A 72089-nucleotide genomic window follows, 5' to 3' on the forward strand; every position below is an offset into this window, starting at 1 on the left:
CCTTTTCTTCACTCTTCCCTTCCCTATTTTTCCTACTATTTGTATTTTCTTTGTATGCTACAACATAAATGAATCAAAAAAGGTGTTTTTTAAAAAAAGGAATTTGGAGGTACACATGATAGGTGCAGATTCTGGCACTAACAAAGGCATGAAGCACTCTGCAACTTGCTACTGCAATCTATGGTCCATAATAGGCCTTTCTAACCCTGCTGAAGAAAACATTCATAGCTATCTAACAATAGTTTAAAAACTAGCTTCACGCCTCTTGTTTGATTGTCTTCAATCCCACCGGGTGAGGTTGGAAATGTTTGCTTAAGTTCCCCAAATGCTTGTTTGCTGCTAGAGCAATTTAAATTTTCTTCTGCATATACAGACTGGATGCAAGCACAGTGATTCTTGTTCTCACTCTGAAATGTTTACAACCACCATTAGTACAGCAGCCAGCTGTCACAAAGAATGTCGATATTTCTACTTCAGAAGGATCATAAAGTCACAGTCTCTAAATTTGGGACTTTATTGATTGCCTGTCATTTCTATAGAGTGAAAATCCACTTCAATTCACTGCAACAAACAAGCCACAAGAAGAATGCTGGGAAATGGCCTTAGTATCCGCAAGAGAAATGTAAGGGCAAAACTCTATTTAATTCTTTCATTTGTGGACAGTTAATTCTTCTTATGTTTGTTTGGAAGTATGATCCTTGTGTTAGTGGGGTTAAGACCTGGATCCATAGGCAAAAGTTTCTATGCTGACTGAGCAAATTCGGTCTTCACCCATCTAACTGATGGGCTGCCTTTTTAAATGTATTAAACTTTCCCCTAAGCCTGATTTGATTTCTCTTCTGCATGGATGATATGGGAGGATTATCGTTAAAAGAAATTTGATATCTTTAGTGGATTGCCTAAAAATATAGCTATTCCCTTGGAATGGATGGAAGACTTTCATACAACTTTGGAAGGTGTTGGAATTGGGTGGGAGAGAAGGTTATCTTACTGGCTTAACTGAGGAATCAAACATTTTTTGCTTTGATTTAAACTTCTCAGGAACAGCTGGCATAAATGCATTGTGGATTATGAGGTATATCAACCCTGTGTTCCAAAGATGATTGTGGTCTGTGTCCAGATGACAATAACCTACAGCAGTTGTTCAGAAACTTCCATTCTCTTCCACTGAGCACCTGCAAAAGCTTTTTTTTTTTGACATGAATATGCATGAGTAAACAGCAGATGGACTTGGAACGAACTCCCCCCAGGACTTCGTCAACTTCCGGACCTCCGAACCTTTCGTCACGAGCTTAAAACTCACTTATTCATCTGCGCTGGACTGGGTTAGTTTTTAAATTTATGGGTTTTAAATGGGTTTTTATTCTAAATTTTTAATCTTGGCCAATTTAATAAGTTTTTTAATTGTATTTTAATCGTATTTATATTGTATTATTGTGTATTTTTTATCTGGCTGTGAACCGCCCTGAGTCCTTCGGAAGAAGGGCGGTATAAAAATTTAAATAATAAATAAATAAATAAATAATAAAATTATGAAATACAGAAGTACACAGTGCAATGGAACAAACTGCACACAAAATCTATTGGAGATATCTTGTTGTGTTAGATCTCAAGGGTGTTTTAGTTTGCTTTTTTTTCCCATCCAGGTCAACAGACGTGATGACCACTTCATAGATTTAATAAACAGATCGAACCAATTATGCTTGGGTGTCTTTCTTTTTTAAAAAATCTTTGAATAATGCAATATCATTCAGACATGGATCTCATAACATAACATAACATAACATAACATAACATAACATAACATAACATAACATAACATAACATAACATAACATAACATAACATAACATAACATAACATAACATAACATACAACAAAGTTGGAAGAGACCTTGGAGGTCTTCTAGCCCCCTGCCCAGGCAGGAAACTCTACACCATTTCAGACAAATGGCTATCCAACATTTTCTTAAAATTTTCCAGTGTTGGAGCATTCACAACTTCTGCAGGCAAGTTGTTCCACTTATTGATTATTCTAACTGTCAGGAAATTTCTCCTTAGTTCTAAGTTGCTTCTCTCCTTGATTAGTTTCCACCCATTGCTTCTTGTTCTACCCTCAGGTGCTTTGGAGAATAGTTTGACTCCCTCTTCTTTGTGGCAACCCCTGAGATATTGAAACACTGCTATCATGTCTCCCCTAATCCTTCTTTTCATTAAACTAGACATACCGAGTTCCTGCAACCGTTCTTCATATGTTTTAGCCTCCAGTCCCCTAATCATCTTTGTTGCTCTTCTCTGCACTCTTTTTTACATCATGGCGACCAAAACTGAATGCAATATTCCAAGTGTGACCTTACCAAGGGATTATAAAGTGGTATTAACACTTCACGTGATCTTGATTCTATCCCTCTGTTTATGCAGCCCAGAACTGTGTTGGCTTTTTTGGCAGCTGCTGCACAAATGGTCGTCCACTAGGATTCCAAGATCCCTCTCACAGTTACTACTATTGAGCAAGGTACCACATATATGGTACCTGTGCATTTTGTTTGTTTTTTTGCCTAAATGTAGAACCTTACTTTTTTCACTGTTGAATTTCATTTTGATAGTTAACGCCCAATGTTCAAGTCTGTCAAGATCCTTCTGTATCTTGAGCCTATCTTCTGGAGTGTTGGCTATTCCTGCCAGCTTGGTGTCATCTGCAAATTTGATGAGTTCCCCATCTATCCCCTTGTCCAAGTCATTGACAATCTCAACTCAAAATGTCCAAAATGCTTATTAAAAGATGCAATTTCGAAATCAAAATGCACACAAAAGTGTGGATTTTTGGGTTAAGATGTAAATTCAAGAGGAAAAGAAAACATTAAAATTGATTGGATTATTTTTAAAATTTGCAATATTGATTATTATAATGATAGGGGGATACAGTGAAGTTAAAATGAACATATGCTAACTATATAGGAAGGTATTAGAATGCTCTAGTCTATTATAATGTGCAAGAGTTCAAAAGTGCTTCTGAGAGTGCAAATAAAGCACTACATGCAACTTTTACACAACAATGATGTCTTTTTCCATGATCATATGACTGGTCTTTGTGGCTGCCCCATGTGCCCAGGAAAATATAATCATTTATCCATCCATGCATACATACATACATTCTAGGCTTTTATCTCATTTGAGTCATCTGCCATCTCAACCAGTATAGAATTTTACACAATTACAAACAGGAATAAAGCAATAAAAATAACAAACCCAAACATGACCAAAGCTAAAAACCTAATCAAAACGAAAAAACAATGCCAAGAGCAAAAATAATTCTGGGATTTTTATTTTATTTTATTTTAGCTACATCTGCAAAATGATGTTTCATGCTTCAGGATCTGTACAGTCATACAAATCAATTTGTCAGTATCTCAAAGCCTTTTGAAACTGATAAATCCAAGAATACAGAAAGACAGTTTTAATGCTAATCACATTTAAATCTAAAATCCTGAAAACCATCAAACTAAATTTCTAGCCAGACTTATAGCAAGCTAATTAAATGGAGGCACCTCGAGACATTTATTTACACAGTTCTTATACAGAGGTTATGGCAGGGGTGAAATACTCCTGGATCGGACTGGATGGGGTGATCTGGTAGTGATCGTGGCTGGTAGTTCGGCGATCCAGTAGCGATGGCAGAGCAAAGCTCCGCCCACCCACCTGGGCGTCATTACTTCCTAGTTTTAAGCAGGAAGTAATGTGTTTTTTACCTTCTGCGCATGCACAGAAGGTCTGTGTGTATATGTGATGCAGGCACACGTGCAAGCGAAACAATCACACACGCACGGCGCGTGCACTTCTGAACCGATAAGGAAGGTAAGTAGATTTTATCCCTGGTTTGTGGCATCTTTTCTCACATTGTGGTACACTCTGGTACCTCCTCCATCACCTGATTCGCATAGTCTCTCACAGTCTCTTGAATGCCCATTGGTGATTCAGTAACAATGGAAATTTAAGATGAATTCACATTATGTGTCTTGTGTATCATGTAATTTAAACCTAAGGGCAAGCTAATAAAAAGTAGTAGGCGTACTGTTATATAGGTACAGGTAGTCCTTTATTGTGCTAGTCCCAAGCACAACTGAGCACAACATTTCTGTTGCTAAGCAAGACATTTGTTCAGTGAATTTTGCCCCATTTTATGACCTTTCTTGCCCCAGTCATTAAGTGAATCACTGCAGCTGTTAAATTAGTAACAGTTAAGTGGATCTGGCTTCCCCATTATCTTTGCTTGTCAGACGGTCGCATATCAGAAGATGATCACATGAACCCATGCCACTGCAACTGTCATAAATACATGCCAGTCGCTAAATGTCTAAATTTTGATCATATAACCATGGGGATGCTGCAACAGTCGTAACTGTGAAAAATGGTCATAAGTCACTTTTTTTCATCGCTGTTGTAACTTTGAATGGTTACTAAATGAATGATTGTAAGTCAAGGACTACCTGTAATGCATGTTAACCTGAAATGTTTACTCTTATGGAGTTTTGTCTGGAACAAAACTCATTTATATCTGGCCAGGCAGGCAAAAAATAAGAAAAAAAAAGTTATACAATGAAACCAGTGGTGAAATCCAAATATTTTTACTACCGGTTCTGTGGGCGTGGGTTGGTAGGTATGGTGTGGTGTGGCTTGGTGAGTGTGGCAGGGGAAGGAGACTACAAAATCCCCATTCCCTCCCCACTCTTGGGGGAAGGATATTGCAAAATCTCTATTCCCACCCCACTCTGGGGCTAGCCAGAGGTGGTATTTGCCAGCTCTCTGAACTACTCAAAATTTCCACTACTGGTTCTCCAGAACCTGTCACAACCTGCTGGATTTCCTCCCTGAATGAAACCAATAATTCTGCACTGCAGAAAAGTAATTATAGCTATAGTTCCACGTAGTGCTTAATCAGGAACAGCATATCCTAATTTTGAATATGAGTAGAATGGGAGAGGAAAATAGAATTATTCTGTTGTTACTTCCATTCTGTCTAAATGATACACCAGAAAGTGGCACTGCATTGCACATATCACATTTATTTATTATTTATTATTCAAATGATAAATAACCTCAACTGGATTTTTTTTTTCATTTTAAGTAGATGTGCAAATCAGAAAAAGTATTATGGGTGCACATAGACAGTGACTGTCTTTAAGATGTAATTATTAAAGGAAACCAAGTAAAATCTAACACATTCCTGAACTGAAACAAAGACGGATCAGATCTAAATTCAGGTGAATGTTCAGGCAATGTTTATTCCAGGATAATATTTTTGTTGATTTGTTGAAAAACAATCTATTGATTGATTCTTTGGGTACTAAATTATTGCAAGAACGTTCTGTGCAAAAATGTCAGTAAAATAAGCAAGTCTGACAAGAAATTATGTGACATGCAAATGTTTGGCATGCTTTTGGAAATCAGCAATGTGTTCAGCATTAAAGTGGTCAAGGTGTGACAATTTCTCTAAAGAGGGTTTTTTTTTAATCCGTTGTTTTAATCTCTCCTAACTTCATTGCAAACCATTAAAGTGCTAAATTAAATCGGCATGTTTTTATTACCATTTGCAATGGCAGATCAAGCAACAGTAAGGATATATCCGCAATTTGGTTTGACTGTCTCTAAGGAAGTTCTTACCGAACAGTTTGCTTTAATCAACCACTTTTATCATTTTGGCATTAGATTCACAAGCAACATCACGCTGTCTTCCTAAGCTAAAACTCTTCATGCTTTAGCACAGCATGTCCTTAATCTCAATAAGAATTTTGTAAGGTTCATATAATGCTAGAAACTGCACACAAAGATATAACTAGCTAGCTTCCATTATTAGTATAATATGTGCAGGTCTCTGTAAATTATGGTTTTTAGTTTGCCCTCTTTGGAAGAAATAAAAGTTGGCATTTTATTTCGTCTGTGTTTGCCCTCATTCTTTTGCACTAACATATTGATTATGATTTTACATTTGTTTTGATCCAGCTGGCCTCTGTTCCAGCTCTCTGTTCAGTTCATTTTAAGGTCTCCTAGTTATTCTGCATTTGTCCAGGTTTCTCAGCCTATGCATTTAATGGACTTCCATTACCAACTTCCTCTGTGGCATCAAGGTAATTCTGCCAATCCCAGTTAGAGGTTAATTATCATGTTATACAATCCTTTAGTCCAGGAGATAAGGCCTATAGTAAATACGGTAAAAATTTTCAGGCAAATCCTTTCTGTAAGAATCTAAACTTACTTTATACACGCAACTGACAATTATAATCATCCATCATTATTAACAAAATGGTGCCCTCCAGCATATTTTGTTATTACAGCATGATTTTAGCTGAAATTTATGGGGCTGTAGTCTAATGCATCTGAATAGAACTAAGTTGCAGATGACTAACATTTATCAAAATTTCTGCAAGAAGTTGGCAGTAAGCAACTTTATCTATATCTAGCTAAATTGTGCTATTGGTCATGATATATCATGATATATCAAAACCTCTTGTTGTCTCCAAAATTCATAATATGCAGTTAGATTTGGCAAGTCTGATGAAATTCAATACAACTAGGAACAAGGGAAGATTGTTAAGAAAAAACACATAGTTTGATATATTTGCTTATATCAAATATGTTTGTTTATATAAAGCCGATACCATATGTTAGGGTGGGTGTATAAAGTCCTACTTAGATATGAGCTAGAGATAAAACAAATAAAGAACAATAATAAAATGGATACTACCTGTACTTCAAGACAGTTTCCAAAAGAAAATTAGTACAAAATGCTTTATAGATGGTGCATAACTCCATCCATTATCTCCAATATAGATAAATTGTGCAGTAATAAATGTCAAAAATGCCATGAAACAGAAGGGATGTTTTACATGATAAACATGCAAAAATCCTCAAAAGTATTGAAAAGATATACATACTACAATGCAGAAATTTTGGAAATTCAATTCAAAATGAAATTACAACTTTTTTCCTTAGGTACAATCTCAGAAAAAAAAATGAGCAAAACTCATTACAATTTAATGAAATTTTTCCATATACTGAAAGAAAGGTACAGTTGTGATGGTATCTGACTGGGAACTTAAACTTAGAGAATATACAGCAATTGTAAAATGAAAAGCATATGTTCACAACAGAATTTGAGCCAAATTCTAACAAGAATGTTTCCCACATATACAATATATTATGCAGCATGGCAAATATAAATAATTACAACATGGTTTCTAAGGGATTTCTAAATTGGAAGTTAGAAAATAATTAGCTTTTTTGAAAAAAAAAACTTTTTGTAATTTTACTTTGTTTTTTTTTATATGCACAAACAATATAGTAACAATATACCGTATATACTCGAGTATAAGCCGAGTTTTTCAGCACGTTTTTTGTGCTGAAAAACGTCCCTGCTTATACTGAGTATATCTGACTCTCTCAGTTTTTTCTTTTTCACATTATACCGGCGGTAGCAACTTGGCGGGCTTTTGCTTTAGCCCTGCCGGTGCAGTGAGAGGGCGGGCGGGAGCCGCCAGCCTTCTCGGCCGAGGAGGAGGTTTCCCGACCGGTAGCTGCCTCATTTCCCACCCTCGGCTTATACTCGAGTCCCCAGTTTACCCCAGTTTTTTGGGGTAAAATTGGGGACCTCGGCTTATACTCGGATCGGCTTATATTCGAGTATATACGGTAGTTGAGAATATTAAGAATTAAGTTGAAGAAAAATATCCTTTATTATATAAACAATAAATTAATATATTTTGCAGTTATTTATTAATTTAGTTTTAAATGTAAACTTTAAGCAGTGTTAGGTTTATCAACATTAACATTTTAGAAATCTTAGCTAATAATGATATAAGTTTTTTTTAATCTTTAACTTACGTTATTAAACATTAATGTGCTAATAATCTCCAGTTGACTGTGTGCCACTGTATTCAAATGATATACTACTACTTGCCTTTTATGATAATACAATAAAACAATCTATGTAAAAAGAAATCCAATATAAGTTCCTTGCTTAAGTCAAAATTACATAAAATAAGTTTATTGTTCATAGTATATTACAGTTCCTCGAAACAGTGTCCCTTATTCAAATCATAAAAAAGAGTCCTAATAGAAATAAATAAGTATCAGTAAACAAATATTCAATAAAAAGGGTCTTTGTAGGAAAGAAGTTATGAATTCTGTGGAGAGTTGAAAAACATTTCCAGTCAGTAGCTATGGAGATATTTTACTCATGTTGTGAGATGTAGTAAAATTTCCAGCAAATATGACTTGAGGCCAAATTGAGAGGTCCATTTTTGGAGCTTGCCCAACAAAACATTCTGAAAGAGTCTCTGTAGGAAAGAAGCCATGAATATTATGGATGTTTCCTAGAATGCTAGGAACAATGAAACCTTATTTAATTAGTTGCTGCGGAAATCTCAAGAGAATTGAAAAGTGTGTCCAAATAGTATCTATGAATATATTCCATCCGTCCTGTGAGATATTTCAATAGTAAATTTGCCAACAAAGTTGATTTGAGGATAAATCTAGACATAAATTTTTGGATATTTTATATCCAAACATTCTGAGGGTACCAACAGGAATTTAAATCAAACCAACCCAACCCCTTTCATAGTAAGTATAAGGCAGCAGATTCCATTTAATCTTAGCATGCATTTCAGATATCAGAAACATCTGAAATATATTTTGCTCACAATTTAAGGGCTCAGTCGCTGAATCACAGCTTGAAAGATTTATTCTGATGCACTCTATTAGTTGGGGGGAGTTAAAACAGAGCTGCAGGCAACTGAATTGATAGTACTGTAAACACTCTCACACCTGCATTTGTAGGTGGAAAAGAATATATTTTTCTTCCTTAGGCACAGGATCCCTCAACCCGCTCCCCTCCCCTCCAGCAAAACCTCCTTGGATAACATAATACACGGGTGTCAAACTTTCGATCACCTCATGTGAAGTATCATGATGTATCGTGACATTTTTTGCCTTTGTGGAGCTGGGGTGGGCATGGCCTTTGCGTGACGCATCCAGCCGGCGGGCTGCTAATTTGACAGGCCTGATGTAATAAGTCAAGCAGATTGGAAACTCTGACACTGATCCCAACCTATCTGAATCACACAAAATCCTTGGGAGGAACTTTGAGAGAGGCCCATATTATTATTATTATTATTATTATTATTATTGTTATTGTTATTGTTATTATTATTTATTAGATTTCTATACCGCCCTTCTCCCGAAGGACTCAGGGCGGTGTACAGCCAGAATAAAAAACACAAACAATATACAATTAAGAACAAAATTAAAAAACTTATTATACAGTTGGCCGAAACTTTAAAACATTTAAAATCTAAAAACCCGTTAAAATTCATATAAAATTTAGAAATATAAAATTTAGAATTTAAAATATGACAAAAACTTAGGCCAGCCCCGCGCGAGTAAATAAATACGTTTTCAATTCGCGGGGAAAGGTCCGAAGGTCAGGTATTTGGCGTAAACCAGGGGGAAGTTCGTTCCAGAGGGTAGGAGCCCCCACAGAGAAGGATCTTCCCCTGGGGGCCGCCAGCCGACATTGTTTGGCGGACGGCACCCTGAGAAGTCCCTCTCTGTGTGAGCGTACGGGTCGGTGGGAGGCATGAGGTAACAGTAGGCGGTCCCGTAAGTACCCAGGCCCTAAGCCATGGAGCGCTTTAAAGGTAGTAACCAAAACCTTAAAGTGCACCCGAAAGACCACAGGCAGCCAGTGCAGTCTGCGCAGGAGTGGTGTTACATGGGAGCTACGTGGAGCTCCCTCTATCACCCGCGCAGCTGCATTCTGGACTAACTGAAGCCTCCGAGTGCACTTCAAGGGGAGCCCCATGTAGAGAGCATTGCAATAATCCAAGCGAGAGGTAACAAGAGCATGAGTGACTGTGCATAAGGCATCCCGATCAAGGAAGGGGCGCAACTGGCGAACCAGGCGAACCTGGTGAAAAGCCCTCCTGGAGATGGCCGCCAAATGATCTTCAAACGACAGCCGTTCATCCAGGAGAACACCCAAGTTGTGCACCCTTTCCCTTGGGGCCAATAACTCGCCCCCAACAGTCAGCTGCAGCTGCAGCTGACTGTATCGGGGTGCCGGCATCCACAGCCACTCCGTCTTGTGGGGACTGAGCTTGAGCCTGTTCCTCCCCATCCAGACCTGTATGGCTTCCAAACACCGGGACAGCACTTCAACAGCTTCGTTGGGGTGGCCCGGGGTGGAAAAGTACAGCTGAGTGTCATCAGCGTACAGCTAGTATCTCACCCCAAAGCCACTGATGATCTCACCCAGCGGCTTCATATAGATGTTGAATAGGAGGGGTGAGAGAATCGACCCCTGCGGCATCCCACAAGTAAGGCGCCTCGTGGCCGACCTCTGCCCCCCTGTCAACATTGTCTGCGACCGGTCAGAGAGATAGGAGGAGAACCACCGATAAATGGTGCCTCCCACTCCCAATCCCCCCAACCGGCGCAGCAAGATACCATGGTCGATGGTATCAAAAGCCGCTGAGAGATCTAACAGAACCAGGGCAGAGGAATGACCCCTGTCTCTGGCCATCCAGAGATCATCCACCAACGCGACCAAAGCTGTCTCTGTGCTGTATCCGGGTCGGAAGCCGGACTGGAACGGGTCTAGATAGACAGCTTCATCCAGGTATTGAGGTAGCTGCCGCGCCACAGCACTCTCTACAACCTTCGCAACGAAGTGAAGGTTGGAGACCGGACGATAATTACCCAAAATAGCTGGGTCCAGGGAAGGCTTCTTGAGGAGGGGTCTCACCACCATCTCTTTCAAGGGGGCAGGGAAAACCCCCTCCGACAAGGAAGCGTTGATAATCCCCTGGAGCCAGCCTCATGTCACCTCCTGTGTGGCCAGCACCAACCAGGAAGGGCACGGGTCCAGTAAACATGTAGTGGCGTGAAGCCTCCCCAACAACTTGTCCATGTCCTCGGGAGCCACAGGGTCAAACTCATCCCAAACGATCTCAACAAGACGCGATTCCGCCCTCTCACCTGGATCATCCCAATTATGGTCCAGACCATCCCGGAGCTGAGCGATTTTATCGTATGGATAACCACTAAACTCCTTGGCACGTCCCTGCAAAGGGTCATCCCGCACCTCCTGATGAAGGAGAGAGCGGGTCACCCGAAACAGGGCGGCCGGGCGGTTATCTGCCGACGCAATAAGGGTGGAAGTGTAAGAACGCTTCACCTCCCTCATTGCCACTAGGTAGGCCTTAGAATAAGACCTAACTAGTGTCCGATCAGCTTTGGAATGACTAGACTTCCAGGTACTCTCTAGGCGTCTTCTCTGGCGTTTCATCTCCCTCAGCCCCTCGGAGAACCAAGGGGCCGGCTAAGATCTGCGCTGGGTCAGAGACCACAAAGGCACGACACGGTCCAAAGCTCCAGCCGCGGCCTGTTCCCAGGCCACAACTAATTCTTCAGCCATGCCGTGGGCCAGATCCTCAGGAAATGGCCCAAGCTCCATCAGGAACCTCTCGGGGTCCATCAGGCGCCTGGGACGGAACCAACGTATTGGTTCCGTCTCCCTGCGATGGTGGGTGGCGGTCTGAAAGTCCAGGCGAAGGAGAAAATGATCTGACATTGACACCGGTTCTGTTACTAAATCATCTAATTCCAGATCATTTAGCCACTGTCCAGAAATATAAATTAGATCCAGTGTGCCTCCTCCTATGTGCGTAGGGCCATCAGTTACTTGAACTGGGTCCAAGGCCGTCATGGAAGCCTGGAACTCCCGGGCTGCAGTCGATGACAAGTTGAAATCCCCCATGACTATAAGTCTGGGGGTCTCAACCGCCATCCCGGCAAGCACCTCCAACAACTCGGGTAGGGCTGTAGTCATGCAGCAAGGAGCCAGGTACGTGATCAACAAACCCAACAGATTTCTATGGCCCTACCTCACAAAGAGGGATTCACAATGGCAATCTGAGGAACAGTGGCCTCCCTCGGCTCCAGATCTTCCCTAATAACAACCGCCACCCCTCCACCCCTACCTTGGGCCCTCGGTTGATGAAATGCTTGGAAACCCGGAGGGCACAACTCAACAAGGGGGACCCCCCCCTCTGGGCCCAACCAGGTCTCCGTAATGCCCATGAGGTCCGCGGACTCCCCCTGAATAAGGTCACAAATCAGGGGGGCTTTATTGACCACAGACCGAGCATTACATAACATCAACCGAAGACCCAAGCTCTGAGGATCATGGCCGCCCGAGGAACGGGTAAGGACTGAGGGGACGGAGCATGTGATCGCTTTCAAACAGCGAGCACCTGCTCCCAACACTCGATGCGCCACCCCCCCCTCCGCCGTATCTGCCTCTCCCACTTACCGTACAGATTGGACGACCCTCTAATCCTGGAACAAACCCCTCCCCCTCTGCCTTCAGACCAGATGCCATAGTGCTGCGAACAAGCACAGGGACTGGGTCCCTCCCCGACGGGTTTTTTCCCCCACCCGTCATATCCCTCCCCCCTTTAAAAAACCCTTGTTTAAAAACCTAATTAAAAATCCCCAGAAGTTCTTCTTGGCCGCATGCCACCTCTCTGGGTCCCAAGACCCTTCGTTAAGGTAGGCCCTCGATAACCTGGAGGGCCATTCCTGCGAGGCGGGGGAACCTCGCAGTCGTAATAGCTCGGTAGACGAATATCTCATGGAAGAATAACAGATAAAACAGCAGAAGAGTCCGTCCCTAACCGGCGTAGATGTTGCACTCATTCTGATAGTTCATCAAGACCCGACATAAGATGGTAATCCATTTGGGCAAGTTCAATCTCCCGTAGGGCAACAGATCTCATAATAGTCCCCGGGTCAGTGCCACGTAGCATCGGGTCTTGAAATCATAGACCGACCATATTGTCTGCTTCACCCCTATCCTCATCATAGATGGAAAAAAAAGACAGGCCAGGATACCAACCCATAATCCGTTGAAATCCGTGGGACCAAAAAGACCCGCCCAAGTCCAGAGGGTCCAGAAACAACCAAAGGGTCCGGAGGTCCAGCCAAGTCCAGTGACCTCTCCCTCGGAAGCTGGCATGGTAATATCCCCTCAGTTATCGGCTGCCAAGATGAAGAGGTCTCTCTCAGATTCCCGGCTTAGCCCCGTCACGGGATAGGGGCTCATGCAGCACGGTGGTCAAATGGAACGACGCTCGCCTCAAAGCCTCAAAGCCTCAATACCGCCGGTGCCATCAATGCCGTCCATGCCGCCAGCCACTATAGCTGCCATTAATACCGCTGGGCCCAAGGCACCAGCGTGCCGCTGTTGAAATTCAAGGCCAGGCCGCCTATATGCCGCTGCTGGAGAATGCGGCCAGAAAACATGCTGCTGCTGGAAATTGCGGCAAAGGCAAGCCATGGCCGAAAGTCAGCTGGGGAGATCGGCCGATATTCGGGCCCTTGAGGATTCCGTCCCAAACAGCCCACCACATCGCCGCTGATGTTACCTGCGGCCGAGAAACAGCCGAGAAACAGCTGAGTCAGGTCGGAACGTTTCCTCACCCCCAAAATGGCCGCCGCCATCCGCTGCTCATCCGAAAACTCCGACTCCGCACTCAGCAGCCGAGAACCCACCAAGGTCTAAAGACCTCGCTCTCGGCTGCCAGCATGATCACAAACCTGGAGCCGGAGGCCAAGCAGCCCAGCGGTAAGCAGAACGGCATCTCGGCCCGGGAACACCCAGCCGCCGTCTCCACCGAGGTTAAAACGCTACCGCCATTACTCGCATGCGCATTCTGAGTAGAAAGAAGATTACTATTCTATAAAGCTAAGTATCTTGTATGAAAAAGCTGTTTCCTGTCAATCATCAGTGGGAATCACTTCTTTCAACCACTTTTTTTCTCACAACCAGGAGCAATATAGTTTAGATTCCTAGGGGGGGGGGAAAGGGTTAAGGTCATGGTTACTTCATTATTTCATTGCAAGTTACAATCTTGTTTATACTTCTTTGCCAATAATTCATTCTGAGCTTCATGAGACTTGCTTCTAAGTAAACATATGTATGATTGAATTATAAAAAAGAAATAGTAAAACTTAAGAATAGATTCCAAAGATGGTTTTTCAAAAGGTAACTGGCTTTTTTTCCCCTTGAAGACATTTCATTTCTCATCCAAGAAGCTTCTTCAGTTCTGAAGAAGCTTCAGTCAGAATTGAAGAAGCTTCTTGGATGAGAAGCAAAATGTCTTCAAGGAAAAACAAAGTCCAATTGCCTTTTGAAAAAGCACCTTTGGAGTAATTATGACCTGGATGACTGAGAATCTCCATAGACAATAAGAACACATTAAAAAAACAACAACCCTTAAGTCAATACTTAGATCTAAGGTACTCCAGTTCCCTAACTTGGTCAGGCCCAGCCCAAGAATGACATAGAACAATCCAGTGAAAATAAGTTCTTTATTTGCTCACACCAGCGGTTTGGTCTGGATCCCCCCTGCCGGATGTCATCACAGATGCTCTGCACATGCGGAGAAGCGCCGCGCATGAGCAAAGTGAGCGTGAGTACATGTGTGCTCCCGTTGCGACCGGTAGCAAAGGTAAGTGGAACCCACCCATGGCTCACACCAAGTTGACAGAAAATTGCTAGACTAAACCTGTACTACTCTCACACTAACAAATATGCCCTGGCAGATTCTAGGGAGTACCTATCCTTAACTTTTCTCTGCCTCCTATTAAACTTCAGGCTGTTTTGGAATATGCTCCTTCCTTCCTGGAAAACAGCCATTTCACTGTAGTCTATCACAATACTGGTGGGATCCTCCCAGTTAAACAACTGGTTCGGTGATCACTCAATTTTTGTGCGTGCGCACTGCGTGCGCGTGCAGTTTCAAGAAATCTTCACTTCCTGGTTTCTTCAGAGGAGTAACACAGCTGATTTGCACAGCAATCTGCTCTACTGCACAAATCTCCTAAGAAGGTCAGAAAATAGCGTGGGAGGGCGAGTGGGCCCATCTGAACGTTGGGGCGAACTGGTTCGCTCTCAGCTGATTGTTGGAGCTACCGGTTCTCCAAACCAGTCCAAACTGGTAGAATCCCACCCCTGCACTCACCTCTCCATAGGCACAAATATTCCAGATATCATCTCTGTAGATAGTATATAGTTCATGAACTTGATGGCGCTGGGCCAATCGGTATGAAGCAAAACCAGAAGTTGAGTTTTGCTTTTTATGTCACTTATTTATCTACTTAATTCTTAATTGTTTGGGAGCATTTATTTGGTTGCCTATCCTAATCAAACAATTCTGGATGTCTAACAAGCAGGAATACAGAGATGTCCATATAAAAACAATTTAAAAACCGAGGCAAGGATGCTGGTTAAAAAGGTTAAATCAACTAAGGCAAAAATATACAGGAGGCTTGATGAATATTTTGAAAAGACCTGCAGGAAAAGGCAGACTTTTAAGGGCCTCCAGCAGGATGGGATTTAAGAACTTCAGCATGACAGCTATTCCTGTAAATAGTCAAAGAGATGACCTTGGAGAAACCGTGCACTGTCAGACACAAAAACAGGTTTTAAGCCTAGAAAATGAATAAAACGTTAAAAATAAATTTGACTTCACTTTACTTTAACTGTTGTGGTATAAAAAGGAAGACCAAAAAAGAGTGGTGTGAAGGGCAGTTTTTGAATGCTCTTCAAAGGTAGCCCATATGGAACACACTTCAGTAGTCCAATCAGAAAATTGCTAAGGAAGAAATGACTGTTCAGAGAGTCTCTTGATCTAGAAATGAGTACAACTGATCTATGAGATGGATTTGTGGAAGGAGTTACTTAGACTTTACTGCTTCACGATTTCACACCAACTTCATCTGCTATCTGAAAACTTTCCACAATTTGGGAGAAAGCTAAAACCCAAAACTACTCAGTCTTGTTTAGAGTTGAGTTAGAGTTTTTTCCTCCCATCCAGATCTTTACCGCTTGCAGGGCCCAGAGAACCTCAACAGTTTCTTTATAGTTCAGAGGTGTCAAACTGATGGCCCGAGGACTGGATGCGTCATGCTCAGGCCACACCCACCCCAGCTCCACGAAGGGAAAAAACGTTGCCAAATGTCACGTGTCAGCAACATGACACCACGAGTTTGACCCCTGTGTTATAGATAATCTTGGGCAAAGATGTGTAACTGAGTAGCCTCAATATGCTGATGAAATCATTAGCTGCCAATAAATCACCTCATCCAGTGGCTTCATGTTGATTTGAAATGTTCTTCAAAGCAGGTAACACCATCCCACCCCACAATAAGCCATTCACTATCATTTGGATTGAATGAAATATGGGTTCCTGTGAGGTTTTAACAAACTAGAAGGGACATGGAGAGGGAAAAAAATAGTTGCATCCCAACTAGTGAATCTTAAAAATTTCCATCGTTTTTTTTAATTATGATAATCATTTTTTTCATACATATTTGCTCTGATGGACTATATGCATTGGCAGAGAACAAATGAAAAAAGTAATGTAATTGTGCAAATGCAAACTTCTCCCCAACTCTTCATCCTGTGGAGATTTTCTAATAGGTTGAATTTAAACCAATATTCTCATGTTTCCCTGTTTTCTCTCTCTTAATATTATGATTTTTGATACCAATATAAAACCCGATTTCTGCATTTTTCTTCCAGATTTCAATTATGTTAGTATTTCTCTCCAGCAGAATAAAAAGTAAAAAATTCACTTTAATATCCACGATGGGCAAACTTATACAGGTATGTATTAATAAAACTTTCAGAATGATAAACGAGAGTGAGAACTGAAACTGCACTTGAAAGGTTTGACCCAAAATCCTAACCCTAACATTATATAAACTTCCTATTACTCCTGCTAAATTGGAAAAATAGTTCTCTCCAGATTATCTCAGTGAAAGTTTAATTTAATGGAGCAAATTGGGGGGAGCTGCGTTCATTCCTCCCAACTTTTAAATTGCAAATGATGTAAAATTCACATAAATTTAGTTGCTTTATATTGCCACTTCTGATTTACAAGACTTCAGAGGAATTTCCAGACAGAAATGTAGCTTGTTGCCTTCAAAGTTTGCTAAATGGGAATCCATTAAATCAAAATTTTCAGTATTCAATGTTAGGATTATAGAGTTTCCAACATTCTGGAATTGTATATTTTATATCTTCCTTCCCAGTTTAATAGATGTTTAGATCATGCATTGCTATGTAAATAGGAGGAGGGAGATAAAGACAGGCCTTCTCATCATAGTAGTATTTCCATTATTATATCCAAGATCCAAGGTCTTTTTATTTTGTTTTATAATAATTTCATTAGAATGCTTAATTACAATGGTAGATATAACACAAACTAAAAAGAAAAAAAGTTGCAAGAAAGCAAATATATATATATATATTTATTTATTTATTTATTTATTATTTAAATTTGTATACCGCCCTTCTCCCGAAGGACTCAGGGCGGTTCACAGCCAAGTAAAAAATGAAAATACATTATAGATACAATTAAAATACTAGTAAAAAACTTATTTGAATTGGCCACAATTAAAATTTAGAGATAAAACCCATTAAAAACCCATAACTTAAAAAAACTAACCCAGTCCAGAGCAGATAAATAAGTAAGTTTTGAGCTCGCGGCGAAAGGTTCGGAGGTCCGGAAGTTGACGAAGTCCTGGGGGGAGTTCGTTCCAGAGGGCGGGAGCCCCCACAGAGAAGGCCCTTCCCCTGGGTGTCGCCAGTCGACACCGTCGCGCCCGGCGGCACCCTGAGAGTCCCTCTCTGTGAGGCGCAGGTCGGTGAGAGGTATTCGGTAGCAGCAGGCGGTCCCGTAAGTAACCCGGCCCTATGCCATGGGCGCTTTAAAGGCGTTCACCAACACCTTGAAGCGCACCGGAAGGCCACAGGTAGCCAGTGCAGCCTGCGCAGGATAGGTGTCACTCGGGAGCCACGAGGGCTCCCTCTATCACCAGCGCAGCTGCATTCTGGACCAACTGCAGCCTCGGATGCCCTTCAAGGGAGCCCCATGTAGAGAGCATTGCAGTAGTCAGGCGAGGCGTCACAAGGCGTGAGTGACTGTGCACAAGGCATCCCGGTCTAGAAAGGCGCAACTGGCGCACCAGGCGAACCTGGTGGAAAGCTCTCCTGGAGGCGGCCGTCAAATGATCTTCAAAGACAGCCGTGCATCCAGGAGAACACCCAAATTGCGCACCCTCTCCATCGGGGCCAATGACTCGCTCCCGACAGTCAGCCGCGGACTCAGCTGACTGTGCGGGATGCCGGCATCCACAGCCACTCCGTCTTGGAGGATTGAGCTTGAGCCTGTTTCTCCCCATCCAGACCCGTCGGCTTCCAAACACCGGGACAGCACTTGATAGCTTCATTGGGGTGGCCGGTGTGGAAAAGTACAGCTGGGTGTCATCAGCGTACAGCTGGTACCTCACACGAAGCCACTGATGATCTCACCCAGCGGCTTCATATAGATGTTGAACAGAAGGCGAGAGAATCGACCCTGCGGCACCCACAAGTGAGGCGCCGCGGGTGACCTCTGCCCGTCAACACCGTCTGCGACCGGTCGGAGAGATAGGAGGAGAACCACCGATAAACGGTGCCTCCACTCCCAATCCTCCAACCGGCGCAGCAGGATACCATGGTCGATGGTATCAAAAGCCGCTGAGAGGTCTAATAGGACCAGGGCAGAGGAATAACCCCTATCCCTGGCCCTCCAGAGATCATCCACCAACGCGACCAAAGCCGTCTCAGTGCTGTAACCGGTCGGAAGCCGGACTGGAGCAGGTCCAGATAGACAGTTTCCTCCAGGTGCAGGGGAAACTGATATGCCACCATACTCTCTACAACCTTCGCCGAGCGGGTTGGAGACCGGACGATAATTACCTAAAACAGCGGGTCAGGAAGGCTTCTTGAGGAGGGCCTCACCACCGCCTCTTTCAAGGCGGCGGAAGACTCCCTCCAACAAGGAAGCACTCGTAATCCCCTGGAGCCAGCCTCGTGTCACCTCCTGAGTGGCCAGCACCAGCCAGGAGGGGCACGGGTCCAGTAAACACGTGGTGGCATTCAGTCTACCCAGCAACCTGTCCATGTCCTCGGGAGTCACAGGGTCAAACTCATCCCAAACAACATCACCAAGACCGCCCTCAGATACCCCGTCTGGATCGCCACAATTTTGGTCCAGACCGTCCCTAAGCTGAACGATTTTATCGTATAGATAACCGTTAAACTCCTCAGCACGTCCCCGCAACGGGTCATCCCGCTCCCCCTGGTGAAGGAGGGAGCGGGTCACCGAACAGGGCAGCTGGGCGGTTATCTGCCGGCGCAATGAGGGAGGCGTAGCAACGCCTCGCTTCCCTCAGTGCCACTAGGTAGGTCCTAGTATAGGATCTAACTAGTGTCCGATCAACCTCTGAGCGGCTGGACCTCCAGGAACTCTCTAGGCGTCTTCTCCGGCGTTTCATCCCCTCAGCTCCTCGGAGAACCAAGGGCGGTTGGGATCTGCGCGGGTCAGAGGCCGCAAAGGCACGACACGGTCTAAAGCCCCAGCCGCAGCCCGTTCCCAGGCTGCAGCTAGTTCCTCTGCCGTGCCGTGAGCCAGACCCTCAGGAAGTGGCCCAAGCTCCGTCCGAAACCTCTCTGGGTCCATCAGGCGCCTGGGGCGGTACCATCGTAATGGTTCCGTCTCCCTGCGGTGTTGGGTAGCGGTCAGAAAGTCCAGGCGAAGGAGAGTGATCTGACCATGACAAAGGTTCAATGACTATTTCCTTTAAGTCCAGATCTCTCAACCACTGACCAGAGACAAAATCAGGTCCAGTGTGCCTCCCCGATGTGAGTGGGGCCATCCACTACTTGAGTCAGGTCCAAGGCCGTCATGGAGGCCAAGAACTCCCGAGCTACCGTCGATGGCGAGCCGGCAGGTGGCAAGTTAAAGTCCCCCATGACTAACAGTCTGGGGGTCTCCACTGCCACTCCGGCAAGCACCTCCAGGAGCTCGGGCAGGGCAGCTGTCACGCAGCAAGGAGCCAGGTACGCGGCCAGCAAGCCCATCTGACATCTATGACCCCACCTCACAAGAGGATTCACACCCGGCGATCTGAGGTCCAGTGGTCTCCCTCGGCTCTAGACTCTCTTTAATAGCAACCGCCACCCCTCCACCCCTACCCTGGGCCCTCGGCTGATGGAATGCACAGAAACCCGGTGGGCACATCTCGACCAGGGGCACACCCCCTTCAGTGCCCAACCAGGTCTCCGTGCGCCTATAATATCCGCGGCACCCCCCTGAATCAGATCATGTATTAGGGGGGCCTTATTGGCCACGGACCGTGCGTTGCATAACATCAGACGTAGGCCCAGGCTCTGAGGGTCTTGACCATCCGGGGAACGGGAGAAGTCAGGGGGATCGGGGCACGCGATCGCCTGCAGACATCGAACGCGTGACCCCCTATGTCGATATGATCCCCCTTCCGCCATATCTGCCTCCCACTTACCGTGCAAATAGACTCACCCTCAGACAAAGGAACACACTCCCCCCCCCATAACCTCCGAACCCATTTGATAGTCGCCACGAGCATGCGCTGGAACTGGTTTCCCTCCCGACGGGCTACCCCCCTCTCCCACCCTAACCCTCCCACCCCCACCCGACACTACCCTCCCCTCCAACCCAGACCCGTCAGTTCCACCTCCCTTAAAATTCCCATTAAAATTCCCTTTAAAACCCTATTAAAATAATTAATTAAAAATCCCCTGAGTCTCCTATTTTTGGCATGCCATCTCTCGGGGTTCCAAAACCCGTCCTCAAGATGGGCCCTCGATAATGTGGGGGGCCAGACCCGCGAGAGAGGGGAATCTCGCAGGGCAAGAAGGTCAACCGCTGTAAATGTCCGCATGATAAAAGTCCGGCAAACGGACCCATCCTGGACCTGTCAAGATGGAAATTGACGCACCAGTGGTTCCGAGTAGAAGACAGACGGGATATAGGTCTTGGGCGGTAGATGAACAGACCGCCATGATTCAGTCAGAGCTCCAACCCCTCATCTCCAGTCCCGAGGGGTGGTCTATGGGCACGAGGGGGGGGGGAGAGGATATAGTCCTACAGTAGACAAGCTAGGATTGTCCAGGACCATCCTCAAATCCCCCCAGCTGGGGACCAAAGGTCTTCAGACGATCCCCTTGCAGCCAGCCCATGGGCATCCTCAGAGATGGTAAAAAAGGTGCCTACATGGCCCGTGATCGTCCTTCAAGTTGACAAAGAGGACGAAACACGCGCCTAATGGGCCAAGCTGCTCCACCGACGAGGCATCTCTCCAAAAGTCCGGGAGGGGCAAAGGACTCAAAAGCCCCATAGACGGTCTATAGGCGTCCTCTAGATGGTAGCGAGGCGTCCCTGGACCCGTGGACAGCCTTCAAGATGACAAAGAAGGCGACCGTCGGGCCTCTTCGTGGCCGCTAAGCCAGGCCTCCAGCTGGAATAGGCCACTCACCCACCGGGTTTGCTGGGTCATGCCACAGTTCACGGACCCAGTCAACCACCAACAGGCTAGGCCCTGGCCAAGCCGGTCCAGCCAGGCCGCCGCCACCGCCGCCACCGACACCGCCACCGACACTACCGCTGCCGGGGAGAAAGAGCCTCCAGGCCAGGCCGCCGCCGCCACCGACACCGCCACCGACACCGCCACCGCCGCCACTGTTGGATAAGGCCAGGCTGCTCACACCACCGGCACCGCAGGCGAGGGGACAAAGGGAGAGGCTCTAGGCCTCCTAAGCAGGGCCAAGCCAGGCCGCTGACCACCGCCGCCGGAAAACCGCCGGAAAAAACCGGCCGCCACCGCCGCCGCCACTGCCGCCGCTGGAAAAGCCGGGCCACTGCCGCCCGGCCTGGAGAAGGCCGGACCGCTGCCGCTGCTGGAAAAGGCCCGGCCGCTGGAAAAGGCCGGGCCGCCGCCGCCGCCACCGCCGCCGCCATCGTCGGCCGCACCCGGAGGAGAGCGCCCGGGACTCCTCCCAAGGGTACCGGAGACGCCCGCCTCAGTTTGCCCATCCTCCGACTCACGGACTCTCACCTACCGGCGGGGTCCAAGCTGTCAAAAGACCCCCCACCCGGTCTGGCCCGAAATAGGCCCATCGCCGCATCAGCTGTTCAGCGGTGCGGCCGCCATCTTGGACATGCGCAGTAGATATATAAAATCTAACAAGGCAACTTCCCACTCTTATCAATTATTAACAATGTCCCAACGGCCTCTTAACAGATATGAAACTCTTCATGTTGATGTTGAAACTCTAGAAAGAGTGCAGAGAAGAGCAACAAAGATGATTATTGGACTCGAGGATAAAACATATGAAGAACGGTCGCTGGAACTGGATATGTCTAGTCTTATGAAAAGAAGGACTAGAAGAGATAGCAGTGTTCCGATATCTCAGGGGTTGCCACGAAGAAGAGGGAGTCAAGCTATTCACCAAAGCACCTGAGGGTAGAACAAGAAGCAATGGGTGGAAAATAATCAAGGAGAGAAGCAACTTAGAACTAAGGAGAAATTTCCTGACAGTTAGAACAATTAATAAGTGGAACAACTTGCCTGCAGAAGTTGTGAATGCTCCAACACTGGACTTTTTAAAGAAGAGATTAGATAACCATTTGTCTGGAGTGGTGTAAGGTTTCCTGCCTAAGCAGGGGGTTGGACTAGAAGACCTCCAACTCTGTTATTCTAATCTCTATTCTATTCATCCTGGCAAGTCTAATAAGGATCAGCAGGAACAGAAGATTGAGCATTTACTTCCTTTTGAGAATGAACTTGTTTTATTTTTTTTATTTTTTATTTTTCACAGAAGACAATGTTGGAAAAGCTCTTCACAACTTAAAACCATCGCTTTCTATTGGACCCGATGGACTATGTGCATACTTCTTAAAAAAACTTTCCATTAATATAGCAGAACCCCTAAGTATTATCTTTGATAAAGCTTTCACTACCAATTCTCTTCCCAAACTTTGGTCACTAGCCACAGTCATCCCTATCTTCAAAAAAGGAGACCCCAGCTTAGTCGAAAACTACAGACCGATCTCCCTTTGCTGCGTCACCTGCAAAGTCATGGAATCTATCATCAACCAATCCATTACCTCACACTTAGAAACTAACAACCTACTCTCCAACAAACAATTTGGTTTCAGGAAAAAATTATCATGTAACTTACAACTTCTCCACTGCAAAAACATATGGACTTCAAATCTCGATCAAGGCAAATCAATAGATGCAATCTACATAGACTTCTGCAAAGCTTTGGACTCAGTAGTACACAATAAACTTCTCCTAAAACTAACATATGATGGGTAGGGGAGAGAACCCGTCGGGGAGGGATCCAGCCCCTGTGCTTGTTCGCGACATTATTACATCTGGTCTGAAGGCAGGGGGGGAGGGTTCTGTTCCAGGACTAGAGGGCTGTTCAATCTGTACGGTAAGTGGGAGAGGCAGATATGGCGGAGGGGGGGGCCGTATCAAGTGTTGGGAGCACATGCTCGATGTTTGAAGGTGATCACGTGCTCCGGCCCCTCAGTCCCTACCCGTTCCTCAGGCGGCCATGATCCTCAGAGCCTGGATCTTCGGTTGATGTTATGTAATGCCCAGTCTGTGGCTAATAAAGCCCCCCTGATTTGCGATCTTATTCAGGGGGAGTCCGCGGACCTTATGGGCATTACAGAGACCTGGTTGGGTCCGGAGGGGGGGTTCCCCTCGTTGAGCTGTGCCCTCCAGGTTTCCGAGCATTTCATCAGCCGAGGGCCCAAGGTAGGGGTGGGGGGGTGGTGGTTGTCATTAAGGAAGATCTAGAGTAGTGAGGCCACTGTTCCTCAGATTGCCGGTTGTGAATCCCTCTATGTGAGGTGGGGCCATAGGAATCAGTTGGGCTTGTTGATTGCGTACCTGGCTCCTTGCTGCGTGACCACAGCCCTGCCCGAGCTGTTGGAGGTACTTGCCTCCGTGGCGGTTGAGACCCCCAGACTCATAGTCATGGGGGATTTCAACTTGCCATCGGCTGGCTTGCTATCGACTGCAGCTCGGGAGTTCCAGGCTTCCATGACGGCCTTGGACCTGATTCAGGTAAATGATGGCCCCACGCACATGGGGGGAGGCACACTGGACCTGATTTATATCTCTGGACAGTGGTTAAATGATCTGGAACTAGATGATTTAGTAACAGAACCGAAGTCATGGTCCGATCATTTTCTCCTTCGACTAGTCTTCCGAACTGCCATCCACCATCACAGGGAGACGGAACCTATACGGTGGTTCCGTCCCAGGCGCCTGATGGACCCTGAGAGGTTCCTGACGGAGCTTGGGCCATTCCCTGAGGATCTGGCCCACGGCACGACTGAGGAACTAGTCGCGGCCTGGGAGCGGGCCACGGCTGGGGCCTTGGACCGTGTCGTGCCTTTGCGACCTCTGACCTGGCGCAGATCTCGTCTGGCCCCTTGGTTCTCCGAGGGGCTGAGGGAGATGAAACGCCGGAGAAGACGTCTAGAGAGCACCTGGAGGTCCAGCCATTCTGAAGCTGATCGGACACTAGTTAGGTCCTATTCTAGGACCTACCTAGTGGCAATGAGGGAGGCGAGGTGCTCATACGCCTCCACCCTCATTGCGTCAGCAGATAACCGCCCGGCCACCCTGTTTCGGGTGACCCACTCCCTCCTTCATCAGGAGGTGCGGGATGACCCGTTGCAGGGACGTGCCGAGGAGTTTAGTGGTTATCTATACGATAAAATCGCTCAGCTACGGAATGGTCTGGACCGAAATTGGGATGATCCAAGCGAGGGAGAGGAGACACGTCTTGTTGAGTCCATTTGGGATGATTTTGACCCTGTGGTTCCCGAGGACGTGGACAGGTTGTTGGGGAGGCTTCACGCCACTACATGTTTACTGGACCCGTGTCCTTCCTGGTTGGTACTGGCCACTCAGGAGGTGACACGAGGCTGGCTCCAGAGGATTATCAACGCTTCTTTGTTGGAAGCGGTTTTCCCTGCCGCCTTGAAAGAGGCGGTGGTGAGACCCCTCCTCAAGAAGCCCTCCCTGGACCCAGCTATTTTGGGTAATTATCGTCCAGTCTCCAACCTTTGCTTATTTGCGAATGTTGTAGAGAGTGCTGTGGTGCGACAGCTACCCCAATACCTGGATGAAGCCGTCTATCTAGACCCGTTCCAGTCCGGCTTCCGACCCGGGTACAGCACGGAGACAGCTTTGGTCACATTGGTGGATGATCTCTGGAGGGCCAGAGACAGGAGTTATTCCTCTGCCCTGGTCCTATTAGACCTCTCAGCGGCTTTTGATACCATCGACCATGGTATCCTGCTGCGCCGGTTGGGAGGATTGGGAGTGGGAGGCATCGTGTATCGGTGGTTCTCCTCCTATCTCTCTGACCGGTCACAGACGGTGTTGACAGGGGGGCAGAGGTCGACCGCGAGGGACCTCACTTGTGGGGTGCCGCAGGGGTCGATTCTCTCGCCCCTTCTGTTCAACATCTATATGAAGCCGTTGGGTGAGATCATCAGTGGCTTTGGGGTGAGATAACAGCTGTACGCGGATGACACCCAGCTGTACTTTTCCACCCCAGGCCACCCCAATGAAGCTGTTGAAGTGCTGTCCCGGGGCGTGGAAGCCGTACGGGTCTGGATGGGGAGAAACAGGCTCAAGCTTAATCCCTCCAAGACGGAGTGGCTGTGGATGCTGGCTCCCCGATTCAGTCAGCTGCAGCCGCGGCTGACTGTTGGAGGCGAGTTATTGGCCCCAAAGGATAGGGTGCGCAACTTAGGTGTCCTCCTGGATGAACGGCTGTCGTTTGAAGATCATTTGACGGCCGTCTCCAGGGGGGCCTTCCACCAGGTGCGCCTGGTTCGGCAGTTGAGCCCCTTCCTTGATCGGGATGCCTTGTGCACGGTCACTCATGCGCTCGTTACCTCTCGCTTGGATTATTGTAATGCTCTCTACATGGGGCTCCCCTTGAAGTGCACTCGGAGGCTTCAGTTAGTCCAGAATGCAGCTGTGCGGGTGATAGAGGGAGCTCCGCGTAGCTCCCATATAACACTGCTCCTGCGCAGACTGCACTGGCTACCTGTGGCCTTTCGAGTGCACTTTAAGGTTTTGGTTACTATCTTTAAAGCGCTCCATGGCTTAGGGCCTGGGTACTTACGGAACCGCCTGCTGTTACCACATGCCTCCCACCGACCCGTACGCTCTCACAGAGAGGGACTTCTCAGGGTGCTGTCCGCCAAGCAATGTCGGCTGGCGGCCCCCAGGGGAAGGTCCTTCTCTGTGGGGCTCCACACTCTGGAATGAACTTCCCGGGTTTCGCCAAATACCTGACCTTGGACATTCCGTCATGAACTGAAGACATATCTTTTTATTCGCGCGGGGCTGGCTTAAATTGAATTTTATTAAATTTTAAATTCTTATTAACTAATTTTAAATGGGGTTTTTAGTTCATTGTATACTTTTCAGGCCAATTTTAAAATAAGTTTTTTTATTGCATTTTAAATTGTATATTGTACTATCTGTTTTATTTTGCCTGTACACCGCCCTGAGTCCTTCGGGAGAAGGGCGGTATAAAAATCAAATAAATAAAAATAAATTAAAAAAATTAAAAACATCCTATGGCATCTCAGGACCCCTCCACAAATGGATATCTGCTTTTCTGTCTAACAGACAACAAGTGGTCAAAATTGGCAATGTTTTATCGAATCCTGTTCCTGTCAAGAGTGGCGTTCCTCAAGGCAGCGTCCTTGGACCAACACTCTTTATACTATACATTAATGATCTCTGTGACCACATCTCAAGTAATTGTGTTCTTTTTGCTGATGATGTCAAACTATTTAACACCACAGACAATACTTCTATCATTCAAAACGACCTTGATCATCTATCCGCTTGGTCTAAAAATTGGCAGCTCCAAATTTCAACCAGCAAATGCTCAGTCTTACATATAGGAAAAAAGAACCCAAAAACTAAATACATACTAGATGGACATTACCTTACAGATGACCCATCCCGTCAAAGACCTTGGAGTTTTCATGTCAAATGATCTAAGTGCCAAAGCCCACTGCAACTACATAGCAAAAAAAGCTCTAAGAGTTGTAAACCTAATCTTGCGTAGCTTCTTTTCCAAAAACACCACACTACTAACCAGAGCATATAAAACATTTGCTAGACCAATTCTAGAATACAGCTCTCCCATTTGGAACCCTCACCACATCTCTGACATCAATACAATTGAACGTGTCCAGAAATATTTTACAAGAAGAGTTCTCCATTCCTCTGTAAACAATAAAATACCCTATCCCACCAGACTTGAAATCCTAGGCTTAGAAAACTTGGAACTCCGTCGCCTTCGACAAGACCTAAGCTTAACTCACAGAATCATCTATTGTAATGTCCTTCCTGTTAAAGACTACTTCAGCTTTAATTGCAATAATACTAGAGCAACTAATAGATTTAAACTTAATGCCAACCGCTTTAATCTGTTGCAGAAAATATGACTTCTGTAACAGAATCATCAGTGCTTGGAATACTTTACCTGACTCTGTGGTCTCTTCCCATAATCCTAAAAGTTTTATCCAAAAACTTTCTACTATTGACCTCACCCCATTCCTAAGAGGACCATAAGGGGCGTGCATAAGTGCACAAACGTGCCTACCGTTCCTGTCCTATTGTTTTTCTTTTCTTCTTCCTATATATATACCTCCTTATATTTACCCATATATGTGTTTATTTACTATATAATCTTTTTGTATGATACCTACATATATTGTTGTGACAAAATAAAATAAATAAAATAAATACTGGCTAATCCCAAACTGGTGAACCTAGCATGTATATGTACAATTTCTTTAATCTATTAAATGAAACATTTTCTTGTAACTCTTTGAATTTCATCCTATGTATACAACAATTCTTCTGGAATTATAACTTATTCATGATTCAACCGTAATAGTAATCATTACTTTATTTTGCTTATTAAAGAGAAATTGCTCACACAAAGCAACTGTAGCGAGAAATGAAATGAAAAGCCTATTAACAATCTGTTCATGGAAGGGGAAGAAGATGGCCACGATTTCTTCTAGCTTATAGGCTGAACACATAAAATAGTTCAATATGCTCAGGGTGCTTATTAAAACATTCATGACTGAATAAACTAGTAATATGTGAAAAAAAGGGGAAAAAAATCCAAGATTCCAATGTTTCTCACGTACCTTGAAAGTGATTGCTACCTGCATCTTTAATAGATCAAGAATTTATTTGGGTATAAATACTGAAATCAATCTGGAGTAAAATCACTCACATTTAATGAGATACATTTTAAATAATTTTTATGATTATCATTACAATTAAGTATAAAAGGCTAATTTTAAATAAGTTTTTTAAATGGTATTTTAACCTGTATATTTGTATTGCTGGTTTTATCTTGCCTGTACACCACCCTGAGTCCTTCGGGAGAAGGGCGGTATAAAAATCAAATAAAATAATAAAATAAAATAATAATAATAATAAAACATGGAATCCCCAAATCTGCACTTTTCAAAAAGAGGACATTCCAAAGGATTATATCGGTGTCTACCAATTCACATTATATTCATGTATGATTTACAGACCATGAAATATATAGACTGAATTGAATAGTATATGCATATGATACTTTATATCGTATTATTTATATCATATACTATGAGCTGTGATGATGCGCAATGGTTAGAATGCAGTATTGCAGGCTAATTCTGCTGACTGCCAGCAGTTCAATTCTCACTGGTTCAGGGTTAACCCCTCCTTCCATCCTTCTGAAGTCAGTCAGATGAGGACCCAGATTGTTGGGGGCAATATGCTGACTCTGTAAACCACTTAGAGAGGGCTGTAAAGCACTATGAAGCAGTATATACTGGTATGTCTAAGTGCTATTGCTACAGTATACAGTATTATACATTGTGTATCTATAAATAAAAATCATTACAGCCATGAAAACAATGTTAATAACCCTGTGAGGTGAGTTGGGCTGAGAGATGTGATTGGGCCAAGGTTGCCCAGCTGGCTTTCATGCAATCTGGATGACTAAGGCAAGATTATATTCATGATCTTCTGGTTTCTAGCTTGGTGCTTTAATCACAAGTATAGAAATTAAGGCAACCAAAGCACTGTCTCTTTAGTCAACTTGATTGCCTACTCCATTATTTGATGGCATCTTCTGGCATGGGCAACCCTTGCCATGTCCTGAATCTCTGACTTCCATCTGCCAGAACCTTTTCCCATAATATCAACTAATGGGTATCAGCAAGCAGAGCTTCTTACCATAGATTTCTGGTAATAAATAAAATTAAGCATTCTTCAAAAAAGGATCATAAAAATTCAGCCATGTTAACTTATATGTTGAGGTGACATCCTCCTCCTCCTCATCATCATCATCATCATAATGTTTGAAGCTGGAAGGAAGAGTAAAGCAAAGACTTTGATCTTGGAAGTAAAATAGTACTATTTGGATTACAATGTATGCACTGCTTTCCCTAGAACCATGATGGTGAACCTATGGCACGTGTGGCATACGTGCCATAGGTTCACCATCACGGTTCTAGGGAAAGAACCACAGGTGGCATGCATAGCCATATCAACGGGCATGCAAGCTCAGCTCCAGCATGCATGTGTGTTCCGGCCAGCTGATTTTCAGGCCTTCTTGGCCCACCAGAAGTAGGGAAACAGGCTGTTTCCTGCCTCTCTCTGAATCTGGGGGTGGGGGCAAAAACTGCCTCTCTAGGAGGTTGGGGACAACAAAAAAGTCACTTCCTGTCCAACCGGAAATTGTTAAACGATTGTTTCTGGCCTCCAGTGGATGGGGAAGGCCATTTTCACTCTCCCCAGACTCATAAAGAGGCTCTGGAGCCAGGTGAGAGAGAAAAATGGGCCTACTGGGCCATCACATGCCAGGAGTGGGGGGAGGTCACATGCATAGAATTATGGGTGTGGGCACGCATGCGCATGATCCCCCCCTGCCCTCCCCTCCTGGCACATGATGGCAAAAAAGTTAGCCATCACTGCCCTAGAATATGAAACACATATTACCATTTTTCCCATTATAGTAAGTTAGATTGTATTTCTATTTAATTTACAGTAATTACTTCTAAATCAGTGGTCATAAATTAGCATGTGCATATTTTAAGCAAATCATATTTTGTTCTTTGGAGAGAGAAATATTACGCTGTTTATTTGGATACTAGATTAGCGGATGTTTGCAGATAGGATTTAATATGTAGGAGAGAACTTTATCATTGATATCTTCAACTTTGCCTTGAATTAGTTATAGAATCTAATTTTCTGTTGAATAATGGATTACAATAGTATACTTCAGATGGCCTTTTTAATGTCACCAGGAACCATCTTTACCAATCCTCAGTGGCCATATTTTGAAATTCACAATATGTGAATACTATAACACTGTCATCTGAGGCGATGCAACTATTATCTACAGGTCTCTCTGAAAATATAATCCACGTAGCTCAGAGTTGGATTGCAGAGTCTTTGGTGTTCTGTGGGCTTGGCTGTTTGTTTTGCAGATGTTTCATTACTCAATTAGATAACATCATTGCTAATAAGTGTGGGTTTGCTCCCTGTTTATATACATTTGGAATACAACCTTGAGCTTTTGCCTCTAGCTGCAATTTTCTCCAGATTACATTTTTAAAAATTGACTCATAAATGGATTCAGAAATTGCATCTTTGAGTTGACCAAAGAAGTGATATTCATTGGTTCCCACCCTAAGTGCTTATTTTGTCTTCTAAAACCTTTATACCACTCACATTTTACTCACAAGGTAGACAATTGAATAGATATCACAGGATTTACACAGCAAGCTAAAAATAGAGTTAACAGTACACTTAAGCTTATATATACAATAGCACAAGTCATATTTGAAGAGAAGGAACTATTTCTGAATTTTTACTCTGCCCTCAAGAGAGAAAATTTCTAAGTAATCAGCCAAGCATTTCAATTTATAAATGCAAGCATTTCAACCAGATATCTAAGTTTGCTGGATCTGTGTATGTGTTTGTTACTTTGTGTGTCTGGTGCTTGTTTCTCAGCTGAATTCTCATCAGAGCTTTCCAGTCAATTTGCTTATGAAAGAAGCTAAAACCTTGCCAGCAAAAATGTTTTCCTCTATAGTTTGGTTCTGCACAAATGGCGGGATTTAAAACTAATGAAAAATAAAATAAATAAACCATCACCCATGGTATCTTGCTGTGATGGCTGGAGGGGTTAGGAGTGGGGGGCACCGTTTTTCGGTGGTTCTCCTTCTTCCTCTCTGACCGATCACAGACAGTGTTGGCGGGGGGGCAGAGATCGACCGTGAGGTGCCTCTTATGTGGGGTGCCACAGGGGTCGGTTCTCTCGCCCCTCTTGTTCAACATCTATATGAAGCCGCTGGGTGAGATAATCCGTGGTTTTGGGGTGAGGTGTCATCTGTATGCTGACGACACGCAGCTGTACATTTCCACCCTAAACCACCCCAGCGAAGCCGTTGAAGTAATGTCCCGGTGCCTGGAAGCCGTACGGGTCTGGATGGGGAAAAACAGGCTCCAGCTCAATCCAGCCAAGACCGAGTAGCTGTGGATGCCGGCATCCCGGTACAATCAGCTGAGGCCATCGCTGACTGTGGGGGGTGAGTCTTTGACCCCCATGGAGAGGGTTTGTAATCTAGGCGTCCTTCTGGATGCACGGCTGTCGTTAGAAGAACATATGACAGCCGTCGCCAGAGGAGCTTTTTATCTGGTTCGCCTGATACGCCAGTTACGTCCCTTCTTGGACTGGGATTCCCTATGCACAGTCACTCACGCCCTCGTCACTTCCCGCCTGGATTAATGCAATGCTCTCTACATGGGGCTTCCCTTGAAGGGTACCTGGAGGCTTCAACTGGTCCAGAATGCAGCCACGTGGGTGATTGAGGGAGCGGCTTGAAGCTCCCATATGACACCTATCCTGCACAGGCTGCACTGGCTTCCGGTTGCCTTCCGGGTGCAATTCAAAGTGTTGGTTATCACCTTTAAAGCGCTCCATGGCTTAGGACCGGGTTACTTACGGGACCGCCTGCTGCTACCGGTGTCCTCCCATCGACCAGTGCACTCCCACAGAGAGGGTCTCCTCAGGGTGCCGTCGGCCAGACAATGTTGACTGGCGACCCCCAGGGGGAGGGCCTTCTCTGTGGGGGCTCCAGCCCTCTGGAACGAGCTACCCCCAGGGATACGCCAACTCCCTGACCTCCGGGCCTTCCGGCGTGAGTTGAAGATTCTTTTATTTCATCGTGCAGGACTGGCCTAATAGTTTTTTAATGGGGATTTTTTAGCAGTTTTTAGAATTTTCAGCCTATTTAAATTAATTTTTTAAATTTGTTTTTAATGTTTATATTTGTTGTTCTTAGCTGGCTATAAACTGCCCCGAGTCCTTCGGGAGAAGGGCGGTATAGAAATTGAAATAATAAAATAAATAAATAAATAAATAAAATAAAAATAATAAAAGTAAAGTAAAATAGCAGGCTTGTAAAAATTGTTCCTCAAGAGTAGATACGGTAACCATTCAACTTGAACACTACCTACACTAAAACATAATCCGCCACTCCCACTTCAGATGGGAAAGTTCCTTGTTACTATAGTCGATAGGCTGGAGAACATTTGGGCAAGAAAAAAAAGCAGTCCAATTAATACACAAAACAACAGTTCAGCTTCAATGGTTTAACAGAGTTAGAACCCATCAGAAGAAGCTTCCTTGAAAATGCAAATTTTTGTTTCCCACTTAGAATAAAACCCTGCATTTGGAATGGATCAGGAACAGACTTGAAATAGACCTCTCAGAATACATGTGCTTTGCTTCCTGTTCGGAATACTCAGTCATTTAAAGACTAAAATGTTTCAAGGTTATATAACCTTTTCAACACCCCTTGTAACAAGTACCCAACATTTAATCTAATAAATCTCTTTCCGGTAAGTCTTGCTTCAATAATTCTCCCAGATCATTTCACATTTAGTTACTTTTTAAAAATGTAGTTTTAATGCTCTCTCTGTCTCTCTTATTCATTAATCCCAGGGGTCATTATTCTCATTGTTAGCTTATACACAGATAACAATTGTGAGTTTTGCAATCTGCTTTTTCTTTCAATTTTGGCTTATTCTCATTCATAGAATTAAATGATTTGGAAATAATTGATAACCTCATGATAGTTATTCAGAACTTTTCTATATTATGAGGCAGAGATGGGTGACACCTTCTAGTACCATACTTTCAAGCAGAATGGGTTATAAAATTATTTTCCAATGTGATTAAAGATTAATTATATCTAACCTTTATTTGCTGATGCTTAAACTAAGCAACTCTGATGGTAGAGGGAAAAAGAGAGGTTGAAGGGCTATAAAATTTGCCCAACAAAAACAGTGTCAGGGTTCCAAATAACACCCCCAACGAAAGAAGAGTCCAAGGCTTGAAGTTCTTCAAAGTTCCATTTTATTAGAGACGACACGTTGGCACATCTAGGAAAACTCAAATCTGAATGCTTCCAGGTTTTCTTCACCCAAAGGAAAGTCCAAGTCCCTGCCCAGCACCCACATGTCCATCACATGGTCCAATCACCACACTATCCCAACTTCCCAGTCACACACATCCAGGTGCAGGACAAGATGTCCTTACTCTCTGAGAAAGGAATCTTATTATGACTATATATATCACCCCTGCTCCATACAATCCCCCCTCCCAGTTTCCCATAGCAGTAAATGTGGCAGGCTTGAAGGCCCAATGCAAAAGATGGCTTCCAGGCCTGACAGACAATGTGAGTTGAATTTCAGAGACTATTCTTTGCAGTTCAGGTTCACCTGGGAGATTAAGAATGCAGCCCCTAATGCTTTTTGTATATTTGGAGATAATTTCATAAACATTCTTCAAATTTTCAGAACAAACTGAGAATTCTCTTGGTGTTCTTCTTCTTTAATATCCATCCTGCATTGGTCTCTTCCCAAAATTCCCAAAGCTTCAACCAAAAACTATCTACCATTGACCTCACCCCATTCCTAAGAAGTCTGTAAGGGGTGTGCATAAGAGTACAAGCGTGCCTACCATTCCTGTCCTATTGTTTCCTTTCATTGTATCCAATTAATATAGTTATTACATACTCATACTCATATATATGCTTATATATTGTATAATTATTTCATGCTTATGCTTATATATACTGTGTGACAAAATAAATAAATAAATAAATAAATAAATAAATAAATAAATAAATAAATAAATAAATAAATAAATATTTTAAATTAAGGACTGACACACAAATTAGTTACAACTAAGACAGTGAGAACAATCAATCAGTGGAATTGCTAACCTCCAGAAGCTGTGGGTGCTCCTACACTGGAGGGTTTAAGAAGAGATTGGACAACCATTAGTCTGAAATGGTGTAGGATTTCCTGCTTGAGCAGGGGGTTGGACTAGAAGACCTCCAAGGTCTCTTCCAACTCTGTTAAGGCTATTTTAGAAAAAGAAATTAAGAAGCCTAGCTATCCTTCCTTGAACCACTGGTTTTTACAACATATTTACAGTGGAAGAACTAATGAATCTGATCATTACGGCCTTGAGCTGTCCCCAGTTAAGTAAAACAGGATAGGTTAGTGGGAAGCAACAGCTTTTAGTAACAAGCAAATAAAGGTCTTTGATAAAAATTGTGCAATGGTTCAAACAGAATTTGCCTAGGTTTATAGAACATGAACTTTAGAAAAATGTAGATAACATACTGTGAACTTTTAGGACGTTCAATAACTGTCATATTTTCAATCTGTTGCTGCTAATGAAATATCTAAAAGTTATTTAGGACTCCTTGCTGTTGGCACTCTTGTAGCCTAATGATTTCAAATTTCAAATTCAAAAGTTTGCCTTCAAAGGCATGCAAGATAAACTCTTCCTTCCCCCCAAAATGCATATATCTTTATTTGTATTCACCAGCTGCTTCATTTATAACTGTATTTTTCCCCCACCTCCTCATTTCTGTTATTTAAATTTTGGTATAAAATGAAAGTTTGTCTTTTTATTTCCACAGGGCATTGTGGAGCTGGATTTATCTCCATAGGTAAAAGCTATTTGCAATGCCCTTCTCGAGGCTGAACAGAGGAACTGGTACTTTTCCCACGTCATTGAAGATGGTCTTGGCCTATTGACCATTAGTAATCCTTTGAAGAAAAAACAATTGCTACCAACCTGCCTTCCGTTGAGGACCTGTATACTGTACGAGTCAAAAAGAGGACTGTGAAGATATTTACTACACCTCATATCCTGGACGTAAACTGTTTCAACTCCTACCCTCAAAACGACGCTATAGAACACTGCACACCAGAACAACTAGACACAAAAACAGTTTCTTCCTGAACGCCATCACTCTGCTAAACAAATAATTCCCTCAACACTGTCAAACTATTTACTAAATCTGCACTACTATTAATCTTTTCATCGTTCCCATCACCTATCTCCTTCCACTTATGATTGTATGTCTGTAACTTTGTTGCTTGTATCCTTACAATTTATATTGATATTGTATCCTGATTGCTTATTTGTACCCTATGACTATCATTAAGTGTTGTACCTTATAATTCTTGATGAATGTATTTTTTTCTTTTATGTACACTGAGAACATATGCACCAAGACAAATTCCTTGTGTGTCCAATCACACTTGGCCAATAAATTCTATTCTATTCTATTCTATTCTATTCTATTCTATTCTATTCTATTCTATTCTATTCTATTCTATTCTATTCTATTCTATTCTAATGATCCTTTGTTTTTGTGTTTTTTCCAATGAGGAATAGAGGGAGTAGCAAAAATGGGTAGGTTGGATTACTTTCTCTTCTCTCCCCAATTTCAGCTGCATCATTTGAACATCCGCAGCTTGCCCTTGAGAGAAGGGAGGTGGGCAGGGGAAAATTCAGTTCTTGTTACTGGCTCCCTGGATTCCACTGAGAAGCTACAGGAAGGTTTGCTGCCTTCCATCAGAACTGTATTTTTAGGGAAATCCAATGTGAGTGGTGATGTCCCTTCAGGAAGCACCTTCAAAGGAACATGCCTGAAAGTTATTATCCCTTTGAGGGCAAATAAGGAAAAAAAATGATGTTAGGGGTAAAAAAGGCATTATTATTATTGAATCCAAAGCACCAATGCATTTCCTTTGGTGAGCTATAAATATATAAAAGGTACCTTTTTTGGCAGCTTTTTCTGTAATGTAAGAGCATCAGCATCATATCCTAAGAACAAGACTTATAAGAATTACTTGCAAGGTAGCGTGTAAGCTTTGAAAGAAAGAACTTTAAACACTGATCTATAAACTGGCTAAATTGTAGTGTCGTGTCCCACTCCTCCGCTGACGGCTGGGTCCGGGAAATCCGAATCAGGCGTGCCTCTGCAGCTCTGCCCAAAGTCCTAGCAAAGTCCTCAGAGCAGGCAGGAGACCAGTAAGTGACTTCAGCAAGATAAGTTTGACTTTTTGCCTGACTCAGAGACTGCCAGAAAGTAGCTCCTTTATATAGGCCATGGGGTGTGGCACCATGACTCAGCACTCATTAAGGCCTGCCCCTCCCTTTCCTCTGTTGTCTCCGCCTCTCCAATCTTCTGATGCGAGGATTACTCCAATCAGCTGTTGTTGGGAGTAAACCCTCCTCAGGCTCACCTGCTGTGGAGGAGGGGGAGGGGTCTAGCTGCTCCGTTTGCCTGGGCATGGAGTCAGGGCTGGGGCAGGGAGATGCTCCTTCTTCTGCAGTTTGTGGGGGCATGGAGCCAGGACTTGGGCCGGAAGGCATACATTCCTCAGTGTTGGGGAGCAGGTAAGAAGGCCCCGGCTGCTCTGAGGGCGGGCAAGACACAACATGTAGGTACTAGTTTGCTCTCTGAGGAGGTAGATTAAAAAAGGAGAAAAGTATCATCTAAGTTTGGCAGGTGAGATTCCTAGAGTAAGAGAAAATTGGACAATGTGTGCAGTAGAAGAAGAAGCATTTGAGTGTCAGGAACCAGAAGAGCCACAACCATGGAGAAAAGGAAACTGAGAAGACATCTGAGGCACTTGAAGCCAGAGAAGGAATTTGCAAATTGCAAATTCCAGGTGGTTCAAGTGGAATAACATTTTATTATTTCAGTGGTCCCTTAGAATAGTTAGAGAATTCCTTGGAGTGCCCAAATTAGAAACTTTAATATCAAAATCCCCTCCCTTCCCTTTCCTCTCCTCTTTCCTTTCTTTTCCTTCCCTTCCCTTCCCTTCCCTTCTCTTCCCCTTCCCTGTCATATGCTATTCTTTGATGATACACATTTGATTTAAAAAATTCAGTGCAAATAAATAAATCATGGAGCTTCAATTCTATAGATATTTATCTTGGACTAAGCATCATTAATCTCAGCTAGACTGAGAATAAAACAATGCTATATTCATTTACTTCACAGAAAGTCATATTGAAATCCATAGAGTTTGCCTATATTTGGTAAATATAAACCCCTTGGTTTCATGGCTTGTATGATAGCTTACATCATAACACAGTCAGTATTACTGTATTAAGACCGAAAAGAAGTTCCACGCACATTGCACAATGCAAATGAGGATAAACAGAGCCATTTTTTTAGTCTGGTTAAAGCCATCTTTTCCTCTTAGCCTAAGTCAAATCACTTAATTTACCATATTTGGTTTACTATTGGTTCCATAATGTAATATTATAGCTCTGATTGTCAAATTGCTTCACAGTTAATCTCATCTAAAAGCCATTTCTACAGTGGGAAAGCATACACATACACAAGCACAAGTTTAATATATTTAAGCAGAATTTTCAGTCAAAACTGAACTCAGTTTCCATCTCCATCCCAGTAACCTATGAGTAATAATTTGGAAATGGAACTGAAATTGTGTGACACCTGTCTATATGTATAATAAACAAAAAGACTCTTTATAATTAGCTGGTTATGCTGATGCCAGAATGTTCAAATTTGCCATCTTTCCTTTTCCTAATAATAAGGTAAGGGATGTGACATTTTAAAATAACTAGGATATCATGCAGGTACCAGAAATACTTGTAATTTTTAATTTTCAGAGAGTATAATTTAACCATTTTGCAGATCAGTGTTTCATATATGTTGTCATATTAAGCAGTGATATTACCAAGTTTGGAACAGAGTTGAGAAATATGGAAATCTTTAGAATAGGAGCTCCAACTCCCTTGGAAATGCAAACAGGTCTATAAATAAATCTGGGTCACTCTGAGATGCTCTCTCTTCCCTTTCCCAAATCTTATCTCTTAGCAACAGTGAGGAGGACAAGCATCTTGGGTCCATCATTAGGCAATAGTGTAAACTCTCAGTGCAAAAAATCCCTGGAAATAAAGTCTTCCCGGATCTTAGAGCTCTTATGAGGATTCTGCACTCAGAAAAGTTGAGTTTTCATAGCTTTTCCTTAGCCAAAGCTGGGGGTCTAATGAAGACCTAAGTATCAATTCTGTTCTGATTCAAACCCTCTATCTTGCTGTGGCCACAATTACAATTATCTACAATGGGAATGCAATGGATGTTTGCCAAATTTTATTATCCATGACTGTTTTTGTTAATAGAGATGAGTGGACCAAGATAAGTCTGCATCATTTCTGTGCCTATTTTTGAGCAAAACGTTATGGTGCAGTTGGTTTTTTCTTCCCAGCATTTAGCAATAGCATTTAAATTCATATATCGCCCCACAGTGCTTTATAGTATTCTCTGGATGGTTTACAATGTAAGCATTATTTGCATATTGCCCCCAAAAATCTAGGTCTTCCTTTTACTGACCTTGGAAGGATAGAAGGCTTGGTCAACATTGAACCCTGTCAGGATTGAACTCTTGGATGGGCAGAGTTTGCCTGAAATACTACGCTTTAACCACCGCACCATCAGGTTTCTTTTAATTGATTTTACATGAGACAAGATAATGATGTTACCTAGTTTGATAATGAAATGTCTGAAAGAAAATCACCAAGCTCAGGCAGCACCAAGAACCCCACATTTCAACCTTGAGCTACAAATATTCTCTTCCATTAATGATATAAGATTTAGGGACAGATAGATTAATTTATATATTCTCATCTTTGGTCAATAATCTGTTATCATTGAGAAAAATTACATGATCGTTCCAGAAAGCACAGCAGGAAAAGCAGCCTTTGAGTAAAGTTTCCCACTCTGCTTAAATATAAGACATTTAAATAATGCACACACCCAGCTCCTAGTTGTCTCACACATATGAAAAATTAAATCCAATTGTTTAAAGGAAAAGGCAGACACTAGACAAACTTTATTGCTACTAATGTTCATCTTAGCAAAGATTTACTGGAAAAATAAATATTTGCACACACAGAGAGACACAGAGAGAAATGACAGAGGAATTGGTTTTCATTTTACTTTTGAATGGCTAGCAACATATCATTTAAGGCAGTGCATGCTTTATGCAACAATAGATAAATATGATGCTTAAAAATGATAGCAATCACAAAATTGCTGCAATTGTACCACTATGCTTATATACCAACCACCTGCAGCAAATGTTTTCAAATGGTAGAAAACTATGTGAAAATTATTTCAGAGATGTTGTACATAGCTGAATATTGAGAATTGTAACAAACATGGCTATGATGACAATCTCAGAGAACCATATAATTTCAGTTTTGTGGATACGAGTATAAATTTCTTTTAACTCTTCAAATTTAACCTCAAATTAGCAGTAGTTTATCAGTAGTAATGTCTATAAATTGGGTGGAATAACACATGAAAATCTTTTGAAGAAATGCTTCAAATGTCCACATTTTCATTTTCAGTTGTTTGACAGACAAAAAGAAATTAGAAAGCAATGCTCAAAGTAGGAAGACTTATTCGGAGACACAGTCTGAAGATCTCTGCGGAACATTTCATAAGCCGAAGAGTATTACAAACCTTGTCTCCCCTAGATTGTCCAGTAATGTTTCTAAACTCATGCTGTGACTCTGATATTTTCTTAAACTTTGGAAAAAGAAAGAAATGATCTATTAAATGGAGAATCATATCTTCAGCTATTTCAAAATGCTTTCTTTCCCCATTCCACACCTTCAGCCTAGCTGCAGGGCATGATATTATAGGACTGAAACAAATGCAGTCTTCTATCCCCTCAGGATTTTGTTGTACAGATTTTATGATTTGATATAAAAATTAATCTCTTGGACAAAGCTCTTGGTAACTTGGCGGAAGGCTGACATAATAAGAGCTACTTCTATAAATCATTATGGGCAATGGTGAAAAAACCCCAGATGTTTGATCTCACCATTGGATCTTATTTTTCAGTAGACTGTTAATTCTTCCACAATGTACTTTTGATTAGAAAGCCATTGTGAGATCAATTTTGTTTGCTTTTACAACAGTGACTCACAAAATCATACATATCTTTCTGCTGCTAGATTTGTTTCCCTAACTGGTCATCCCCATCTCATGCAAGATCATTCTGAAAGTTCTCAGATAATTCTGAAGTTAAAATGTTATGCATTCATTGAGTATTTATTGAAGCATGTAGAAGATTGGATATTAACATAAAATATTTTTTCATGAAAAAGGTTTTAACAGATAAAAATAATGAGAAGACTTATTTTTTTATTATTTTTTTCAAAAGTTTTCAATATCTGGCAAATAATTTTGATTTGAATGCTCCCTCAGAGAGTCTCAGGAGATTTCCAGAGGTCCCAGGGCAACACTTTAAAGAACGCTGTCCTAAGGAATTATAACCACATCAGTGATGGATTGCTAGTGGTTCGCCTCAGATCAGGCGAATCTGTAGCAGAGGCAGTGGGAGGCTCCGCCCACCCACCTGGACATCTGTGCATGTGCAGAAGCATTGCACACGTGAGTGCAAATAGGTAGCGATGGGATTTGAATCCCACTACTGAACCACATGTGCTGTAACAAATGATGAATTTGAGTATGTAAAGTAGATTGTTGTTCTATAAGAGCATCTGAGATAGAATTGCTCATGCCAAAATAAGAGCTGAACTGGTTTTTAACTGTGTTGTAGTAAGATATATTGAAACAAACTGGTATTGGCTGGATGTTATGTTTGCACTGCATTATTACAGCAATGAAACAATGGGACACAAAGAACAGATTATTACAAACCACTCATATATAGATTGACCCCAAATTCTAGAGATGAGATTGAACTCAGTTCCCTAAATAACAATTTCCCTATTGTGCTAAAAGAATCTAGCTTTTTATCCAGTACAGTATTTTACTACTTCTAAAAACAGCAAGAAGTTGTGTGTGTTGTTTTTTCTTAATTTCACTTTTGCAACTTTATTTCCTTTGTTTGGTTATTATGCTTTTATATCACTGTTCTCTTTGGAAAACATACAAACCAGTTCAATCACATTTTATATAATAAAAACTAATGTAGAAAAGAGCACAATCATCAAGCTATAATCAGTAGCGGCCATAACAATATGCAAAATAGCAACAATAAAAACAATGAAACCATATAAAATTCAAAAGTGAATTTGAAAAAAACAGAATTTTGCAGTTGTCTGAAAAACAAAAGTTTTTGTTTGGCATTGTTTGGCATGGATGGGGAGCAACAGGTTGAAACTAAACCCTGGTAAGGCCGAGTGGCTCTGGGTTTGGGGTTCGTTGGCTCAGGGAGAATTGCCATCTTTGGTCTTGGATGGGGTGGCACTACCCCAAACAGACCCTGTGCCCTGGGGGGTTCTCCTGGACCCACAACTTCTTCTCAAAGAGCAGGTGGAGGTCGTGGCCAGGAGGACCTTTGCGCAACTGCGAGTTGTGCACCGGTTACACCCTTTCCTGGACCAACAGTCCCAACTCACAGTCACTCCTGCCCTAGTCAATTCCCTTGACTATTGCAACATGCTCTACATGGGACTGCCCTTGAAGACTATCCGGAAGCTCCAGTTGATGCAAAATGCAGTGGTCCACATGGTTCTGTGCAGATCCTGGTGTGCACATGTATCACCTCTCCTGCGGGAGCTGCATTAGCTGCCGATTTGCTTCTGGGTGCAATTCAAGGTGCTGGTTGTCACCTTTAAAGCCCTTCATGGCTTGGGACCAGGTTATCTGAGGGACCTTCTCTTGCCAGTCACATCTACCTGACCCATCAGAGTGGGGAGGCAGGAATGCTGTGGGTCCCATCCCTGAGGGAGATCTATCTGGTGGGACAAGAAGAAGGGCCTTCTCCGTGGTGGCTCCCTCTCTCCGGACATCATTCCCCCAGAATGGCCCCCACTCTAATTCATAAGGTGCTGAAGATCTGGTTCTGCCAACAGGCCTGGGGAACCCAGAGTGAGTTGGAGCCCATTAAATGGCTCATGCTGTCACTGGGGCAGGGGGTGGGGGTGATTTTATTATATTATACTATATTAATTTATTTGATTCTTTTCATTAGTTTTATTGTTTTCAATGTGGTTTTATATTCGCCATGGGCGAATAGGCAGCTATATAAATTCAATAAATAAATAAATAAATTGAAGGATATTGTGATGCTCCAAGTCCAGTTGAACTGTGCATATTATTTGGGAGCCCAAGAAGAAACTCCAGTGATGCATCAATAGTGGATGTGGGCTGAAACAGGTTTGGTTAGTGAAAATTCACTCTAACTCAGTGTTGTAGTCCACCAGCAGCCTGCAGAGCTGGCGGTGGAGTCAAACAGTGAGGAGGCTGGGGAGGAACATGGGTCAGTTCTGGAGTCTGGGGAAGGCCCAGACTAGGGCTCTAAATCAGAGGCAGAGATGGGACTAGGGCCATCTGGGAGTGATGCGCGGACTGCAGAGCCCCCAGGGGTTCTGTTCAGACAGCAGAGATGCAGAGGAATAGGAGGAACGTGATCCTAGTGCATGCATGCGCAGAGCTGCCAGAAGGCAAGAGCAGCTAAAGCAAAAGGGATGACTTGGGAGTAAGGTCAGGAGATGATTGGCCCCTCCCATAAGGCTTAAAAGAGAAACAAAGGCACTTGGGCCTTTTGCAGGAAAGCAACGTTGCTAACTCTGTTTCCAGTCAGCATCTCTTGTTTGTTTCTGAACTCCGTGGGGCTTTGCCAAGTAAGGCCTTTGGCAGGTGTCAAAGAATATAAAATTTGGTGATTATCCTGAAGGACTTCTTCTGAGGGACATTTTTTTGCAACTAATTGGGACTCAGTTGGGAATGAACGTAATTCTCAGCTGCTACAATAAAATAGGTTTTTTTGGGACTAATTGTGTCTTGTAATGACTCAGTAAACCTAGGTAACAACACTCAAACTGAAACATAAAGAGACTGATATTATACTTTTATTTTTCATGATAAACTCTAGCTGGATATCTGAGGTGAAGCAGAAGATTCTATAAAATAGGTTTACATTTATCAATCCTAACTATATTGGATTTCCCAAGACAAGAACATTGTTAAACAGCACCTATGAGACATTGCCATCCTGAGTGAAATAGATCTTATAAAAAAGGTGATTCATCATTGACAATTTAGAGTGTCCCTATAAATTATGTATATGGACTTATGTATATGGACTGAACTGAAAAGGGCATTTATGCAAGTGTGCTTTAATGTGATAGTCTCAGCAGTTTTACAGGGTTGGTCTGTGCCCATTCCTTTCTCTGAACAACTTTGCTTATGTGACTCTGGAGAGATGGAATCAGTTGGCTATCAAGGTTCCAGAAAAACCTCTTCTGCATAAAAAAAACTCAGAAGCCATTGTCTTTCAGAGTTCTTTACTAGCATAAGGAAACTGGCACACAATGAGTGAAATTCCAAAACTGAACTTCCGGATTCTTTTCCCAGTTATACAAACCCCAAGAGTCCCACCCCCCTAACCCCTTTGCTGGTCACATGGTCCCACATTCTCCCAGTTCATTCGAATATCTTCCCGCCACTCCTCCTGCAGATGTGAACACCATCCAACCTTGACCGCTTGAAGAATGTTACCATACCCCTCAACCCCCCCTTCTTCCCCTCAGGGGAAAAATGTGGCAGCGTCTGGAACCCTAAGGCCTAGTATGGTTTCCAGGCCTGACATTGGCCATATGCTGCCAATATAATAAGGATGTTTGATTATCACTCAAGGCACTGATTCTTTCAATTTATCTCAGGGTTGTCAAACTGGTGGCCTGTAGGCCAGATGTATCACACACAGGCCACGCCCAGCCCAGCTCAGTGAAGGGGGAAAAAAAATCACATGATGGCAATGTGACACCAAGAATTTGACACCCATGGTTTATCTAGTTGGACTGACTTCCTTTTACATTTCTCTGCTCCTGACATATACCATGAAACTCCATGTTACAAGATTTTGCTATCTTACATACCAATGTTAGTGTTTTAAGTTATTCTACCGATGACTATTAGTTATAGGGTCATATTATTTATGGTTCAATTTCTGTTTCACATGGGATTATTTTTAACTGATCTTTGATTGTAATAAATTTAAAAAATGGTAGTATAACACTAGCATCAAAATATATTTCTTTTGAATTAGAGCAGAACATTACTGGAAATCTAAACATCTTTATGCATCTTTCAAATATTTTGGCCAGAGATTTTACCTACTATGGTAACATAATTTTATTTAATAATGTATGCCGCTAATATGTACGCTTAATACATACAATTAACTGTATATCATTCCTCTACATCTATTTTAATACTCTTCCTCAATTTGGGTGTAATTTGGGTAGGGTTTCTGGGAGCATTGAACACTGAACTTATATGAATAGCAAAGTTGGTTTTTCTAAAGTCACTTCATTTTTCCTTCTATACCACTATTTGGCAATAGTGTGTTTGGTTCTAGTCACCATGATACAAAAAAGATGCTGAGGCCCTAGAAAGAGCACAGGGAAGAGCAACAAAGACGGAGGCTAAACCATACAATGAACAGATAAAAGAACTTCCTTTCTCTAATGAAGCAAAGGCTTAGGGGTGACATGATAATTGTCTTCCAATACTTGAAGGGCTTTCAGAGAGAAGAGGGGAGATTGATTGATTTTCCATAACACCTGAAGGCAGGACAAGAGGCAAGGGGTGGAAGCCAATCAGAGAGAGATCCAGCCTAGAATTAAGGAGCAACTTCCTGACGGTGAAAACAATTAGTCAATGGAATAGCTTGTCTCCTAAAATTGTGAGTGCTCCATCACTGGTGGTTTTCAAGAAAATATTGGACAACCATTGGTTCCATGATGAAATAAGGACTCCTGCCTTGACTCCTGCAGAGGATTGTATGAGGATACCTCCACTGTCCCTTCCACCTCTACAATTCTATATTTGCTGAGAGAGAAAGACAGACAGACAGATAGCCAGGCAGGCAGGCAGAATGTTTGTACACTGCTCAAAAAAATAAAGGGAACACAAAAATACTGTAAAACATCCTAGATCTGAAGGAATGAAATAATCTTATTAAATACACAGTACATTGTGTTGTTTAGGTGTTCCCTTTATTTTTTTTGAGCACTATAGTTTAATTGTGGGGAGGGGTACATATGGAAGAAAGGATAGAAAGATTTTTATCTTCAGATGTATGATCTAAACAATAATATGCAAAACGAAAAAAGGAGATTGTAAAACAAAAAGGGAATAAGACGTTGATCTCTTAGGGCAATGGTTGGAGTTACTCTATTTTACATTCTCTCTCTCACTTCTCTCTCCCATTGCTCCAGTTGTATAAAAGACGTATAGAGTCTCTTAATATTGCAAAATAATAACGGTTTCCCATTAAGGATTTTCTCTGTTGCCCCCCGTGACTAGGGGAATGACTCTTGAGATTAATCATTTATCAGAATGATCCCTGGGGATGCAGCGATCCCATTATTTCCCTGGGGTTGCAGAAGTTTGAAAAAAAAGCAATTCTGGCTGTCAAGTTCTGTGATTCAAATGCAAAAATCAAGCATGTTACTTATTAATAAATAATCTTAGCATTGGATGCTGCTAAAAAAAGAATGTGTTGCTCCAGAAATGATTGGTTCATGCATACTTGTTTTTCTCTATACTTTCTCCAAATTGATGATTACAACTGAATATCTGAACTATATCCACTGAAAAATTGCACAGGCATGAAGTCACATAAAATTTCTCTTTGTGCTGTATTACCTAGTCCATTCATAAACCTAAGTCATCACTGACACACTTAATAATGGATGAGAACTGAATAGTGCTCCCTCTTCTAAATGCATTAAATTATGTAGGTGTTGAATCACAAAGCTGGATGCCTAAACATAATTCACTGTTTGTTTATAACAGATGGCTTTGAACTAGTAAAATGCTCAAGGTCAGAATACAGCTCTACTGCTAGGAGGAACTGGTGTTTAGGGAATATAAGAATCCAATTGAGTTCATTTATCACCAAATGTATCTCTATATAAAGGTGAAACTACTTTAAACTTAGTCTCTTAAATGATGTTTATGCCCAAAACATGTGATTTATGAGCGTAGATTAGCTGGGAAGTAAAAATTTAAATTTAGAAAATGGGAGGAGTTGAGAGGTCACTAAAATAAATAACATAAACATCAGATAATTAAATTTTAAGTAACCCCAATCTATTTATCCAAATCTTGGTTGTAACAAACTAAAACAGTATCTGAGGAAAATTACTGTAACAGATGATATGTGAAATGTATCATTCCCCCACCGCTACCGTCACTACTATCATTTCATTGGATTAAAATATTGAATATTTTCCTTGGCAGCATGGTTGACTCTGAAAGCCTAAAATGGCCCAAGTAAAATAAAAGACATATAATCAAATGCAGAGGTCATTCTAGCTACTCCCAGCTTTCAAGAGAAAACTGTTAAAAATAGTAAAAAAGAAAAAAAGAAAGAACCAGTTTTTGAATTAAAATTCAATTTATTCACATTTGGACAATAAAAGTCAAGGGACAATGATAAGACATCAACTTATAATATCTTCATCCAGGAACTGCAGTGAAATGTATTCTGGCTGCATTTTTGACTGCACCAAATGCAGAAATAGCGCATTTTCTGCTTTTGACCAACTGACCCACATTGTTTATTGTTGGAGGTCACTCCTAATTCAATATACCTGTACCCCAAGATACTCAGAAGGTGTTTGCATTAGCAGTTTATAATGCAAACATTTACTGCAGCAGTATAAAAGCTGTCCACATTTAGAGACACAGTGCCATACCATCAGCACTGCAATAAATTACTAGAATAGAAGTCAATGTACTGTACGTTCCAGGTTTTTTTAAAGGTGTTCCTGTCTGTATCCTACAATCCTATAGGCCTGATTCAAATATCTAGGAAGTTTCTCTTTGCCTGCAGTTACTTCCTGCCCCGATTTCATTTATTCTCTCTCATTGCACTCTACCATATGGAAACAAGTCTTTGCAAATTCTCCTGCCTTGCTGCCTAGAACATTGAAAGCTACAGGAAAAGTTCCTGGATGAGAATAGCTTGCATCTTAGCCTAGCTAGCTAATTTCCCTGTCCTCTTAGTTCCAATGAGTGCTTAAAAATCCAGCAAAGTAGTTCTTATTCTTTCACTATCTCAAACGTTCTAAAATAATGGATAGTGAAACACTTGTTGATTTTAGTAATTTGCACATTTTACCTGCAACTCTCCTTGCTCAACAAGGTGTTTGCAAGTTGAAGAGACCCCTGGCACTCCTTTCAATGTCTTCTTATTTGTATCTTTCCTATTGTCACAGGTTGAGCCGCTGCTGTACCAGGTGTATTCCACAAAGGACATTAGATTGAAATGGTTTCATGATTCATCTTCATACATCTTGACAACCATTCTAGCCCAAGTCTCATATAGCACTCCATAAATATTAAAAACGAAGGAAATGAAGTTTATATTTAAAATCCCATTTGGTATTTGAGTGTAAGCTCCAAACCCACAGACCACACAGCAATATCCAATATTCAATCCTTCATTTGCTTAAACTTAATGGACAGAATCTTGACAAACTATAACCTTCTACCTACTTGATACAGAAAGAAAACTTTCTCTCTCTCTCTCTCTCTCTCTCTCTCTCCCTCTCCCTCTCCCTCTCCCTCTCTCCCCCTCCCTCCCTCCCTCCCTCCCTCCTATCCAGCTCAGGACTGCACAATCTCTTATTTCAGGCATTGGTTGGGAAAGCCCTGTCATGCCAAATCTCCCCCTCATCCCCACTACTCTTCCTGGTACACATTACATCACGCTAAGGTGACTTCCATTTTGTTTGTTTTTTCCTGTATAATCTACATATAATGAAACAATTGCTCACGTTCTTCCTACATTTATTACATATATATGTTAACTTTAAAATCTTTGAGCAGTGATTGAGGTCAAATGCTAGTCAGGGCCCACTGAGAAATCAACAAAAATTATAAGCTAGTGGACAATTTAATAAATGTAAATAAATATGCTTATGCGACTACCAGAATTAAATTAACCAGTCCACTCATGCCATTTGCCTCCTGAAACTGGAACAATTTGTAATGAGGTGGTACTTCCAGTCAAGAGTGGTAACATTAATTTCTTTGGGCTGCATTTTCAGAAATTTGAGCACAGGAAGAGAAAAGATGTTGTCTTATTCCATCAGTTCAACCAAATCTAACTTTGGCAATGACTTTTTATCCTTTTATCTTAAGATACAGGCAGATTCATATAAATACCTTGATCCTAAATATTTTTATGCTTTAAATGGCATAATCAGTACTTTTAATTAACCCTGGGGGGAAATGCAAAACTTGTATTTAGGACTGTAACTTTTCTATTTGCCTGAAAAGATTATAAGCAATTCTTGCTATAAGCAAGGATGGGGCTACTTTTAAAAGAGATGTTCCCAGTGCAGAAACATTTTCTGTGCTGAAAGTTTGAGGATTGACTGAACGATTCTATGTAAACATTTACATAGGAATTTCTTTGAAGACAACTTAGATACTTAACATTTGGCCATCCAGATGTTAATGGGGGCTAGAGAGTCTGACTATGACCACATTGGGACTGTGAGTATTGCCCTCTGTTGTTTGAATAACTTTTGGATCCCTGGGGTTGATGAAGAAGTTTTCCCAGTAATGTTTCTGACTTAGTTATCATTTTAATTACTTTAAAGTAATATCTAGGTGATTTCTGAGAGAAGTGACAGAAATTTCAGGTCAACCAGAGAAATTCCTCATGAGAAATGTTTTTGTACGTTTTATTTTTTGCCAAATGTGCGACAACATAAAAAGTTCACAATTCAGACAATTCAGTTTTGTGCATAACCTCTTCAGGATAGTAGTCTTACATGATAAATTATATATAACTTCATCCCAATGTAATCTTAGGAACTGATTGTGTTTTTCATCAGAGACAGACATATTTCTCAAATTGTGGAGAATGTATGGTCTGCTGCAATTCACCCTTTCATCAAACATTTAGGCTAAGAATCCTGCAGGAGAAAGGAATATCTAAGACATGAATCAAGTAGACCAGCTTGCATAATTTATCTTTCATTTATTTCTTATATATTTTGCCTGACCTCCAACGACTGTGCCCAAAAAAATCACTCAACTGAACTAATGATAACATATCATAAAAGTAAATCAACCATAAACAATCCTTTAAACTCCAGGCAATTCAACCCGGTAATATTTTTTTAAATATTGAAACTATCTGCAAATAAAGGACCAAATAAAATAAAGATATCTTGATGAACTTCTTCGAAGTATGGAAGAGAAGGCTCTTGGCTATCCATGTGAAGTTAGTTCGAGGGCAGGTATAATAGTATGGATACTTTTTTAGCAGCCATGTAAACATGTTCAAAGATGGAGATCAGAGATTGGAAGCTCACCTATATTCATAATAATGGAAAGAAGGAAATTATCTGAGAATATGATCTTTCTTATGGTAAAGCAACTTTACCTTCATTAGTTGCATAGCTCAGTCACACTGTAGCAGTTATTGTCAATGTCCCAACTGGCAAACCCAACTAATGCAAGCACACTCGAGACCTGTCAATGTCTCAAGGCAAAACTTTACTGAGTACATAATTTCAGCACTATTGAAGGCAAAACCAGCTCAACCTGATTCCCACACAAATCTAGAGGCAAACCTCCTTCCCAGGCTGAAGGTAATCAACAACTGGCAGATGACCTGAATGAGTTTTACTGCAGGTTTGAAAGGAAACTACAGCCACCTATCTCCACAACCCCCATCTCAGACACACCAACAACAGCCAAGCCTCCTACAACTGATCCCATTTCATTGGGTTCACAACCCGTAGTGATCACAGAAAAAGAAGTGCAGGACCTATTTCACAGACAAAAGCCAGGAAAAGCTCCAGGCCCAGACAAGATAACTCCTTCTTGCTTAAAAGTCTGTGCTGACCAATTGGCCCCCATCTTCACCCATATTTTCAATAAATCACTAGAGATGTGCTATGTTCCTTCTTGCTTCAAACGCTCTACCATCATCCCAGTGCCGAAGAAGCCCACCATCAAGGAACTGAATGACTACAGACCAGTTGCTCTAACATCTGTAGTCATGAAAACCTTTGAAAGGCTAGTGCTTTCCTACCTGAAAACCATCACGGATCCGCTGTTAGACCCCTTGCAATTTGCATACCGAGCAAATAGATCAACAGATGATGCTGTTAATATGGCTCTGCACTACATCCTACAACATCTTGAGTCTCCAAAGACCTATGCAAGGGTCCTTTTTGTAGACTTTAGTTCAGCATTCAATACCATCATTCCAGACATTCTTCTAACTAAGCTAAACCAGCTACAGGTACCGGAACAGACTTGTAAGTGGATCACAAGCTTCCTAACAAACAGGAAGCAGCAGGTGAAGCTAAGCAAGATCACATCAAATACCTGTACAATTAGCACAGGGCCCCAAGGCTGTGTGCTCTCCCGACTTCTCTTCTCTCTGTATACCAATGACTGCATCTCCAATGATCCATCTGTTAAGCTACTGAAGTTCGCAGATGACACAACAGTGATTGGTCTCATTCGAGACAATGACGAATCCGCATATAGACGAGAGGTCAAACGACTAGCCTTGTGGTGCAACCAAAACAATCTGGAACTGAACACACTCAAAGCCGTAGAAATGGTGGTAGAGAAACCCTTCCATACTTCCACCTCTCACAATACTAGACAACACAGTATCAACAGTAGAAACCTTCAAATTTCTGGGTTCTATCATATCGCAAGATCTCAAATGGACAGCTAACATCAAAAACATCATTAAAAAAGGACAACAAAGAATGTTCTTTCTGCGCCAACTCAGTAAGCTCAAACTGCCCAAGGAGCTGCTGATCCAATTCTACAGAGGAATTATTGAGTCTGTCATTTGCACCTCTATAACTGTCTGGTTCAGTTCTGCAACCCAACAAGAAAAACACAGACTTCAGAGGATAATTAGAACTGCAGAAAAAATAATTGCTACCAACCTGCCTTCCATTGAGGACCTGTATACTGCACGAATCAAGAAGAGGGCCGTGAAAATATTTACAGATCCCTCGCATCCTGGACATAAACTGTTTCAACTCCTACCCTCAAAATGACGCTATAGAGCACTGCACACCAGAACAACTAGACACAAGAACAGTTTTTTCCCGAAGGCCATCACTCTGCTAAACAAATAATTCCCTCAACACTGTCAGACTATTTACTGAATCTGCACTACTATTAATCTTCTCATAGTTCCCATCACCAATCTCTTTCCACTTATGACTGTATGACTATAACTTGTTGCTGGCAATCCTTATGATTTATATTGATATATTGACCATCAATTGTGTTGTAAATGTTGTACCTTGATGAACGTATCTTTTTTTTTTATGTACACTGAGAGCATATGCACCAAGACAAATTCCTTGTGTGTCCAATCACACTTGGACACCAATAAAAATTCTATTCTATTCTAGAGTTAAAATATGGAATTCCCCCTCTCCCCTATTGGTGCAGGTCACATTGTCCAATTGACTATCATTGTATTGTTATGAGAAAAAGTATCTGGTCTTGGCAAACACCTGCTGATCTGTCCTTGGCTCTCATGGCTCTCCTTCTTGAAGTCTGGAACCTGCATTCCATCTCACCCTTCCCTCCCCCTAGTCTGTTGACAAGTTGGGAACTGATACTGGTTGCAACAGAATGAATGCGCTTTGAGCTTGACAGTTATATTGGGCAGTACAATGAACAAAAACTAGAAAGCAAATGGAGAAGATGAGGATTAGTCAGATTTAGGGACCCGAAATCTTCAATTGTCTTTGCACATCACATGCTCGTCAAGAGCCATGGTGGTGTAGTGGTTAGAATGCAGTACTGTAGACTGACTGATGGCTGCCAGCAGTTTGGTAATTCGGGTCTCACCAGCTCAAGGTTTACTTCCATCCTTCCAAGGTCGATAAAATGAGGACCCAGATTGTTGGGGGCAATATGTTGACACTGTAAACTGCTTAGAGAAGGCTGCAAAGTACTATAAAATAGTACATATGTCTAAGTGCTATTGCTATTGCTTCAGAACTAAAAACAGAACAAAACCTCAATAATTCTAAAAAGGCCAAAACAGGCTTTGTATCACTGCATTCAGTTGATAAAATCATTAGGGATAAAGTTAAGAAATTTGTGCCTTAAAAATACTCCTATCTAGTTACATGTTTCCAGTAATGGAAAATACAGATAATTAATTTATGAAAGAGAACTATGTTGCCTTGTAGTTTGGGTAGCAAGCAGTGTTCTCATGACTAAGTCAAAAGATGAAACATCAAGCTTTGAGTTTATTATTAGTAAATTCAAAGAAATTTGCTGCATTTAGCAGTTGAAAGGAAGTATAAAAAGTCCAAGAAATCTCATGAGATGTGGCTTATTTGCTTTCTAAAGACTGTTCACATCACAGCATAATAAACTGTCACAATGCTTTATTTGCAACACATACCTTCCAATAGCGAATAGTCCAGTGATGGCTAACCTTTTACATCACCGCATGCCAGCCTGCATGCTGGAAATGGCATGTGAAACCATCCTGCAAGGAATGTGTGGCCCCGCTAGCCTTCATGCATGCAGGAACACTGATACCCAGAAGAGTGGCGGTCCATCGCGCATTTGTGAGCCGCCCCCCAAATTTCCGGTTTCCAGCATAGGTGAGCACCCGACAAACTGCTGGCCATTGCACATGCACACGATGTGAACCTGGAAGTTCGGGTGCCAGCCTGCGTATGCGTGATGGAACGCCGTTCTTCCGGGTTTCCAGCTGACCAGCGCACGTGTGTGCACAGGAATGCGGAAGAGAAGCCAGTGAGGCTGCACATTCCTCATGGAATGGTGCTGCATGCCACTTTCGGCACACGTTCCATAGGTTCGCCAACACGGCAATGGTCAATTCCACCCTTCTAGGATTTACTCGTGATATAAAAATGTCACATAAATAAGTATTCATGATTCAGTCCTTTATGCTTAGTCTTATAATACTCAGTTCAAACAAAAGTCTCAATGTCTATAAAGTAGCATAGACTTTATATGCTTTGCCTTTTTCAAAAAGTTCTTGCAGTAGTTGTGATAAGGTGCCACCTCAATGTGATTGTTTCTTTCTAATTGCTGCCCAGGAAAAACTCTAGTCCTGGTAGAGTCCTACCAGGATATGCTGCTCACAGTAACTTTTGGTCCTGGCGGTTGATTTTCCTGTTTGAAACAGCTGCCAATTTCCAGATCTTGCTCCCCTGTCTCATTTGCATGTCATTTGCTATCTCCTTTCCTGCTATACCCCTCTCTACTCTGCATTAACATTTGATTTTATAAGCTAAGGCCTGGGAAGGGGAGGCTGCCTCTGGACAATGAAAATGCAAGGCATTAAATTATTACAGGCAACTGCAACACCAACTTGGATGTTTGTGAGTAAAATGACTTAGGAAGGCATGATGGACATGGGGGTGGGAAGCTTTTCTGCCTGGCTGCAGCTGCTTTTCCAAAACGTAGACAACAATCCCTGACTTACTCACTCACTCCCTCACATACATATAAATGTGTATCAAGTTGCTCCCTTCTGGAATAAGCAATATGATGCTCTTATACAGTATAAATTATTTTTTGTTTCTTCTCATTGATTTTACATGGACAGTTATATACTGTTAATGATCATTTTATCAGACTTTGCATATTCTTTAAATTTCTCTATTATAAATATTATACCAAGATAGATTTCAATTATTTGTTCTTATATTCCACCATTTATGCATAAATTGCCATAATTCAATCCATTTTTTCTGCCACACTGAATCTATAGTATTTTTTTTTTGTCATAAAATGGTATCTATTAACAACTTGGTCTTAGATTTGGCTCGATATTGAATCATTTGTGTATTTGTCAGGTGCAAGCAACAAGAGCCACTGGTGAATGGGCCCAAATAGATATTTTATTGTTGATCATCTATATTACAAGAATCTCACCAGACGATTTGCCTTCCCTTGGGAAATGGCAGATATAGTTCTAAGGATTTGATCTCAGGAGTTTCCTCCTTAAAATGGATTCTAAGCCGAAATTTATTCTTTACTCTCATTCATAAAGGCCTCTCTCTTTAGCTGGTGGTTCCACCACAATATTCAGTTTATTCTCATGCAATAAATGCTTCATTTCTATCATTTACACTGTTTACTGCATTAAGCAACTAACCATATAACTCCAAAGTCACAGAAATTCATTTATTTTTCAGTCAATGAGGAGGTGGGATGTTGGAGCTTCATTCCACTTAGAGACAGGCCATCAAATTGTACAACTCCTCCTTAAGTAAAGCATGTCCTTTTTGCAATATTTCTCCAGTCACTTCATGTAGCCTTTTGGGGTGGTTTTTTTTTTACATTTGTTCATCATTTATGTCTTCCTTATCATCTTTTTTTTTTCTTATGAGTATTTTGAGCATCAATTTTAACTCCACATTTTACTGTATCATTACCATTTCCATTAAAAACTCTGATTACTCCTTCCAGCATTCCCTCACTTTAGTTCAGTTCATCATTTCATTATTTTTGCTAGAAGCTCCTTTGTCTAGCCCTCTTTACCCAGTTCCAAAACTTTTTTTTAAATTCCATTAAAATTGTGCTACCTTTACTGTGCCTATTTTAATCTTCACCTTTCCTTGTTCTCTTTCAGGACATTCTTTGCAGCTATCTTTTTCTCTCTCTATACATTATGCAATCTCTTTCTCTTATCCTCAGTTTTGAATGAATCATTCTCTATATCCATTTTTTCTCATACATAGCCTTGATCATTTCTTTATTCCATCAAGGACATTTTTTTCATATTTCCTAGCTGTATGAATGCCCATGTTTATATGACACTCTATAACATAATTCTTTCCACTCTGATCCAAGTCCCTTCAACATCTGTTTCTGTACATTTACATTTGATTTATTCTGTTGTGAGACTAATTTAATCAGCTGATCCGGTAGTGATGGCAGCGGGTGGTTCAGAGAACCGGTAGCAAAAATCCCTCCCTCCCCCCGCCAATGCCCAGCTGAGCCACACGATCGTCAGAGCCTTTTTTTATTTTTAAAGCATTTGTTTACAACCTCTTTGGCCAAATAGGTTGTAAAAAATGCTTTTAAAAGGTTAAAAAAATGCTCTGACAATCACAGCTGAGCCATGCGATTATCAGAGTCTTTTTTTTACTTTTAAAACCATTTTTTTACAACCTATTCGGCGGAATAGGTTGTAAAAATACTTTTAAAAGTAAAAAAAAAAGACTCTGACGATCACAGCTGAGCCATGTGATCATCAGAGCCTTTTTTTTTTTAACTTTTAAAAGCATTTTTTTCTACAACTTATTCGCCCGAAGAGGTTATAAAAATGCTTTTAAAAAGTAAAAAAAAAAAGACTCTGACGATCACAGCTGAGCCGCACAATCATCAGAGCCTTTTTTTTAGTTTTAAAAGCATTTTTTACAACTTCTTCAGCCAAATAGGTTGTAAAAAAATGCTTTTAAAAGTAAAAAAAGATTGCACACCACAGCTGATCACCCCCTCTCACGCTGTTTTACTAAGCACCTCGCATTTAATGCATGATGCACACTGTACATGTGCAGCCAGCAAACCAGTAGTAAACCAGTTCAGATTTCACCACTGAATCTAATACATTTTAGTGCATGACTCGTATTTTTTCTTTCTGTATCATTCTAGATTCATATGCTTTTCTTCAATGTTTTTAGATCCACTACTAAACGATACTCTAACCCAAATTCAGAGCGATCCCTATATCCTTTACAAATTCTCTCAATCTTTCATCACAGATCATAAAATCAATCATGCTTAGAGATTTATAATCATTCTTGCCATTTGTATATAGCTTAAACTATATACCGTATTTTTCAGAGTATAAGATGCACCTTAGTTTTTGGGGAGGAAAATAGGAAAAAAATTCTTCCTACCAGGTATTCATCTGCCTAGTGTCCTTAGTCTGGTCAGCTTCAGCATATTAGTTTGAGCGTTGGGGATAAAAAACAGCTTCTAAAGCACAGCTGATCTTTGGAGAGAGAAGCAATGAGAAAAGCAAGCAAACCTGAAAGATCACTTCGCTCGCTAGCACCTTGTTAGAGCTGAAAAACAACTTCTAAAACACAGCTGATCTTCAGAGAAAGAAGATTGCTTCACTCAGCACCTCATTAGGGCTGAAAAAAAGCTTAGAAAAAGCTACATTCGGAGTATAAAACGCATCCAAATTTTCAGCCTCTTTTAGGGGGGAAAAAGTGTGTCTGCATTTGGTGCACAAAAAGCTACAGCTGAGGTTAAACAAATTAAATAAATTTACTTAGATTTACAAATGACAGGGCTAAACCGAGAGAACTAAAATAAAAATCTAGCCAGATTTTTTAATGTAACTTTCTACAGCTTCATTTTATAAAGAGATACTTATCCATATTATTCTATATCTCTTTTGTATGTGCTCATTTACACATGGAATCTTATTGTCACTGTGCTGTCAGTGATTCAAATGTTCATAGGATTTATGCCTTTAGTTAAACAACAGATTCAAAAAATATATGATATTGCCTTCTTATCATTTTCTTCCTTGGAGGAAATCAAATTCAATCAATAAATTAAATTATTCAGTTCAGGACCAAATACTCAGTTCCACTCAGAAGGGACGATTTAATGGCCTTTTATTGAAGGTGATGGAAAGAAGATATCACAATGCATCCTACCAAGAAAGGCTCAGTGTACCTTCAATATAACATTGAGTTAGCTTCCCACATTCTGTTATATAATAATAATAATTATTATTATTATTATTATTATTATTATTATTATTATTATTATTATTATTATTATTATTATTATTATTATTATTATTTAATTTGTATACCGCCCTTCTCCCGAAGGACTCAGGGCGGTTAACAGCCATATAAAAACAACAAACAAAACATACATAATACAAATAAAAACAATAACTAAAAAACTTATTTAAATTTGGCCCAATTATTAAAATACATTTAAAACCCTACAAACTAATTAAAAGTTAAAAACCCATAAAATCATCTAAAATCCTATCTGTATCATATCTTGCAACTACTTCTAATCTCTCCTATTATTGTCCATGACCCTCCTCAGAAATTGTGCTGTTCTTAATAGACAATCCATCTAAACATGTTGCAAAATTCTGAGTCATATAATCACTATTAGAAAATCTAGGTCTAACTAGACAACTATTTCTAACCCTGTCTTATGAAGCTTAATAGGCCTTCTTTTAGCTTTGATGATAATAATGACTACTTTATTTTCTCTTTCCTTTGCTTTTAAATTCAGTTTTAACCTGCTTCTGTTCATTTTACCCAACCTACCTCTTTTTGCCCTTTTGGTTTATAAATTTAATACATAAAATAAATACCATGTAAACCAACATAGTGTTGCTTACTACTGCCACCTAGGAATGCCATGCTGAGGAGACACACCATGAATTAATGGATATCTATCATGAATCACAGTGAGATGATACAATTTTCTATTTGTAGGAGATTTACTTGAAAATACTGTATGTCACAAAGCATAGCATTACAATCGTTTGCCACCATGCCTTATAGCTAACTGGAATGTGGAATCAGCCTGAAAGCATATTAGACAAATTTGTAGTAAAGATAAACTTAGATGGGGATGATGTCCCCCCCACTTCATATTGGTAGTGTTTTGCAGTTTCCTCCCAGCCAAATTTGACAGTGTTTTTCCAGCTACTTTCTATGGCTGCTTTCATCCCCATCATTTTTTCAAGTCTCATCTAAGGGAATGGAAGCACAAGGAATCCTGAATGAAGCTAGCTTTGCCACATCTCTTGCTGTGAAAAGTTTAGCTGTGTAAAAACATGGCAAAGTACAAAGCAAGTTGAATAACAATACTATCCAGGCAAACTGGTATTTTACTCATCTAGAAGCCCAAAATGAATAAACGACACCCATACCTAAGGGGGGAAAAAAATCAGCCTTACTTTTTTAAAGAAAAAAGTGGTTCCTTGTGGTCACAAAAGAAACAAATCTTAAAAGATGCAAATCTTCTTTAAAAGAAGGCTTTCTATCCAAAGGAGATTCAAAGATTTATAATCAGAAAGTCTATAGTGATAAGAATTTTCAATCATATGGGAGCTAAGCTTCTAGATACTTAATACCGTAAAAGGATTAAGATTAAAGATAAGCCTTCCTCCATTCTGTTGTTGAGCACTGTTGGAAATAGTGCAACACCCTATTTCCTCAAAACCTCCAAAGATTATTTCTACTTTAGGGCTATTTTAGGACTGTTAAGGTGAATAGGGTATCACTATTTTTACCACCTCATAGTAGATATCATCCAGATAGCTAAATTGTTCCTTAAGCCGGTTATTTATTTTTAGATTATTTTACCTGTCATCCCTGATGTGTGATAAAATACTTAGCAGAGTCATTAAGGTCACGTATATAATAACTTACTACTGAATTTATCTATCTATATGTCACAATTAGCTAGGCTCGCTCAAAATGGCAGACCAAGACTTTATTTCAGTCACTGACTAAGAAAAATACATTCATTGAAAGAAAGCAAAGTTAACCCCTAACATCAGTGACAACCATTTGTGGGGAAAGCTTGCACATAGATGGAGCAAAATTTCAGCACTTTTAGACAGATAGATTCTTCCCAAATTAACTAATAAATAATGCAAATAAAAATTTTCGGAGTGACCTGGTAATTTATATAAAAAGGGGTAATCGGTTAGTGGTGAAAATTCCTGTAGAAGTGGCAGCACAAAAGAGTTCATTCAAGAAAGTCCAGTTGTCTTTTGAAAAGCACCTTTGGGACAATCATGTCCTGGATGATTAAGAATCTCCATAGATGCTTAGAGATAAAATATGAGATTTTTAGACTAAACTGTAGAATAAGTATAAACCTCTGCCTTTTCAATGAATAATCATCTCTCTAGAACAGGGGTGTCCAAAGTTTTTTGAGTGAGGGCCAAATACAGAAAAATAAGCAAAGGCCCGGGCCACGGGGGGGGGAGGGGGGGGCTAAATTTTTTGTACCAGTTCTGTGGGCGTGGCTTATTTTGGGGTGTGGCTTGGTGGTCATGTGACTGGTGGGCGTGGCTAACTCCTCATGTGACTGAGTGGATGTGGCTATGGGCATAGAAACTACTCAGAGGGCTAAAAAAAGTAATTTTGACCAGTCCTCACACTTATGACCATCCTCACATTTATGCCCATTGCAGCATTTTTAACAACCATATCACTCATTTCACAACTGCTTCTCTTCACCACGGTTACAAGATAGGGTGCAAAATGTAAAGATAGTTGTAGGTGTGAGGACCAGTCAAAAGTGTGAGGACAGGTCAAAAATAACTTTTTCAGCCCTCTGAGTAGTCCCTATGCACAAAATGCTGCAACAGGCATAAATGATGACCGGTCATAAGTGTGAGGACTGGTCAAAAGTGCGATATAGTTTTTGTCTGGAGACATTCTGCACACTTCCCCCCACCAACGCTGTTCGGCCCCTCGCCGCCCTCACCTGTTTCTCGATGCCGGTCTTCTTCTTTTATTTATTTATTTATTTATTTATTTATTTAATCATATTTATATACCGCCCTATCTCCCAAGGGACTCAGGGCGGTTTACAGGCACTAAAAACAGATAAATAGAATATAAATACAATATAAAACATTTAAAAAACTTATTCTAAAGCCCGTCCAATTAAAAATAGAAATAAAACCCAATTTAAAACCCAAAATTTAAAATCTAGCTCAGTCCTGCACAATTAAATAAGTATGTTTTAAGCCCGCGGCGGAAGGTCCGAAGGTCCAGCTGGCGAAGTCCGGGGTAGATCGTTCCAGAGGGTGGGAGCCCCCACAGAGAAGGCCCTTCCTGGGCGTCGCCAGGCGACATTGCCTCGCTGACGGCACCCTGAGGAGACCCTCTCTGTGAGGCGCAGGCGGTGGGAGGTATTCGGTCGCAGTAGGCGGTCCCGTAAATAACCCGGCCCAATGCCATGGGCGCTTTAAAGGTGGTCACCAAAACCTTGAAGCGCACCGGAAGGCCACAGGAAGCCAGTGCAGTCTGCGCAGGATAGGTGTCATATGGGAGCCACGAGGGCTCCATCTATCACCAGCGCAGCTGCATTCTGGACTAACTGTAGCCTCGGATGCCCCTCAAGGGAGCCCCATGTAGAGCATTGCAGTAATCCAGGCGAGGCGTCACGAGTGCGTGAGTAACCGTGGATAGGGCATCCCGGTCCAGAAAGGCGCAACTGGCGTACCAGGCGAACCTGGTAGAACGCTCTCCTGGAGGCGGCCGTCAAATGCTCTTCTAGAGACAGCCGTTCATCCAGGAGGGCGCCTAAGTTGCGGACCCTCTCCATCGGGGCCAATGACTCGCCACCGATGTTCAGCCGCGGATTTAGCTGACTGTGCGGGATGCGGCATCCACAGCCACTCTGTCTTGGCGGGATTGAGCTTGAGCCTGTTTCTCCCCATCCAGACCCGTCGGCCTCCAGACACGGGACAGCACTTGATAACCGTTGGGGTGGTTCGGTGTGAAAATACAGCTGAGTATCATCCGCATACAGCTGATACTTCACACGAAACCACTGATGATCTCACCCAGCGGTTTCATGTAGATGTTAAACAGAAGGCGAGAGAATCGACCCTGCGGCACCCCACAAGTGAGGCGCCTCGGGATGACCTCTGCCCCCTGTCAACACCGACTGCGACCGGTCGGAGATAGGAGGAGAACCACCGATAAGCGGTGCCTCCACTCCCAATCCCCCAACCGGCGCAGCAGGATACCATGGTCGATGGTATCGAAAGCCGCTGAGAGGTCTAATAGGACCAGGGCAGAGGAACAACCCCTATCCTGGCCTCCAGAGATCATCTACCAACGCGACCAAAGCCGTCTCCGTGCTGTAACGGGTGGAAACCGGACTGGAGCAGGTCTAGATAGACAGTTTCATCCAGGTGCAAGGGAAGCTGATATGCCACCATACTCTCTACAACCTTCGCCGCAGCGAAGGTTGGAGACCGGACGATAATTACCTAAAACAGCGGGTCAGGAAGGCTTCTTAAGGAGGGCCTCACCACCGCCTCTTTCAAGGCGGCGGGAAGACACCCTCCACCAAAGAAGCGATCGTAATCGCCTGGAGCCAGCCTCGTGTCACCTCCCGGTGGCCAGCACCAGCCAGGAGGGCACGGGTCCAGTAAACACGTGGTGGCATTCAACCTACCCAGCAACCTGTCCATGTCCTCGGGAGCCACAGGGTCAAACTCATCCCAAATAATGTCGCCAAGACCACCCTCGGCGTCTCACCCGCATCACGCAATCTTGGTCCAGACCATCCCGAAGCTGAGCGATTTTATCGTATAGATAACCGTTAAACTCCTCAGCCCGTCCCTGCAGCGGGTCATCCCGCTCCCCTGATGAAGGAGGGCGAGTCACCAAACAGGCGGCGGGCGGTTATCTGCCGATGCAATGAGGAGGCGTAGCTCGCCTCGCTTCCCTCAATGCCACTAGGTAAGTCCTAGTATAGGACTTCACTAGTGTCGATCAGCTTCGAGCGGCTAGACCTCCAGGAACTCTCTAGGCGTCTTCTCCGGCGCTTCATCCCCTCAGCTCCTCGGAGAACCAAGGGCCGGTTGGGCCCTGCGCGGGTCAGAGGCCGCAAAGGCACGACTCGGTCTAAGGCCCCGCGCGGCCGTTCCCAGGCCGCAACAAGTTCCTCGGCCGAGCCGTGAGCCAGACCCTCAGGAAATGGCCCAAGCTCCGTCCGGAACCCATCCGGGTCCATCAGGCGCCTGGGGCGGAACCAGCGTGTCGGCTCCGTCTCCCTGCGGTGGTGAATGGCGGTCAGAAAGTCCAGGCGAAGAAGAGTGATCTGACCATGACAAAGGTTCAGTGACTATTTCCTTTAAGTCCAGATCTCTCAACCACTGACCAGAGAAAAATCAGGTCAGAGTGCCACCCCAATGTGAGTAGGGCCATCAATTACCTGGGTCAGGTCCAAGGCCGTCATGGAAGCCGTGAACTCCCGAGCCGCTGTCGATGGCGGGCGGAAGATGGCAAGTTAAAGTCCCCATGACTAAAAGTCTGGGGTCTCAACTACCACCCGGCCAGCACCTCCAGGAGCTCGGGCAGGGCAGCTGTCACGTAGCAAGGAGCCAGGTGCGATCAGCAAACCCATCTGACACCTATGACCCCATCTCACAAGAGGATTCGCACCCGGCAATCTGAGGCACAGTGGTCTCCCTCGGCTCTAGACTCTCTCTAATCACAACCGCCACCCCACCACCCCTACCCTGGGCCCTCAGTTGATGGAATGCACGGAAACCCGCGGGCACATCTCCACGAGGCACACCCCTTCCGTGCCCAACCAGGTCTCCGTAATGCCTATAAGGTCCATGGAACCCCCTGAATAAGATCACAAACAAGGGGGGCTTTGTTCACCACGGACCGAGCATTGCACAACATCAACCGAAGGCCCGGGCTCTGAGGATCCTGACCATCCGGGGAACGGGAGAAGTCCAAGGGTCGGAGCGCGTGATCGCTTTCAGACATCGAGCACGCGCTCCCGAAACTTGGTATGACCCCTCGCTTCCGCCATATCTGCCTCTCCCACTTACCGTGTCAATAGAACCACCCTCATCAATAGGAACACCCTCCACCCCCATAACCTCCGAACCTGATAAAGAAAGACCGCCGCGGTCTTTTTCCGCCAGGGGAGTCCCAGCTGCTTTATATCAGTCTGCAGGGTGCAAAACTGTCATGCTGGGAGATCCTGCAGCATGCAAAGAAGCCCCCAAGGGTCCCTCGGTTTGGGCACAGGTTTGGGAGCAGAGCCCCCAAAGGGCTTTGAAGCTGCTCCGAGGGGCAGCTGGGGCCCATGTACAGAGTGCACACAATAGCCTCAAGCCACAAGAGTTTTGCAGCCAGCCAGTCCTTCTCAGAGGCAGACAAAATGAAACAGAAACAAGCCAAGTGGGTGAGAGACACCTTCAAAGGTAAACAAACAAAAAACTTCCTTTGGGAAGAGGCAGCGCTATGCTAGGAAGGCGGCTGTTCTCCCCTCCGAGGGCCTTGTGGGTCAGCCAGGAGGCTTTGGCCCTTGGAGGAACGACCCTGGCAATGCCCCATGGGGCACAGGGCCACCAGCCGCCAAGCTGCCTTGGGCCCAAAGACTCTTTCTGAGGAAGGGCTTCATCCCCTTGGGCATCCCGGCATCCCAGGATGTTGCCATCTTCCCCAGCTGTGGCAACACTGCGGGGTGGGGTGGGTCTCTTGGCTCTCTTCCAGAACCTCCTTGGTCACTCAGCTTCCCGGACAAGGCCCCAACTCAGCTGCGCCTCACCAGGCGTCGGCGATTCCCACCAACTGAGCTGCATCGCCGGGGAGGAGGCGTGGCTGGAGAGGACAACCCGCCGCCCCCACCCAGAGGTTCTCCGGGAGCAAGCGTCCCATTCCCCGGGACCCTCGGCAGCCCCGGCAGCGGGGCCCACTCAGCAGCTCAACCCTCCCATCCTCCTCCCCTCCGCTCCCCCCCCCCGCCAGCCCTGCTCTGGCCGCCCGCCCCGGGAGCCTACCTGCTGGCGCCCGCGAGCAGGCGCCGGAGCAGCGCGGGCTCTGCCGCCCGCCTCCTCTGTCTGGTGGGCGGGCTGGAGCCATGGGCGTCAGGCGCCTACAGCCCAGTGGTGGAATGGCCGGCCCGCAGCCCGGGGGGGGGGGGGGTCGCCTCAGCGGAGCCTCCCCGCATCTGCAACCGGGCGAGCGGCGGCGTTGCCATCTTCCCCAGCTGTGGCAACACCGCGGGGGGCGGGGTGGGGTGGGGTGGGTCTCTTCGGCTCTCTCCCAGAGCCTCCTTGGTCACTCAGCTTCCCGGACAAGCCCCCAACTCAGCTGCGCCCCCCCTTACCAGGCATTCCCACCAACTGAGCTGCATCGCCGGGGGAGGAGGCGGTGGCTGGAGAAGGACAACCGCCGCCCCCACCCAGAGGTTCTCCGGAGAGCAGAAGCGTCCTGTTCCCGCCGGGACCCTCGGCAGCCCCGGCAGCGGGGCCCACTCAGCAGCTCAACCCTCCCATCCTCCTCCGCTCCGCTCCCCCGCCCGTCCCGCCCTGCTCTGCCAACCCACCCGGAGAGCCTACCTGCGCGGCGCCGCGAGCCGAGGGCGCCCAGAGCAGCGCCGGAAGCTCTGCCGCCCGCCCGCCTCCTCCTCTGTCTGGTGGGCCGGGCTGGAGCCGTGGGCGTCCCGGGCGCCCCCTACAGCCCAGTGGCGGAATGGCCGGCCCGCAGCCCCGGGTGGGCGGGGGTAGCCTCAGCGGAGCCTCCCCGCATTTGCAACCGGGCGAGCTGCGGCTTCCTTGGCGGCTAGGACGGGGGCCGCACCCCACTGTCCACCGAGAATTTGCTGCGGGCCAATAAAAACTGACCTGCGGGCCGCAGTTGGCCCGCGGGCCGTAGTTTAGACACCCCTGCTCTAGAAGGATGCGTGCACCCTAATTTCACTGCTTCAACTAGTCCCAAAGTAATATTTTCAATATTACCATACATGGGGAACATTCTGCATTTGCAGTATTGCATTTGTTCTTCTTCCCCTCTTTTAGTTCCTTTAACTGGAGGCTTTCTACTATTCTGGGGTATTACTACACATGACCAGATGTCCATTGCTGTGGGCTAAGACTTTTTCTTCTTCTTCTGAGCCAATTTGTACATTCAAGGAACACCAGAAGTTGAGAGATGATTTATTTATTTATTTATTTATTTATTTTATTTTATTAGATTTTTATACCGCCCTTCTCCCGAAGGACTCAGGGCGGTGTACAATAAATAATAATAATAATAATAATAATAATAATAATAATAATAATAATAATAATAATAATAATAATAATAATAATAATAATAATAATAATAATAATAATAATAATAATAATAATAATAATAATAATAATAATAATAATAATAATAATAATAATAATAATAATAATAATAATAATAATAATAATAATAATAATAATAATAATAATAATAATAATAATAATAATAATAATAATAATAATAATAATAATAATAATAATAATAATAATAATAATAATAATAATAATAATAATAATAATAATAATAATAATAATAATAATAATAATAATAATAATAATAATAATAATAATAATAATAATAATAATAATAATAATAATAATAATAATAATAATAATAATAATAATAATAATAATAATAATAATAATAATAATAATAATAATAATAATAATAATAATAATAATAATCATAATCATAATCATAATAATAATAATAATAATAATAATAATAATAATAATAATAATAATAATAAAAGTTTATTTTAACAAAATCTTATAATCATTATTTAAAAGTGAGATTGGCCTATAATTCCCAGGTTTAGAACAATCCTGTTCCTCTTTTGGTATCAATGAAATAAAGAGGTTCTCCATGAGAATTCCCCTCCTAGTTGTATCTGATTAAATAATTCCTTAAGTGGACCTAACATCTCATCCTGTAAATTCCTATAATAACTAACTGTAAGCCCATCCGTACCAGGAGTTTTCCCCCATTTTAATTGTTTTTTTACCAAAATAATTTCTTCAGAGGTTATAGGCCGATTCAGTTCATCCGTTTGTTCTAAAGTTAAATTTTAACCTTATATTCCTTCAAATAATTATCAATATCCCTATTCAATATATTATCTTTAAGATATAAGTTTGTATAATATTCTAAAAAATCTTTTTTAATTTTATCCTGTTGATATCTCTCTTTACCTTTGTATTCTATTTTTTCTATAGTACGTTGTTTTTGTCTTTTCCTTAAAGTGTATGCTAACCACCTACCACGTCTATTTGCATTACAAAAGTTTTATGTTGGCCATATTGTATATTTGTTGCCACCTGATCAGGCATTATCATATTAAATTCATTCTGAACTATCTTTATTGCATCTTTAAGATTTTCTTCATGTGGTTTATGTATTAACAATTGTTGTTTCTTATAAATTTCCTCTTCTAAATACCTACGCTGTCTTTGTTGCTTATTTCTCTGTCTATTATTAAGATATATTAATACACCTCTCATAAAAGCTTTACTGGTGTCCCAAACCATTTCTATCGATGTTTCATTATTCAAATTATAATCAAAAAATTCTTTCATCTGCTTTTTACATTGATTTACATTATCCTGATATCTAAACAAATTTTCATTTAATCTCCAAGTTCTTCTACCCTCTTTTCCATATTGCAATTCCATCCAAACAGGACTATGATCAGACAAACATCTTGGAAATATCTTAGTTTTCTTCACCCTAAAAAGCAAATCATTAGAAATTAAAATAAAATCAATACGTGAGAAGGATTGATGCCTATCAGAGAAAAAGTATAGTCTCTTTCCTCCAAATTCCAGTCTCCATACATCTCTTAACTCAAAATCTTCTATCATATCAAAAAGGATTTAGGCAGCTTTGCATGTGCAGGTATCTTCTTGGAAGAAATTCTCTTGTCCTTTCGTGTATCTATTACTCCATTCCAATCTCCCAATATAATACGATTTATAATCCCATAGAATCAACTTATCATATAACATTCTATAAAATTTTTCTTGTTGCTGATTGGGTGCATATATACCAAACAAGAGAGTCCTATTTGTTTCTATTGTAAGTTCAATAGCAATATATCTTCCGTGAATATCTGCCTCTATTAACTTGGCTGGTATATCTTTTCTCAAATAAACCATTATGCCATGTTTTTTCTCCAAAGCTGAAGCAACAAAATGTTTACCTAACTTTGAGTTTATTAAGTACTTTTGATCTGATAATTTAATATGCGTTTCTTGTAAGCAAATAACATCATTTTAAATTGTTTCAAATAATGAAATATTTTCTTCTCTTCTGAGCTGAATTCAAACCATTGACATTCCAAGTCAAGATTTTATTTGCCATTACTGGGCTGCTGAAGCTTTTGAGCAATCAACTGAAGATCGTCCTCCCGTATCTTCGGCGTGCTCCTCCCACCGCTTCTGTAGCAGAATCCTGAACTTTACTTTGAGTTTGTTGCTCCTTTTCTTTACGCTTAAGGGCTCCCCTCGTCAGTCTTTGTTCTTGTGGTTGTTCCTCAGATGGTAACATCACTGGAATCACCTCAGCTTCCACACCCATTTGAGTCTCTTGAATTCTTTTTTCTATTATTTCTATTTCAAGTTTCAGCACTGTAGAAAGAAAATCTTTGGCCTTAAGCACTGTGTCAATACGATATCTCCTTCCTTGATAATACACTGTCAAACCAACTGGAACCTCCCATCTAAATTGAATCTGGTATTTCTTAAGTTCTTGTGTAAAAAATGTAAAGTCCTTTCTATCCCTTAACATCTTGGGAGGAATCTCTTTCAAAACCTTCAACTCCTGTTCTCCTATTTTCAAGTTTTTCTGAAAAGCAACTTGCAAAATTTGATTCCTCACTGTTCTTTTCAAAAAATAAACCACAATGTCTCTAGGAAGTTTCTTTTGCCTAGCAATCCAAGAATTAACTCTATAAATTTTGTCAATTTGATAAGCAACCTCTTGTGGATCAAGTTCAATAAATTCAGCCAGAGCTTCTGGTTAAAAAATTTTTGAAACTTCCCCTTTCTCCTCATTCAAACCCCTAATTCTCAGAGCTCCTTCCATCATTCTATACTGCATCACCACCACTTGATCTTCATTTTTGTCCAATTTGATTTGCATTCCCCCCATTCTATTTTCTATTTGTTGATTTGACTGAACAATTTCTTGCACCTCCTCCTCCACCACCTCCAGTCTTTTTGCCAAACCTTGAAAAGCCATCAAGATATCTTCTCTTATTTTTTTATTATTCTCTTTTATTTCTTCTCTTATTTTCTCATTATTATCCATAATCTCCTTAAACCTTTCTTCAGACACTTTCCCTTGCTCTTTAATCAGATCTTCTAAAGCTGGTTCAGAACCCCTTCTACCCCCAGTCTTAGGTGGTTTAGTAGCCATTTCAGTTTTTAAAATTCACAAAATATAAGTCTAGAAACTTCTCTTTTCCCCTTTAAGTATAGGAGAGCTCACTTCACTTCATTAAAATCCACACATAACATTTCTTATCTTCTTAGTTACACAGGCTGTATGAAATTCCATTCGTCACTTTCACTCCCTTTCAGGCGCCATCTTTAAGAGTCAATTAAAACAAAGAAAAAAAAGTTTCTCTTTTTTAAAAGGTAGAAGTCAGGAAATCAAAAATACTTGCAATCCAGTAATTGTTCGCTCGCACTCATTCCGTCTGCTTAAAGAGATCCATAAAGATAAGACAATTAGCAGAGATGGACACTTTCTTCTTTTCCTGCTTTTGCAGGCACGCACTGAAGTCGGAGCATGGCAGGAATATTTATGGGACCGTCGACCCTTCAGGGCTCTGCTTAATTAAAAACAAAGCCCCTGGGGAGGTCTACCAACACTTCCCTGCTGCTCTTATCTTTTCCCTTTCATCCAGGGAAAGAGATTAAAGCCGGCTTTTCTTGGCTTTACGATGTTCAGTACGGAGCCCCTTAATTAGGAGCTCAGCGAAGAGGTGGCGCCACCGGAAGTCGAGTTCTTGTGTTCTTCAATGCGTGCACTTATTCTTCTGTTGGTTTGTCCAATGTATGTGGTGGGGCAGGCGGTGCATGGGATTTCATATACTCCTTGATTTTCTAACTCAATTTTGTCTTTGGGGTTTCTTAGGATGGTGGATATTTTTCTGTTTGTGCAGAATGCTGTCTTGATGTTGTGTTTGTGGAGATCTTGCTGATTCTGTCTGTGGTGCCTTTTATATATGGGAGGAGGGCTGTGCCGTTTTCTTGTTCTCTGTCTTGGATTTTAGTGGGGGGTTCTTTTTGGATTAGCTTGGTAATCTTATTTGTTTGGAATCCATTGGATGTTAGTACGTTAGTGAGAGTGTCTAGTTCGGGTTTTAGGTGTTGTTCATCAGCTAAGCATTTTGTTCTGGAGATGAGTGTCTTGGCTACGGAGTTGATCTGTGCTGGGTGGTGGTGTGAGAGTGCATGCAGATAGCGGTTTGTGTGTGTTTTCTTCTGGTAGATGGTGTGTCCTAGGGAGCCATTGGGTTTTCTGTAGACTAAGATATCCAGGAAGGGAAGTTGGTTATTAACTTCTGTTTCCATGGTGAACTGTATTTTGGGGTGTAGGCTATTGAGGTGTATGAGGAAGTTGTCAAGTTTTTCTTTCCCATGTGGCCAGATTATGAAGGTGTCGTCTACATATCTGAGCCAGAGTTTGGGTTTGTGATCAGATTTTTCTAGAGCTTGGGTTTCAAAGTGTTCCATGTAGAGATTGGCAATGACAGGTGAGAGGGGTGATCCCATGGGTGCTCCTTCTACTTGTTTGTATTTTTGTCCATTATAGATGAAGTATGTGTTGGATAGGCAGTGGTTGGTCAGATCTAGGATGTGCTTGGGGGGGTTATATTTGGATGGCTGTCAAGGCTTCTTTGATTGGCACTTGGGTGAAGAGGGATATGACATCAAAGCTCACGAGTAGGTCGCTGGGCTGCACAGTCAAGCTCCCACCCAATCAGTTCAAACCCCCACTAGCAGTTAAAAGGAAGAAACAGCTGCGATCACACATTGCTCCCAGAAGCACGAAGCTGAAGCCTGAAGATGACGAATGAGACTTCGTCGAAACGTTGCCAAGACACTTCCAATTTTACACAGGAGAAAACCCGAACAACCAAAGACCTATATACAAACACCCGTGAAAACCTCAGAAAACAAATATATATATATATATATATAAATTAAAAATATCAATATATCAAACTATAAATATAATTAATAATTATACTGTTATTTATTATTTATTTATTTATTTTATTAAATTTTTATACCGCCCTTCTCCCGAAGGACTCAGGGCGGTGTACAGCCAAAGTAAAAACAAAGATATATACAGTTTAAAACAACAATTAAAAAGAGCAAATTTTAAAGGCCGATTATTAAAATTTAAATTAAAAAGTTAAAAAATATTAAAAGCCCAATTAAAATACATCACTAATTATGCCAGTCCCGCTTTAATGAATAAATATGTTTTGAGCTCACGACGGAAGGTCCGAAGATCGGGCACTTGACGCAGACCGGGGGGAAGTTCATTCCAGAGCCACTGCCCCCACAGAAGGCCCTACTCCTGGGGCCGCCAGCCGACACTGTTTGGCGGACGGCACTGAGGAGACCTCTGTGCGAGCGCACGGTCGGTGGGAGGCAAAGGTAACAGCAGGCGGTCTCGTAAGTACCGGGTCCTAAGCCATGGGCGCTTTAAAGATAGTTACCAAAATCTTGAAGCACACCCGAAGACCACAGGAAGCCAGTGCAAGCTACGGAGCAGCGATGTCACGTGGGAGCCACGAGCGGCTCGTTACTACGCGCAGCCGCATTCTGACTAACTGCAGCCTCCGGTGCACCTCAAGGGCAGCCCCATGTAGAGAGCATTGCAATAATCCAGCCTAGGCGTAACCAGGCGTGGTGACCGTGCATAAGGCATCCCGATCAAGGAAGGGACGAACTGGCGAACCAGGCGAACCTGGTAAAGGCCCTCCTGGCGACGGCCGCCAGGTGTTCATCAAAAGACAGCCGTCCATCCAGGAGCACACCCAAGTTGCGAACCGCCTCCTTTGGGGCCACTTCCAATTTTACATGGGAGAAAACCCGAACAACCAAAGACCTATATACAAACACCGTGAAAACCTCAGAAAACAAATATATGTATATATATATAGGTCTTTAGTTGTTCGGGTTTTCTCCCGTAAAATTGGAAGTGTCTTGGCGACGTTTGAAGTCTCATTCGTCATCTTCAGGCTTCAACCGTGCTTCTGGGAGCAATGTGTGATCGCAGCTGTTTCTTCCTTTTAACTGCTAGTGGGGTTTGAACTGATTGGGTGGGAGCTTGGCTGTGCTCTGATTGGATGGGGTTTTCTGTGCTCTGATTGGCTGGGGTGTGTCCTGTGTTGGTGGGGGCTTGGTTGTGCTCAGTCTAGTCTGTGCTGCAGGGGATTTGAGCTGGTGAGCTGCATAGCTGTTGTTTGGCTTTGTGGTCGTGCTACATCTTCATAGTGGGTGTCAGTCTGCTGCATGAATGGATTGGAGGGTTTGAAATGGCTAATGTTGCAGCTGCGGTCTGGCTTCTGGTCCTTGGTCGTGCTTCATGATCAGTGTGGGTTTGGGTCTGCTTTCTGGGTGGATGTGGTGGTGACATCCTGTGTGGACCTTGTGAGTGTGGGTCTGGTGTCATTCCTCGTGTTAGGGACTCGTTTGTCAATAAGGCGGGTTTCCAAATGGCTGGTAGGCGGGAGGTGTCATCTCGTTTGTTCATGCTGTGTGGGCGTTTTCTATCTCAATGGCTTCTCTGATTATTCTGTTGTTAAAGTGTTCAGTTTTGGCGATAGTTCTGGTCTTTTTAAAGTCAATATCATGTCCTGTGACTTTAAAGTGTTGGACCAGGGGAGAAGTTAGTTCCTCTTTTTGAATGAGTTCTTGTGTTCTTCAATCGTGCACTTATTCTTCTGTTGGTTTGTCCAATGTATGTGGTGGGGCAGGCGGTGCATGGGATTTCATATACTCCTTGATTTTCTAACTCAATTTTGTCTTTGGG

The 72089-nt window shown here is 42.5% G+C and overlaps 1 long non-coding RNA gene across 1 annotated transcript; it reads left to right on the forward strand.

Annotated features, from left to right (window-relative positions):
• The first annotated feature begins 3796 nt into the window (after nt 1-3796).
• Nucleotides 3797-37343, forward strand: LOC131196015 (uncharacterized). Its single transcript, XR_009154603.1, has 3 exons — nt 3797-3853; nt 16641-16724; nt 35065-37343. It is a non-coding gene; the product is annotated as an uncharacterized LOC131196015 (long non-coding RNA).
• Nucleotides 37344-72089: the final 34746 nt, after the last annotated feature.

Source organism: Ahaetulla prasina, chromosome 3, assembly GCF_028640845.1.
Source record: "Ahaetulla prasina isolate Xishuangbanna chromosome 3, ASM2864084v1, whole genome shotgun sequence".
NCBI classification, from domain to species: Eukaryota; Metazoa; Chordata; class Lepidosauria; order Squamata; family Colubridae; genus Ahaetulla; species Ahaetulla prasina.